Source organism: Salvelinus fontinalis, unplaced genomic scaffold, assembly GCF_029448725.1.
Source record: "Salvelinus fontinalis isolate EN_2023a unplaced genomic scaffold, ASM2944872v1 scaffold_0395, whole genome shotgun sequence".
Taxonomy (NCBI): Eukaryota; Metazoa; Chordata; class Actinopteri; order Salmoniformes; family Salmonidae; genus Salvelinus; species Salvelinus fontinalis.
The window spans coordinates 1-72,089 of record NW_026600604.1 but is presented as its reverse complement, the minus strand read 5'-3'; the positions used below and the strand labels follow the sequence as shown (position 1 = coordinate 72,089).

The window sequence follows — 72,089 nt, the reverse complement described above, 5'->3', positions numbered from 1 at the left end:
AAAGCCCTGTCACAGTCTTCTACAGTGTAATCTGTTTATAAAGCCCTGTCACCGTCTTCTACATTGGAATCTGTTTATAAAGCCCTGTCACAGTCTTCTACAGTGGAATCTTTTTATAAAGCCCTGTCACAGTCTTCTACAGTGTAATCTGTTTATAAAGCCCTGTCACAGTCTTCTACAGTGTAATCTGTTTATAAAGCCCTGTCACAGTCTTCTACAGTGGAATCTATTTATAAAGCCCTGTCACAGTCTTCTACAGTGTAATCTGTTTATAAAGCCCTGTCACAGTCTTCTACAGTGTAATCTGTTTATAAAGCCCTGTCACAGTCTTCTACAGTGTAATCTGTTTATAAAGCCCTGTCACAGTCTTCTACAGTGGAATCTGTTTATAAAGCCCTGTCCCAGTCTTCTACAGTGGAATCTGTTTATAAAGCCCTGTCACAGTCTTCTACAGTGTCATCTGTTTATAAAGCCCTGTCACAGTCTTCTACAGTGTAATCTGTTTATAAAGCCCTGTCACAGTCTTCTACAGTGTAATCTGTTTATAAAGCCCTGTCACAATCTTCTACAGTGTCATCTGTTTATAAAGCCCTGTCACAGTCTTCTACAGTGTAATCTATTTATAAAGCCCTGTCACAGTCTTCTACAGTGTAATCTGTTTATAAAGCCCTGTCACAGTCTTCTACAGTGGAATCTATTTATAAAGCCCTGTCACAGTCTTCTACAGTGGAATCTATTTATAAAGCCCTGTCACAGTCTTCTACACTGTAATCTGTTTATAAAGCCCTGTCACAGTCTTCTACACTGTAATCTGTTTATAAAGCCCTGTCACAGTCTTCTACAGTGTAATCTGTTTATAAAGCCCTGTCACCGTCTTCTACAGTGTAATCTGTTTATAAAGCCCTGTCACCGTCTTCTACAGTGGAATCTGTTTATAAAGCCCTGTCACCGTCTTCTACAGTGTAATCTGTTTATAAAGCCCTGTCACAGTCTTCTACAGTGTAATCTATTTATAAAGCCCTGTCACAGTCTTCTACAGTGTAATCTGTTGATAAAGCCCTGTCACAGTCTTCTACAGTGTAATCTATTTATAAAGCCCTGTCACAGTCTTCTACAGTGTAATCTGTTGATAAAGCCCTGTCACAGTCTTCTACAGTGTAATCTGTTCCCAAACGCTAGTAATGACGGTTTGTAGGAGAGCTAAGATACATGGTGACAGAATTGGCCACAGTCCCTGGGGATGTGTATGTGAGTGGGCTCAATCAGGGTAATGGCTGGATGAGGACTGACTGTGTAATGCTGAGGCGTTGGTAGCTACAGTATCAGCCCAAAGCCATACTGGCCTTCTGCCAATGCTCTATCAGAATGCCTCCGGTACAGTCTGGAGTGGGACTGACAACAACTCCCTCACCCTTTTATTTAACCAGGCAAGTCAATTAAGAATATTTTCTAATTTACAATGATGGCCAAGTTAAATAAAGTGATTGTAGATCTGAATTGGAAACCGGAGGGTGTACTGTAAACCATATGGCGGTAGCTCACCAGCTAGCTAGATTTAACCATTATACATATTGGTATATTTGAATTTATATGTATTGTTTTATATTGTCAGGTATTACTGCACTGCTGGAGCTAGGAATATAAACATTTCACTACACCCTTCGATAACATCTACTAAATATGTGTACATGACCAATACAATTTGATTGGATTGTTCTTTACTGATCTCCTATTGCAGGGGGACCCAGGGATACCTGGAGCGAGGGGAGTCCAAGGGGAGAGGGGAAGGACAGGAGACCCAGGGATAGTGGGACCTATCGGGCCCCAAGGCCACCGAGGAGACCCTGGTCCTCCAGGTCCAATAGCATCACCAAGCCCTCTGGTACGTTGTTATATCTACCCCAAACACACCAAGCTCTCTGGTACGTTGGTTATATCTCCTCCAAACACACCAAGCCCTCTGGTACGTTGGTTATATCTCCTCCAAACACACCAAGCCCTCTGGTACGTTGTTATATCTCCTCCAAACACACCAAGCCCTCTGGTACGTTGTTATATCTCCCCCAAACACACCAAGCCCTCTGGTACGTTGTTATATCTCCTCCAAACACACCAAGCCTTCTGGTACGTTGTTATATCTCCCCCAAACACACCAAGCCCTCTGGTACGTTGTTATATCTCCTCCAAACACACCAAGCCCTCTGGTACGTTGTTATATCTCCTCCAAACACACCAAGCCCTCTGGTACGTTGTTATATCTCCCCCAAACACACCAAGCCCTCTGGTACGTTGTTATATCTCATCCAAACACACCAAGCCCTCTGGTACGTTGTTATATCTCCTCAAAACACACCAAGCCCTCTGGTACGTTGTTATATCTCCTCCAAACACACCTAGCCCTCTGGTACGTTGTTATATCTCCTCCAAACACACCAAGCTCTCTGGTACGTTGTTATATCTCCTCCAAACACACCAAGCCCTCTGGTACGTTGTTATATCTCCTCCAAACACACCAAGCCCTCTGGTACGTTGTTATATCTCCTCCAAACACACCAAGCCCTCTGGTACGTTGTTATATCTCCTCCAAACACACCAAGCTCTCTGGTACGTTGTTATATCTCCTCCAAACACACCAAGCCCTCTGGTACGTTGTTATATCTCCTCCAAACACACCAAGCCCTCTGGTACGTTGTTATATCTCCTCCAAACACACCAAGCCCTCTGGTACGTTTTTATATCTCCTCCAAACACACCAAGCCCTCTGGTACGTTTTTATATCTCCTCCAAACACACCAAGCCCTCTGGTACGTTGTTATATCTCCTCCAAACACACCAAGCCCTCTGGTACGTTGTTATATCTCCCCCAAACACACCAAGCCCTCTGGTACGTTGTTATATCTCCTCCAAACACACCAAGCCCTCTGGTACGTTGTTATATCTACCCCAAACACACCAAGCCCTCTGGTACGTTGTTATATCTCCTACAAACACACCAAGCCCTCTGGTACGTTGTTATATCTACCCCAAACACACCAAGCCCTCTGGTACGTTGTTATATCTCCTCCAAACACACCAAGCCCTCTGGTACGTTGTTATATCACCTCCAAACACACCAAGCCCTCTGGTACGTTGTTATATCTCCTCCAAACACACCAAGCCCTCTGGTACGTTGTTATATCTCCTCCAAACACACCAAGCCCTCTGGTACGTTGTTATATCTCCTCCAAACACACCAAGCCCTCTGGTACGTTGTTATATCTCCCCCAAACACACCAAGCCCTCTGGTACGTTGTTATATCTCCTCCAAACACACCAAGCTCTCTGATACGTTGTTATATCTACCCCAAACACACCAAGCCCTCTGGTACGTTGTTATATCTCCTACAAACACACCAAGCCCTCTGGTACGTTGTTATATCTACCCCAAACACACCAAGCCCTCTGGTACGTTGTTATATCTCCTCCAAACACACCAAGCCCTCTGGTACGTTGTTATATCACCTCCAAACACACCAAGCCCTCTGGTACGTTGTTATATCTCCTCCAAACACACCAAGCCCTCTGGTACGTTGTTATATCTCCTCCAAACACACCAAGCCCTCTGGTACGTTGTTATATCTCCTCCAAACACACCAAGCCCTCTGGTACGTTGTTATATCACCTCCAAACACACCAAGCCCTCTGGTACGTTGTTATATCTCCTCCAAACACACCAAGCCCTCTGGTACGTTGTTATATCTCCTCCAAACACACCAAGCCCTCTGGTACGTTGTTATTTCTCCTCCAAACACACCAAGCCCTCTGGTACGTTGTTATATCTCCTCCAAACACACCAAGCCCTCTGGTACGTTGTTATATCTCCTCCAAACACACCAAGCCCTCTGGTACGTTGTTATATCTCCTCCAAACACACCTAGCCCTCTGGTACATTGTTATATCTCCTCCAAACACACCAAGCCCTCTGGTACGTTGGTTATATCTCCTCCAAACACACCTAGCCCTCTGGCACGTTGTTATATCTCCTCCAAACACACCAAGCCCTCTGGTACGTTGTTATATCTCCTCCAAACACACCAAGCCCTCTGGTACGTTGTTATATCTCCCCCAAACACACCAAGCCCTCTGGTACGTTGTTATATCTCCTCCAAACACACCAAGCCCTCTGGTACGTTGTTATATCTCCTCCAAACACACCAAGCCCTCTGGTACGTTGTTATATCTCCTCCAAACACACCAAGCCCTCTGGTACGTTGTTATATCTCCTCCAAACACACCAAGCCCTCTGGTACGTTGTTATATCTCCTCCAAACACACCAAGCCCTCTGGTACGTTGTTATATCTCCTACAAACACACCAAGCCCTCTGGTACGTTGTTATATCTCCTCCAAACACACCAAGCCCTCTGGTACGTTGTTATATCTCCTACAAACACACCAAGCCCTCTGGTACGTTGTTATATCTCCTCCAAACACACCAAGCCCTCTGGTACGTTTTTATATCTACCCCAAACACACCAAGCCCTCTGGTACGTTGTTATATCACCTCCAAACACACCAAGCCCTCTGGTACGTTGTTATATCTCCCCCAAACACACCAAGCCCTCTGGTACGTTGTTATATCTCCTCCAAACACACCAAGCCCTCTGGTACGTTGTTATATCTCCTCCAAACACACAAAGCCCTCTGGTACATTGTTATATCTCCTCCAAACACACCAAGCCCTCTGGTACGTTGTTATATCTCCTCCAAACACACCAAGCCCTCTGGTACGTTGTTATATCTCCCCCAAACACATCAAGCCCTCTGGTATGTTGTTATATCTCCTCCAAACACACCAAGCCCTCTGGTACGTTGTTATATCTCCTCCAAACACACCAAGCCCTCTGGTACGTTGTTATATCTCCCCCAAACACACCAAGCCCTCTGGTACGTTGTTATATCTCCCCCAAACACACCAAGCTCTCTGGTACGTTGTTATATCTCCTCCAAACACACCAAGCCCTCTGGTACGTTGTTATATCTCCTCCAAACACACCAAGCCCTCTGGTACGTTGTTATACTGTATCACCTATTCTACACCTCTTCAAGGTATGTTTTACCGAGATCTCCCAACACTCGTAGTCCAACCGCAAACCCAACCGTAAACCCATAGAATTTCACTGGAAATTCATGCTCCACATTTTTGTGTGTGTTTGTCTATACCCGCCCGTAAAATCAAAGACTATCCTCAGTCACACATAACTACAGAATCTAAACATCCTCCTTTCTTCAGTGGTCTAAGTAATTAGCGGATATCTATCTTTCTCTGTAAATTAATGCAGTACTGCAGTAGCACAGAGTGGTGTGGAGCTGTGTGGAGCAACATATGACACAGCAGATAACAGATAGGTATAATGAAGCCTGCTAGGTTGTTTCTGCTCCTCACCTCCCACTCCTGATCAGCTCAACCCTGGGTCAGGAGAGAGGGAAGGAGAGAAGACTAGAGGGAGAGGAGCGGAGAGAGAGAGAAAGAGAGAAGACTAGAGGTAGAGCGACGGAGAGAGAGTGAAGGAGAGGGGACTAGAGAGAGGAGCAGAGAGAGGGAAGGAGAGAGGGCTAGAGAGAGCGAGAGAAAGATGAAAGAGGCATATGGAAAACAGATAAGACAGAGAAATGAGAGATGAGCGAGATGGAGGAAAGGAGAGAGATGGAGGAGATGAGAGAGACGGAGGAAAGAAGAGGGATGGAGGAAAGGAGAGAGAGGACTAGAGAGAAGGAGAGAGATGAGAGAGCGTGGGAGTGAGGAGAGAGAGAAGGAGAGAGCTGGAGAGCGTGGGAGTGAGGAGAGAGAGAAGGAGAGAGCTGGAGAGAGCGTGGGAGTGAGAAGAGAGAGAATGAGAGAGCTGGAGAGAGCGTGGGAGTGAGGAGAGAGAGCTGGAGAGAGCGTGGGAGTGAGGAGAGAGAGAAGGAGACAGCTGGAGAAAGTGTGGGAGTGAGGAGAGAGAGAAGGAGAGAACTGGAGAGAGCGTGGGAGTGAGGAGAGAGAGAAGGAGAGAGCTGGAGAGAGCGTGGGAGTGAGAAGGAGAGAGCTGGAGAGAGTCTGGGAGTGAGGAGAGAGAGAAGGAGAGAGCTGGAGAGAGCATGGGAGTGAGGAGAGAGAAGGAGAGAGCTGGAGAGAGCGTGGGAGTGAGGAGAGAGAAGGAGAGAGCTGGAGAGAGCGTGGGAGTGAGGAGAGAGAGAAGGAGAGAGCTGGAGAGAGCGTGGGAGTGAGAAGGAGAGAGCTGGAGAGAGCGTGGGAGTGAGGAGAGAGAAGGAGAGAGCTGGAGAAAGCGTGGGAGTGAGGAGAGAGAGAAGGAGAGAGCTGGAGAGAGCATGGGAGTGAGGAGAGAGAGAATGAGAGAGCTGGAGAAAGCGTGGGAGTGAGGAGAGAGAGAAGGAGAGAGCTGGAGAGAGCGTGGGAGTGAGGAGAGAGAGAAGGAGACAGCTGGAGAAAGCGCGGGAGTGAGGAGAGAGAGAAGGAGAGAGCTGGAGAGAGCATGGGAGTGAGGAGAGAGAGAAGGAGACAGCTGGAGAAAGCGTGGGAGTGAGGAGAGAGAGAAGGAGAGAGCTGGAGAGAGCATGGGAGTGAGGAGAGCACTGCAGAGGATGGAAAAACACCTCTGTGTGTCACAGCTATTTTACACGCAGCATGCAGAGGGTTACATAACACAACAGAGATGAAAGACTTCTGAATGCCAAGCAAACAAGTACTAAAGGGTTACCCTCCTATATCTTTCTCTCATAGAACAGAACAGTGACCCTATTAAACAGAAAAGTACTCTTCCCGCGCTATTCAGCACTGCCAAAATACAAGTATCCTGTTTTTAAACCAGTCGCAATAGAACAAGATAATATTTGAGTGATCAATATCGATGTTCGAAAATGGCCCTGAATATTGTTACTTTAATACCTTTATAAAGTTGCCCGGGTTTTGTTCCATCCTCTCCTCTACCTATCAAGACACAGCCAATACGAAGAACCTTTTAGAAAATGGCCCACAGATGATCACAGTTCATTGTAACAGTATATGAGGTTTCAGCTCTGATTGCAAAGGTGTTTCAAACACACAAGTCCCTGTTTTTCTCCCTGGGTTTTATTCTCGTTGTTCATACTACTTGGTATTTAGTGGAGCCTCACACCCTTAAATCCCATTCCTTTATCCGCACCACTTCCTGGAGTCCACCAGAAATACAGTATTGTAATGCATTTATCAGTCTTTTCTATGGGCAGTCAGAAGAATATGGAACTCTGAAAGAACATTTTCAGACTGTTGCCAATGTTCTCCTCTACAATTCAAGGCTCTCTCCACACAAACATTCTGAGCGAACAGCAATCTTACTTTGAGCCTGAGATAGATGGCAGGGACAGGGAGACAGGGAGAGAGGAGTTGATTATTATGCCATGAAGCATTGCATCTCTTTATCTCTGAAGACACTGCAATTTTATATCACGTTGAATAAAACATGAACTACTGCTGTCGCGCTAATTACATTTTCTTAATCTGTTAAAGACGTTTTGGTTAAGTTTGTGTTATTCTGTTTCTGTTTCTCTCTCTTATGCCTGTCTGTCTGTATCTCTCTCTCTCTCTCTCTCTCTCTCTCTCTCTCTCTCTCTCTCTCTCTCTCTCTCTCTCTCTCTCTCTCTCTCTCTCTCTCTCTCTCTCTCTCTCTCTCTCTCTCTCTCTCTCTCTCTCACACAGAATGATGCCAATTCCATGGAAGAAATTAAAATGTTTATCCGGAATGAAGTATTGCGGTTGTTTGAAGGTACAGCTGTTACGTCTGAATCCCAACTTGTTGTCGACCCAATTTATCCTTCAGGGGGTCCCTTTGTTTTCTCCTCACTCTTTTAAGGATTTCAGGATTTCTAAATCGGGGGGGAAATCTAAATTGGATATTGTTGCCTTAGTTCTTCAGGAAGTAAAAGAGTCCCAAGTAAGAGAATAGTTCATGCTGGGTGAAGGTATTTTATTGTTCTGCCACTGTGTTGTGATATTGAACGGCAGAGTGGAATGCAAGCCTCGGTTTAGTACATATCCTAACTAACTAATGAGCTACTGTATCACCTATTCTACCGTTTTATGTTTTCAGATACAGAATTTCAATTTGAGAGCTTGGGTCTGTACGGTTCTGTCTGAGTTATGGACATATCGTTGTTCTGTTCAATGTTTTCTACCTACATAGTAGTCTAAATAGCACATGTTGTTAAATTCAAAATAATAAAATATAAAAACTGACTGACCATTCAAACCAATGAGGGTTTGGAACTTTAAAGCCAATTATCTCGGAATCATCTTTTTTTCAGTGTTAGTATATTATCAAATCAAATGTTATTAGTCACATGCGCCGAATACAACAGGTGTGGACCTTACAGTGAAACGCTTACTTAACCAAAAGTGCAGTTTAAAAAATACGGATAAGAATAAGACATAAAAGTAACACGTAATTATAGAGCAGCAGTAAAATAACAATAGTGAGAATATATTCAGGGGGGTACCGGTACAGAGTCAATGTGCGGGAACACCGGTTAGTTGAGGTAATATGTACATGTAGGTAGAGTTATTAAAGTGACTATGCACAGATAATAACAGAGAGTAGCAGTGGTGTGAAAGAGGGGGAGGGGGACCAATGCAATAGTCTGGGTAGCCATTTGATTAGACGTTTAGAAGTCTTATGGCTTGTGGGTAGAAGCTGTTTAGAAGCCTCTTGGACCTAGACTTGGCCCTCCGGTACCGCTTGCCGTGCGGTAGCAGAGAGAACAGTCTATGAATAGGCTGGCTGGAGTCTTTGACAATTGTTAGGGCCTGGTATAGAGGTCCTGGATGGCAGGAAGCTTGGCTCAAGTGATGTACTGGGCCGTTCGCACTAACCTCTGAAGTGCCTTGCAGTCGGAGGCCGAGCAGTTACCATACCAGGCAGTGATGCAACCAGTCAGGATGCTCTCGATGGTGCAGCTGTAGAACCTTTTGAGCATCTGAGGACCCATGCCAAATCTTTTCAGTCTCCTGAGGGGGAATAGGTTTTGTCATGCCCTCTTCACGACTGTCTTGGTGTGCTTGGACCATGTTAGTTTGTTGGTGATGTGGACACCAAGGAACTTGAAGCTCTCAACCTGCTCCACTGCAGCCCCGTCGATGAGAATGGGGGTGGTGCTCGGTCCTCTTTTTCCTGTAGTCCACAATCATCTCCTTTGTCTTGATCACGTTGAGGGAGAGGTTGTTGTCCTGGCACCACACGGCCAGGTCTCTGACCTCCTCCTCCTCCTCCCGCCTACCACTGTTGTGTCATTGGAAAACTTAATGACGGTGTTGGAGCCATGCCTGGCCGTGCAGTCATGAGTGAACAGGGAGTACAGGAGGAGATGAGCACGCACCCTTGAGGTGTCCCAGTGTTGAGGATCAGCGTGGCGGATGTGTCGTTACCTATCCTTCCCACCTGAGGCGGCCCATCAGGAAGTCCAGGATCCAGTTGCAGACGGAGATGTTTAGCCCCAGGGTCCTTAGCTTAGTGATGAGCTTTGAGGGCACTATGGTGTTGAACGCTGAGCTGAAGTCAATGAATAGCATTCTCACATAGGTGTTACTTTTGTCCAGGTGGGAAAGGACAGTGTGGAGTGCAATAGAGATTGCATCATCTGTCGATCTGTTTGGACGGTATGCAAATTGGAGTGGGTTTAGGATTTCTGGGATAATGGTGTTGATGTGAGCCATGACCAGCCTTTCAAAGCACTTCATGGCCACAGATGTGAGTGCTACGGGTCGGTAGTCATTTAGGCAGGTTACCTTAGTGTTCATGGGCACAGGGACTATGGTGGTCTGCTTAAAACATGTTGGTACTCGGACAGGGAGAGGTTGAAAATGTCATTGAAGACACTTGCCAGTTGGTCAGTGCATGCTCACAGTACACGTCCTGGTAATCTGCCTGGCCCCATGGCCTTGTGAATGTTGACCTGTTTAAAGGTCTTACACACATCGGCTGCATAGAGCGTGATCACACAGTCTTCAAGAACAGCTGGTGCTCTCATGCATGTTTCAGTGTTATTTGCCTCGAAGCGAGCATAGAAGTAGTTTAGCTCGTCTGGTAGGCTTGTGTCACTGGGCAACTCTCGGCTGTGCTTCACTTTGTAATCTGTAATGGTTTGCAAGCCCTGCCACATCCGACGAGCATCAGAGCTGGTGTAGTACGATTCGATCTTTGTCCTGTATTGATGCTTTGCCTGTTTGATGGTTCGTCGGAGGGCATAGCGGGATTTCTTATGAGCTTCCAGGTTAGAGTCCCGCTCCTTGAAAGTGGCAGCTCTAGCCTTTAGCTCAGTGCGGATGTTGCCTGTAATCCATGGCTTCTGGTTGGGGTATGTACGTACGGTTACTGTGGAGACGACGTCGTCGATGCACTTATTGATGAAGCAAGTGACTGATGTGGTATTCTCCTCAATTCCATCGGAGGAATCCCGGAACATATTCCAGTCTGTGCTAGCAAAACAGTCCTGTAGCTTGCATCTGCTTCATCTAACCACTTTTTAATTGATCGAGTCACTGGTGCTTCCTGCTTTAATTTTTGATTGTAGGCAGGAATCAGGAGGATAGAATTATGGTCAGATTTGCCAAATGGAGGGCGAGGGAGAGCTTTGTATGCGTCTCTTTGTGTGGAGTCAAGGTGGTCAAGAGTTGTTTTCCCTGGTTGTACATTTAACATGCTGATCGAAATTTTTGAAAACGGATTCAAGTTTCCCTGCGTTAAAGTCCCCGGCTACTAGGAGCGCTGCCTCTGGGTGAGCATTTTCTTGTTTGCTTATGGCGGAATACAGCTCATTCAACGCTGTCTTAGTGCCAGCCTCAGTCTGTGGTGGTATGTAAACAGCTACAAAAAATACAGATGAAAACTCTCTCGGTAGGTAGTGTGGTCAACGGCTTATCATGAGATACACTTCCTCAGGCGAGCAATAGCTCGAGACTTCCTTAGATATTGTGCACCAGCTGTTATTTATAACCTGCCAGCTGTATGTTGATAGTGTCATCTTTCAGCCACGGCTCGGTGAAGCATAAGATATTACAGTTTTGAATGTCCCGTTGGTAGCTTAATCTTTCGCATAGGTCATCTATTTTATTCTCCAAAGATTGCACGTTTGCTATCAGAATGGAAGGAAGTGCAGGTTTATTAGATTGCCTACAAATTCTCAGAAGGCAGCCCACCCTTTAGCCCCTTTTTCTCTGCCTTTTCTTCACGCAAATCACGGGGATCTGGGCCTGTTCCCGAGAAGCAGTATATCGTTCACATCGGGCTCGTCAGACTCGTTAAAGCAAAAAAAAGATTCTGCCAGTCCGTGGTGAGTAATCACGGCCCTGATGTCCAGAAGTTATTTTTCAGTCGTAAGAGACGGTAGCGGTACTTATTATGTACAAAATAAGTAAAAAAATAAGTTACAAACAACGCAAATAAACAAACAAAAAACACACAATCGGTTGGGGACACGTAAAACGCCAGCCTTCTTCTCCGGCACCATTGTCACGTTCTGACCTTAGTTCCTTTTTATGTCTTTATTTTAGTTTGGTCAGGGCGTGAGTTGGGGTGGGCATTCTATGTTGTTTTTTCTATGTTTTGTTCTGTACGTTATATTTCTATGTGTTTGGCCTAGTATGGTTCTCAATCAGAGGCAGGTGTCGATCGTTGTCTCTGATTGAGAATCATACTTAGGTAGTCTGTTTTCCCACTATGGGTTGTGGGTAGTTGTTTTCCGTTTTAGTGTTTTCACCATTCGGGACTATTTCGGTTTTCATTTTGATTCTCTTGTTCTTTTTGTATTTTTTATTTTTTATTTTTTTTAAATTTATTTTCCCGTTATTTTACCAGGTAAGTTGACTGAGAACACGTTCTCATTTGCAGCAACGACCTGGGGAATAGTTACAGGGGAGAGGAGGGGGATGAATGAGCCAATTGTAAGCTGGGGATGATTAGGTGGCCATGATGGTTTGAGGGCCAGATTGGGAATTTTAGCCAGGACACCGGGGTTAACACCCCTACTCTTACAATAAGTGCCATGGGATCTTTAATGACCTCAGAGAGTCAGGACACCCGTTTAACGTCCCATCCGAAAGATGTATTAATATTATTTTAATTATTATTTTGTATTAATTCTCATTAAAAGTTATGTATACGTACCACGTTGCATTTTGGTCCTCCTCTCCTTTCACCAACGAAAGCCGTTACAACCATTGTTACAATGATACAGAATGTGAATTGTCTATCACTTGCAGACATTGTTGGTATTATTATGATTCAGAATGTGAATTGTCTATCACTTGCAGACATTGTTGGTATTATTGTAATACAGAAATGTTATGTCACTCACCAGAGAGACTATCAAGCCATGCCATGCAGAAGACGCCGGCGGCCATTTTAGCGGCGCAGGTTCGACAGGGTTCTCCCGGTCCCCCTGGCAACAACGGATCCCCAGGGCCTCCAGGGGAAGAAGGCCCCCCCGGCCCTCAAGGTAAGAACCACAGGCTGCTAAAACCACTGGAGACATAAAGTAATGCTCCTCCACACTCTGTCTCACACCAGCATAATAGATCTACATCTGAATGGAATATAAGAAAATAAGTTCTGTTCTACTCTACTCTACTCTATTCTTATTTTCTCTTCTCTTTTATACCCTTCTCTTCAATTGTCATCTCTTCTGCTCTATCCTAATCTACTCTGCTCTACTCTACTGTGCTCTACTCTATTCTGTTCTATTCTACTCTATTCTGTTCTATTCTACTCTAGTCTATTCTACTCTATTCTACTCTATTCTTCTTTTCTTTTCTTGTTTTCTTTTATACTACTCTTCTATTTTCACCTCATCTGCTCTGCTCTATTCTACTGTGCTCTGCTATACTCTACTGTGCTCTACTCTACTCAACTTTATTCTAGTCTGTTCTACTCTACTCTATTCTACTCTATTCTATTCTACTCTACTCTACTCCTCTCCACTTCTCCCCACTCCACTTCTTTCCACTCCTATTCTCTCCTCTCCTCTCTTCTCTCCACAACTCTCTACCACCTCTCTCCACTCCTCTCTACTCCACTCCACTTCTCTCCACTCTTATTCTCTCCTCTCCTCTCCTCTCTTCTCCTCTCTACCACCTCTCTCCACTCCTCTCTACTCCACTCCACTTCTCTCCACTCTTATTCTCTCCTCTCCTCTCCTCTCTTCTCCTCTCTACCACCTCTCTCCACTCCTCTCTACTCCACTCCACTTCTCTCCACTCTTATTCTCTCCTCTCCTCTCTTCTCCTCTTTACCACCTCTCTCCACTCCTCTCCACTCCTCTCTACCACCCTTCTCCACTCCTCTCCACTTCTTTCCACTCCTCTCCCCTCCACTTCCCTCCACTTCTCTCCACTCCACTCCTCTCCTCTCCACTCCTCTCTACTCTGACCACATCTGCTACACTATAACCTGACCTGAAGTAATACATAACAGCCTTTAATACAGGTCTAAGCTACTTTTTGAATGAAGGGAAGTTGTGTATGTGTGCAGGTGTATTCGTGAGTTATTACTGAGTTTGGTGGTGTACTTTAGCTCACCTGAGTACCTGCCTTCAAGCCAGTAGCAGGGGAGCTCAGGTCACTGAGTTGAAACAAAAAGGATCTTACAATCTAAATTGAATAAACAATGTAGCTTCCAATACCCAAAGGCCCCGTAGTTCTGTGTTGTGATGGAGACAGAAGGAAGAGAAAAGTACTACTCTTTTAGGGAAGATGTGTTGCTGAAACAAGAGAGTGAAATAAAAAGTACTACTCTTTTAGGGAAGATGTGTTGCTGAAACAAGAGAGTGAGGAGAATTGGAAAATATATTTGCTTTCTTTCAGAGGTTGTTTGTGTGGACGTCTGGGGGATTCAATGAAAGTGAATGGACATTTCTGTGTTGTAAGGATTCGTAGGTATTTCTCTCCTGCTAGCCAGATATATCAATACAGACTGAAGGGACGAGATGGAGGGAAGGGGGTAAGGAACGGAGGAGTGTGGTGCTGTTGGTGAACAACATAGCTGAGCTGTCTCTCTCTCTTTTTGTCTTTCTTTCTTTTTTTCTCTCTCTCTCTCGCTCTTTCTCTCTGTGATAATATGAAGACAGATGAAGAATTGGGCGGAGAATAAGAGAAAGTAATATCAGTTTGGACAGAAAAGAGCACCACGATTGATACCTCACTCCCCTCAACTCCACAAAAAAACAAAGCTCTGGTAAAATGTAAAAGGAAAGGAGCGAGGGAGAGAGGACATCCTTTATCAAACCCTGGGCAACTCTGACTGCTCAGCTCACACAAACAACCTCCTTCATCAATAGCGACTCTCTGACTGCTCAGCTCACACAAACACACTCCTACATCAATAACAATTTGATTTGCTACCTCTATAAGACATTGAATAGAATTACCTAGCATGCTGCGCCCACTATGCAATCTCTTCTAGTTCCTCTTGTAAGAGCCATGCAGGTTCTAGTGATGAATTATATTGCTAAACATATAGGTGCTTTGCGGTTCCAAGTAGATCCCGTTTGAGAGCCATGTTTATGAAGAGAGTCATCGATTGAACCCTTTTTGGTTAATATAGTACCATTTCTTCTAGCAGTGTCATGTGTCCTAATGTGTTGGTCCTTATGTCTTAGAGGAGGTGGTGGGCAGCTCCAGTCCTCCAGGGCCTGATTGGTCTCACACTTCTTCTCCATCCCTAGCAAACACAGCTGATTAATCAACTTGCACTCTAAACTGAAGATCACGATTAGGTGATTATTGGAGTCAGGTGTGTTAGCTGGAGCTGGAGCGAGAACTGTGACACCAATCAGGCCCTCGAGGACTGGAATTGCCCACCCCATCTTAGAGCAGGGGCGTCTAGCTACCTCACAGTGTTCCGTTTATCTAACTACCAGTGTTAACGTTGATACAGTGTAACTGACTACGAGTAAGATAATATGCGGCTGTTAACAATTACAATGTAACTACCAAGTGAATGTATTTAATCTACTGTGTCTAGACCACATTTCCCTATCTCGGTCCTGGGGACCCAGCTGATTCATTGATTATTTGATTCAGCTGTGTAGTGCTTAGGGCATAAACCAAAACATGCCCCCCTTAGGGTCCCCAGGACCGAGTTTGGGAAACACTGGTCTAGGCTAATCGTATTCATCATATTAAGTAACACTCAGAATTCAACTGACCTGTTTCTATTGCTTTTATGGTTTTCCCTGTTTATTTGATATGATTCAATGTCCTGTCTGTTTGATGTGATATGACTCAATGTCCTGTCTGTTTTATGTGATATGCTTCAATGTCCTGTCTGTTTTATTTGATATGATTCAATGTCCTGTCTGTTTTATGTGATATGATTCAATGTCCTGTCTGTTTTATTTGATATGATTCAATGTCCTGTCTGTTTGATGTGATATGATTCAATGTCCTGTCTGTTTTATGTGATATGCTTCAATGTCCTGTCTGTTTTATTTGATATGCTTCAATGTCCTGTCTGTTTTATGTGATATGATTCAATGTCCTGTCTGTTTTATTTGATATGATTCAATGTCCTGTCTGTTTTATGTGATATGCTTCAATGTCCTGTCTGTTTTATGTGATATGCTTCAATGTCCTGTCTGTTTTATTTGATATGATTCAATGTCCTGTCTGTTTTATGTGATATGATTCAATGTCCTGTCTGTTTTATTTGATATGATTCAATGTCATGTCTGTTTTATGTGATATGCTTCAATGTCCTGTCTGTTTTATTTGATATGATTCAATGTCCTGTCTGTTTTATTTGATATGATTCAATGTCCTGTCTGTTTTATTTGATAAGCTTCAATGCTTCAAAGTGGTTATAATCAAAAAGCAAATAATTATTATTTGTTGGGAAAATCAAGAGGAAAATGTTTGTCTCTTGGGGTAAATCGGAAAGAAATTCAACAACTTTTTAAGTCTGCCATTGTTGACTTGTGCCTCCTCTCCTCCACGCAACTGGGGAGAGAGAGAGGGAGAGGGAGAGAGAGAGAGAGAGAGAGAGACAGGGAGAGAGTGAGGGAAGGAGAGAGAGAGAGAGGGAGAGTTTGGGCTAATATTTTCTCATTATGTCTGTCATCCTCCACTGGAGAGCATCTCTCCTCTGGAATATCCAATTTAACTTCCTCTCAAATGTGCCAAAATGAAGAGTTTATGAAGAAAAATAACCCCTCTGCTGGATTCACACTCTCTTCTTGACTCATGGTTTTGATATGACTTGGGGCCATGATCTGTCAAACTATTGAAGTACATCCATAGACATAGACCCATGGATACAGTCTCCAAATGATGTTAATTGTGGGGATGGGGGATTAGGGGGGTTGTAGATGTTCTTACAGAACTTTGTCACTGTTTGATGTTATCGTTATTGGGTCATCTTTGCCATTTATTTCACATTTTTTGACTTATGTCACTATTTTTCTTGACCTCTGTCAATGCGTTTTTAACTTCATTGTATTTTATAAGACATTATTGGCTTTCTTCCCGTACACATGTACCATATTCAAGATTTATAAATCATCATGCTTGTTTTACGTTGACATTTATTTGGCCGGTTTGCCATATTCCGATTGTGTATTACACCTTGCCATACATCTTGGGTTTGTTCATTGTTTTGTTATGTTTTGTTTTATCTAATATATTCGATGCACTAAGCATTTGCACCTGCTATTTCAGAGAGAGTAAAAAAACACATAAAAGCTAATAAAACGAATACAGTCAGTAGCCAGCAGGTATGAATGCATTGATTGTATTGTAAAGCCGGTGTGAGGCAGGTGTGGATGCTTAGTGAATCAGCCACTAAGTACAGTCTACAGTTCCCTTTCCAGCATCTAGGCAGTTTCTTAATCACTGTCATTTACACAGCAGTATCCCCCTGGCTCTCTGTGCTGCTTTCTGTTGGTCAATGAAGCTGGGAAACACAATGCTGCTTGTCAATATATCTGTTGGATGTCAGTCCTCTCAGTGGATCAATACTTCATATCCTCTTCATTTCCCGTGGGCCTATGCAGTGGTTTGATGTTTTAAAGGTGAAATCTGTGATTTGTACAGCAATTATTATTATTTTTACTTTAAAATGTATTATTTATAACCATTGATTGCTAAAGAATATAAGTTATGAATGCCTCATGAGCTTAGTAGAACGTCTTACACCGTCAGTGTAATTGTCAACAAACACTGTGTAGCTTCAGAAGGTGGTTAAAACTATCATGTTGATCTCCTGGCTGGTCAGTTCTTGCATCCATAACTCCGTGTAGGAATTTAAGAGTGGTTACATGTATTCAGCCACATTTCTCAGCTGTTATACCAACAAAAGTGGCGGGGCTGGAGCATCTGCTTTGTTGTTGTTTGAATTACGGACTACAGCTTTAAGGTAGAGTGCTATTCTTTCCCATGGAATGCTACAGTATGCCAGCTCCCTGAGTGAGGGTTGGAGCGCCGTGCGTGTTTGAAAGGAGACTCATGATAATCTGCTCTGTGTGGAATGTCTCTCACCAGGAATCCATTTCAGGGCATTCACAAGCCCTTTCTCTCTGAGATGTTCTCTGCCTTGTAAACAGCAGAGCATTTCACAGTTTCCCCTTTGGGCTTGGCTGGACGGCAGTGTACACACTGCTTGATACTTCTCTCAGTCAGTGTTTCTGATAGTTTCCCAACCAGCTCTCTGGACCTGAGACTCAGTTACTTTAAGGTGCATTTTGGGGTGAAATGGTGTGCTTCCCAGATGGCATCCTATTCCCTATATAGTGCACCACTTTTGACCAGAGCCCTATCAAAAGTAGTTCACTATATAGGGAATATGGGTGCCATTTTGGAGGCAGACCCTGTCTCCCTCCCTCCCCTCCAACCAACCAACCAACCAACCAACCAACCAACCAACCAGCTCTGGTTCTGGGGCTGAATTACTTTAAGATGCCTTTTGGATAAACCAGTCATCTAGCTCCTCAGCCCCTCTCACGTTTTGATATTGTTTGTGATCTACATGTGCTATTGCAGTGCTGTTCTATAGATTAGTTGTCCTGTTCTCTCCAGTGCTTGTCATATTATGAACCTGTCTGCATGGAGAGATGACAGTTGCATTTGTGTACTGTATGTGTTTGTGAATTTGAGAATAGAGTACAAAACTCACCTGCCAGACTCTGGAATATGCTTTAATGTCTCTGTCCTGCTTGACCGACCTCTGTCCTGCTGCATAATGTGCATGGGCTTGCTTTTACTGTGTTAAGAATCATCTGTTCAGAATTTAAAATGTAATAATGTATTGAGTATATATCTAGTTATTCGTTCCCCGTCTCGTTGAAAGGATTTGAAGTAGACAGCGTTTGAGGGTGTAAATGGTTGGGTGGCTTTTAGTTGGTTAAGGAGTTAGAATTGCTTGTTCAATTCATTACATTTTGGGGTCTACCTTTTTAAAGTGTGATGTGAAATTCCAGGCAGTGGAAGAAGCTACAGTACCACTTCTAGAGGCAGTTACAGTTCCACTTCTTCTAAACGGACCAAACGCTTTTCATGAAATACTGGCAGAAGGTTCAGGAAGTCAACTTCATCCCTTTCAACAAGGCTTCATGCTGATGCTTCTCAGAGCAAGCTTCTTCGTCAGAGCACTTTGTTGATATTAAATGATTGTTTCTCTCTTCCCGTTTCTCTACTAAGAACGTGATCGATCACACAGTGATCACCTTGTTCTGTTGATTCTCCTTCAGGAGGATCTCTGTTTGACTCCTGACTTTGACCCTCTTTGATTAAAACAGCATCTGCATTCCAAATGGTATCCTATTCCTTTTATAGTGCACTACTGTTGGCCATAGGGCTCTGGTCAAAACTAGTGCACTACTGTTGGCCATAGGGCTCTGGTCAAAACTAGTGTTCTACTGTTGGCCATATGGCTCTGGTCAAAACTAGTGCACTACTGTTGGCCATATGGCTCTGGTCAAAACGAGTGCACTACTGTTGGCCATATGGCTCTGGTCAAAACTAGTGCACTACTGTTGGTCATAGGGCTCTGGTCAAAACTAGTGTTCTAATGTTGGTCATAGGGCTCTGGTCAAAACGAGTGCACTACTGTTGGCCATATGGCTCTGGTCAAAACTAGTGCACTACTGTTGGCCATATGGCTCTGGTCAAAACTAGTGCACTACTGTTGGCCATATGGCTCTGGTCAAAACGAGTGCACTACTGTTGGCCATATGGCTCTGGTCAAAACTAGTGCACTACTGTTGGTCATAGGGCTCTGGTCAAAACTAGTGTTCTACTGTTGGTCATAGGGCTCTGGTCAAAACTAGTGTTCTACTGTTGGCCATATGGCTCTGGTCAAAACTAGTGTTCTACTTCTGGGAATATGGTGCCATCTGGGATGCAGACAGCATCTTTGCTCTGTTTTGAATTCTTCAGAGTCTCTCTCTTGCAGTCAGGCAGGCAGCTCTCTTCCTGTCAGAAAGAGCCATGTCACCCCATGATGCCACACACTTCCAACACACACACACATCCAACACACACACACACATCCAACACACACACACACACACTTCCAACACACACACACATCCAACACACACACACACATCCAACACACACACACACACACACTTCCAACACACACACACTTCCAACACAGCCTCCTTTGGCTCGGTGTGATGATGCATGTTTTGACAGCATGCCAGAAGACAGAGGCTGTATCTCAAATGGCACCCTAATCACTATATAGTATAATACTTTTGACCAGGACTCATCGGGGGGGATCCAGTCAGAAGTAGTGCACTATGTAGGAGAATAGGGTGTCATTTGGGATACAGAGTGTGTATTATTATTTAATGACCTGGGATTTCTTTCTGAGCAACATATTTCTACATAAGCTGCAACTACTGTAGTAGTGGATACGCCTCACATGAACAGTTACAGTAACTACTGTAGTAGTGGATACACCTCACATGAACAATTACAGTAACTACTGTAGTAGTGGATACGCCTCACATGAACAGTTACAGTAACTACTGTAGTAGTGGATACACCTCACATGAACAGTTACAGTAACTACTGTAGTAGTGGATATACCTCACATGAACAGTTACAGTAACTACTGTAGTAGTGGATACACCTCACATGAACAGTTACAGTAACTACTGTAGTAGTGGATACACCTCACATGAACAGTTACAGTAACTACTGTAGTAGTGGATTTACCTCACATGAACAGTTACAGTAACTACTATGGTAGTGGATACACCTCACATGAACAGTTACAGTAACTACTGTAGTAGTGGATATACCTCACATGAACAATTACAGTAACTACTGTAGTAGTGGATATACCTCACATGAACAGTTACAGTAACTACTGTAGTAGTGGATACGCCTCACATGAACAGTTACAGTAACTACTGTAGTAGTGGATACACCTCACATGAACAGTTACAGTAACTACTGTAGTAGTTGATATACCTCACATGAACAGTTACAGTAACTACTGTAGTAGTGGATACACCTCACATTAACAGTTACAGTAACTACTGTAGTAGTGGATACACCTCACATGAACAGTTACAGTAACTACTGTAGTAGTGGATACACCTCACATGAACAGTTACAGTAACTACTATGGTAGTGGATACACCTCACATGAACAGTTACAGTAACTACTGTAGTAGTGGATACACCTCACATGAACAGTTACAGTAACTACTGTAGTAGTGGATATACCTCACATGAACAATTACAGTAACTACTGTAGTAGTGGATATACCTCACATGAACAGTTACAGTAACTACTGTAGTAGTGGATACACCTCACATGAACAGTTACAGTAACTACTGTAGTAGTGGATACACCTCACATGAACAGTTACAGTAACTACTGTAGTAGTGGATATACCTCACATGAACAGTTACAGTAACTACTGTAGTAGTGGATACACCTCACATGAACAGTTACAGTAACTACTGTAGTAGTGGATACACCTCACATGAACAGTTACAGTAACTACTGTAGTAGTGGATATACCTCACATGAACAGTTACAGTAACTACTGTAGTAGTGGATACACCTCACATGAACAGTTACAGTAACTACTGTAGTAGTGGATACACCTCACATGAACAGTTACAGTAACTACTGTAGTAGTGGATATACCTCACATGAACAGTTACAGTAACTACTGTAGTAGTGGATATACCTCACATGAACAGTTACAGTAACTACTGTAGTAGTGGATACACCTCACATTAACAATTACAGTAACTACTATAGTAGTGGATACACCTCACATGAACAGTTACAGTAACTACTATGGTAGTGGATACACCTCACATGAACAGTTACAGTAACTACTGTAGTAGTGGATACACCTCACATGAACAGTTACAGTAACTACTGTAGTAGTGGATACACCTCACATGAACAGTTACAGTAACTAATTTAGTAGTGGATACACCTCACATGAACAGTTACAGTAACTACTATGGTAGTGGATACACCTCACATGAACAGTTACAGTAACTACTGTAGTAGTGGATATACCTCACATGAACAATTACAGTAACTACTGTAGTAGTGGATATACCTCACATGAACAGTTACAGTAACTACTGTAGTAGTGGATACGCCTCACATGAACAGTTACAGTAACTACTGTAGTAGTGGATACACCTCACATGAACAGTTACAGTAACTACTGTAGTAGTGGATATACCTCACATGAACAGTTACAGTAACTACTGTAGTAGTGGATACACCTCACATGAACAGTTACAGTAACTACTGTAGTAGTGGATACGCCTCACATGAACAGTTACAGTAACTACTGTAGTAGTGGATACACATCATGAACAGTTACAGTAACTACTGTAGTAGTGGATACACCTCACATGAACAGTTACAGTAACTACTGTAGTAGTGGATACACATCATGAACAGTTACAGTATTCAGATCTCCTGACATCAGTTGCCTTGATGAAATAGGCCATCGGGCTTCCTGGAAACCACATAGAGAGAGAGGAGTTGAAGGCCATCTACAGGGTTGAGACTATTGTGTTGCTGTGATGTTGACAGGGACAGTCTAGTATTGGGAGAGAGAGAAGCAGCACTGTTGGTACCAGATGTACACTAGAATATTCCGGCTGCGTAGAGTGGACATGAGATGACTTATTCCTCATCATGAACCACTCATCACAAACTCTTTATGCATAAACACCATGGTATTCATCTACCTCTGGTCCTGTTCTCCTATACCCTGGTCCCAGATCTGTCCATCTCGTTGTATAGCCAACTGGCGTGGTGCTGTGTTTGGCATGACAATGACCATAACAGTTGGCAAGGCAACATAAACTGATCTGGAACCAGGCTACCTGTTGCCCTCCTTTGGCTGGGAGTCCAGTACAGTCTGCTGTCTTTGGCTGGGAGTCCAGTCCAGTCTGTTGTCTTTGGCTGGGAGTCCAGTCCAGTCTGTTGTCTTAGTCTGGGAGTCCAGTCCAGTCTGTTGTCTTAGGCTGGGAGTCCAGTCCAGTCTGGTCATTGTCTTGTGTTTCTTTCCAGGGTACAGAGGTCAGAAAGGAGAGAGGGGTCAGCTAGGTCTGGGGATACCAGGAGCTCCAGGTCTGGCAGGTCCACCAGGTAACAGCTGAACACCACACACACAGACACACACACACACACACACACACACACACACACACACACACACACACACACACACACACACACACCACACCACACCACACCACACCACACCACACCACACCACACCACACCACACCACACCACACCACACCACACCACACCACACCACACCACACGCACACGCACACGCACACGCGCACACAGCTTTGAAGAAGTGGTGAAATGATGCTAAGCCCTATAGCCATTGAAGGGAAATGGAATGTAAACTTGGAGCAACCCTTACATCATTGTGTTTAGTAGGAAGTTATTTCATATTTACACTTGAAACTGATGCTTTATGAAAGGGGAAAATACCAGTATACCATCATTGTGTTTAGTATGAAGTTATTTCATATTTACACTTGAAACTGATGCTTTATGAAAGGGGAAAATACCAGTATACCATCATTGTGTTTAGTATGAAGTTTTTCATATTTACACTTGAAACTGATGCTTTATGAAAGGGGAAAATACCAGTATACCATCATTGTACGGCTGTAGCTGTAGAATCCTACACTTACGTTGGGTAAAACTTTATTTCTTGAACCCTCCGTTATAAACTTGTTGTCCTCAGAGCACCATCGAAAATGACTCCCTGGTCTCAATGGGCTCCCCTGATTAAATACAAGTCAAACATCCATTCAAATAAAAAGCTGACACCAGTATCATGACTGTTTATAACCTCTGTTATGTCATGTTTATGACAGTGTTATGTCATGTTTATGACAGTGTAATGTCATGTTATGACAGTGTAATGTCACGGTTATGACAGTGTAATGTCATGGTTATGACAGTGTAATGTCATGTTATGACAGTGTAATGTCACGGTTATGACAGTGTAATGTCACGGTTATGACAGTGTCATGTCATGGTTATGACAGTGTCATGTCATGGTTATGACAGTGTCATGTCATGGTTATGACAGTGTAATGTCATGGTTATGACAGTGTAATGTCATGGTTATGACAGTGTCATGTCATGGTTATGACAGTGTCATGTAGCCCTTATGAAGGAGGGTTCAAGTAAAGTGTAACCACCAGCTCTAACATGGACAACAGTTCATCCTGAGGTCGTTTGATGTTTTCAGTTTAAAAACACCAGTAATTAGTAAGCCAGCAGAACCAATGAGCAGAGCTACTCATAATGACTGGCTCTCTTACACTGAGGTACCAAGCGGACACAAAACAATTAGTATATCATCACTGATAGGGCGGTTATAAAAGAAACATGCAGTTAAATCTCTTATTTCCGTTTGATCAACTCTCTCCCTTTTCAGCATGATCTCAGAGAGATTCTTCTCTGCGGGAAGCGAAGCAGCAACATCTTTCGTTCTGATCTTCTTGTGCAGAACATGAACTTGTTATTGTGATCTGTATTGAGGAGGGTTTGTGTGTAAAGTACTCACGGCCCTGGGTGTTTTCATCTCGTTTTAAGAGTTGCAGTTCGGCACATGAAAGCAGTTTGTTAGCTGACTAGATAATACTGTTTCCTGTTAATACTGCTCCTCTGGTAACATCCTGTTTTCATTCATGGTTTATTTGATTGATTAAACAATCACCCAATGGTTGCGTCACAATCATCTCTACTTCCTCCTGAAGTTCACTACTCCCCACAAATGTGAAAGTGTTTTTGTCTGCAGGTGAACCTGGAAGCAGTATCCAGGGGCCACCGGGCCCTTCAGGTTCCCAGGGACCTCATGGTAAATGTGATCCCAGTGACTGTCTCCATCCATCCTCTCACTCCAGACGGAACGGCTAGGGGGCCCCCCCTCAACTGATAGGGGAAACCTTCAACGAATAAGGGCCCTCTCAATGGCTAGGGCCCAGGTGCCCCCTCCACCCAAATCCAGCCTCCATCTCTCTACAGCAGTCAACCATAGGCACAGGAGCCGGGCGTGTGGAGCCTGATCCCTCAGACAGCTCATATCAGACAGACAGTATCGTCCTTGTGGTCAGTTTTACATTGAAAACACTCATCCTCTGTTACTGCTTTACATGGGAAAGACTCACAGCCAGAAATAGATACAATATGTATCTCAACACAATGGAGTAGGATGAAATTGCCCATAGATGCTGATCTTGGGTCAGTTTTGCAATTTCCCCACTAATTGTTAAGGTTGCATTGGGGGAGGGGAAGCTGATCCTAGATCTGTACCTAGTGGAAACTTCACCCTGGAGCCCTTACAACCGCCTTTCGGTTTTCATACGACCATAGAAGCATTGAAATTCAATTATTTGTTACTTTACGTTGATGGTTATTCTATTCATTTTAAATGTGTTACAGTCCATTATTATTGTCATTATAGCTACGATGATCAAATGAAGTACTGTTTAATTTATTTCTTGTTTTCACACAACTCCCCTGCTGTGTCCTGATGCATTCCATATTAATTCACATTAAGTCTTTCGAGGCCGTAAATTAATTTGTTTCTTTAAATAATACTGTCGGGAGAAAACATTTTCTCCATGATTTGATAATGCTTGTTTATGGGGATAGCTATGCACACGTTTGGTCTCATTTGATATTATCGTTGTGTGTGTGTGAGCTGGTAAACAGGCAGTCTGAAATGTGTGTGTTTGTGTATGACTAATCAATATTCTTTGTGTGAACTGTTTATGCATACCAAAGTGAAGGAGGTTCATCTAACATGAAATATATTTATGAATATATATTAATATATGTTTCATCAATGAAAGGGATATTTGTGAAACGTGTTAGAATGAAGCTAGCTACATGATTTGATCAAGTTACATAACATAATGAATATCTTGTAGTGTAATTCATTACTAGAGCTTTGTTAATGAATTTTGTAAAGTTTTGAGAATGCTAAATATTCTGTGTTTCAAAAACTACCAGTCAGATATATTGCATGATACTGTTGTAATTGTAAAGGGATGGTCTGGTATCAAAACAGAATACTGGGTTCCTCTCTCGTCACACCCTACACTCTAGGTACTTTATGTCAGGCGTTACTCAGTGAGATCTCTCTACATACTCTACACCTCAACATGTAGTGTTCATAACAGACTAATTGAACAGCCTGCTAGATTGGGTTCTGAGTTCTGATATTATTCAACAGGTAACATCGCCTGACTGTTGTCATATCTGAAGACAACCAGCACAACATGATCAAGGGTTAAACACTAGCTTAATGCCAACTGAATGTAGTTTGTGAAGGCTTGGTCAAGTTGACATTTCTTCCATGTACAGTTTGTGTGTAAGTGTGTATATTATGCTAATGTCGTATCACCTCGCGTTCACGTGAAGTTAGTCGCGAAGACTTCAATGTAGATTTCTTGCAGTCATACATATGGCTAACATGAAGTAGGACAGTTTCCCTTTATCCATGGTCTTGTCTCCAAAGAGGGCAGACAAATACATGTCAAATACTACAGCGATTGATTGAAATTGCCCAGTACAATGAAACCAATAGAATATGGTAGGATTGGAGATGTTGTTACATCGCTGCTCTTTTGGCAACATGGTCTCATTAGAATATGTCATAAAAATAGTGCCATTTAACCATGTCACTTCTGTGGACGTATTACTAATATCTACATGGGAGTATACAGCTGGTTCATCCATCAGAACTGTATGTGCATCTGAACTGAATGTACATCAGTCTACATGGGAGTATACAGCTGGTTCCTCTATCAGAACTGAATGTACATCAGTCTACATGGGTGCTATGTGTATATTTAGATTTTGAAGCCATAAGAAGTGATCTTTCTAATCCAATAAGTACACTGCAATATTTTACTTCTGACTTTTCTTTCTTTGTTTTCTTGGTGGGTCTTTACTTGAACTCTTATTTTCTGAAAGCGTTTTTATTGACAATATCTGTACATTACTGTTCAGATAGGTATTACTCCCTCAACTGTTCGACCATGTAGCATTGTTTGTCACTGTATACATATATATTATGTTGGTGTGTCTTAAGACTGGAGTGGTTTTGTTATGTATTTGTTGTGTTTCTGATTGGAAAGTAATAAGCTAAGAATCACAGACATGAATGAAATATCTCTGTGTTCTTCCTTCACCAATGTTATCAGAATGCTCTCTCTGTCACTCAGGCCTCAATTCAATCTAACCTGCCCTTAGGTGTTTCCTTTTCACCCAGTGACCTAAAACCGTACCTTTTTTGTGAAAAGTCACGGTAAAAACACCCGGTAGACTGTGGTCATAGAGATCGATAAGATGTGTGTTTCCAGACGCATTCAGTAGTGAAACAAAGGTACTATTCAATAACTATATTATTGTGGTCTCCTAAACCCGACCCTAGGCAGTACTGGATACATTGTGGGAGGCAATGCGTCTGCCTTGGGAGACTAATACTAACGTAGGTTTGCTTGGATCTGGACCCTCAAAGGCAATTATTTAAGTTGGAGGAAGTACGTGGGTGGAGCTGACACTTTGTGATGTTTAAATTGTCTCTCTTGCCTTCTTTTATCGGTCTAAGGCACTGCATCACAGTGCTTGAGGCGTCACTACAGACCCGGGTTTGATCCCAGGCCGTGACCGGAAGACCCGTGAGGCGGCGCACAATTTGGCCCCGTGTTTTCTCCGACACATTGGGGTGGCTGGATTCCGGGTTAAGCGAGCAGTGTGTCAAGAAGCAGTGCAGCTTGGCAGGGTTGTGTTTCGGAGGACACATGGCTCTAGACCTTCGCCTCTCCCGAGGCCATACCGGAGTTGCAGTGAAGTGATGGGACAAGCCTGTAACTATCAATTGGATGTGACGAAATTGGGGTTAAAAAGGTGTAAAAAATGTAAAACAATGTCACACTGCTGCGCTCCCATTTCTTTGAGTTGGAGATTTTCTCTTAGTATTTCAGAGCATCAAATTGATTGAGGGTCTTTGAAGATTGGTGACAGTGGTGACAGTGGAGGCTGCTGAGGGGGAAACGGCTCATAGTAATGGCTGGAACGGAACAAATGGAATGCCATCAAACACATGGAAACCATGGAAACCATATGTTTGATATATTTGATACCGTTCCGCTCCAGCCATTACTATGAGACCGTCCTCCCCAATTAAGTTGGCACCAACCTCCTGTGCATATGTATGGCTCAGGTCATTATATGTCAATGAGGTAACTGCATATTCAACCCTTTGACTTTTACAGAAGAAGCTAATTGGTTAACAACATTGAGGCATTTCTTTATTTCCATGTCACACTGTTACTGCTTGCACGTTTTGTTGGCATCTCAACGTGAACATTTTATGTGGCTAAATGATACTACCGGAAGTAAGACACAAAGGCTGCGTTTACTCAGGAAGTCTAATTCTGATTCTTTTGCCAAATTATTGGCAAAAGATCTGATTGGCCCAAAAGACCAATATTACAGCAAAATATTAGTATTGGCTGCCTGTGTAAACACAGCCATAGGCAGAATGACACAGAATATGGCTGTGTCTCGTGTCCTTACTTCATTTGTGAGTGGACAGGGCCCTCTAGTGTTCATTAGAAGATTGTTTGCTATATTGATGAACATTTTATTTAAAATAAGGAATCCTCTGATGTGTTATGTTAACTTGTGCTAATTTCCACATTCCAACACCCGTCCTTAGAGGAATGATGATGGCTTGATGTGGTTAGTCTGTTAGCCTTGAAACCAAGCTGAGATGTACCCTTTCACCATTGTGGATTCCAGGCTAGTAGTATGTTTTGGTGTGTGTGTTTTCAGAGCAAACTCTCTTCAAGGAGATTGGTGAAAGGTCCAATGCAGCTGTTTCTATCTAAATATCAAATCACTTTTGGGTAACAATTAAGTACCTTATTGGGATTGTTTTCAATTAAAATGGTCAAAAAGAAACAAAAAGAGCTTTTTAGCAAAGAGACATTTCTCAAAGAATAATTTTGCTAGGACTATATATATATATTTGACTGCAGTGGGCCTTTAAAGTCATGAATGGTTTTTGACTGCAGTGGGCCTTTAAGTCATATTCATGAATGGTTTTTGACTGCAGTGGGCCTTTAAGTCATAGTCATGAATGGTTTTTGACTGCAGTGGGCCTTTAAGTCATATTCATGAATGGTTTTTGACTGCAGTGGGCCTTTAAGTCATAGTCATTAATGGTTTTTGACTGCAGTGGGCCTTTAAGTCATAGTCATGAATGGTGTTTGACTGCAGTGGGCCTTTAAGTCATATCATTAATGTTTTTCCTCTTGTTATGTTGAGTTGCGGAAGCATGTTGTAATAGATGTTGTCATTTGAAAAAGAAATCAGCTTCAATGTTTATCCATTGAAGCTGATTGGTCAAGACAGTCATGAATGTTGTTTTTCCTCTTGTAACATCCAAGATGACTGCCTTCGTATTGAAGCATCAGCACATTGTTGTACACTTTAAAAGCAGCTTCCAGTCTCAGTACAAGTCCATTTATACTCTGAAACGTTACCATGAGTTCCAGGTTCACCTGATTGTCTGCTTCAGTATGTGTTCACCTCTAGGCTCACCTGCTAGTCTGCTTCACTATGGGTTCACCTCTAGGTTCACCTGCTAGTCTGCTTCACTATGGGTTCACCTCTAGGTTCACCTGCTAGTCTGCTTCACTATGGGTTCACCTGATTATCTGCTTCAGTATGGGTTCACCTCTAGGTTCACCTGCTAGTCTGCTTCACTATGGGTTCACCTCTCGGTTCACCTGCTAGTCTGCTTCACTATGGGTTCACCGCTAGGTTCACCTGCTAGTCTGCTTCACTATGGGTTCACCTCTAGGTTCACCTGCTAGTCTGCTTCACTATGGGTTCACCTCTAGGTTCACCTGCTAGTCTGCTTCACTATGGGTTCACCTCTAGGTTCACCTGATTGTCTGCTTCGCTGTGGGTTCACCTGATTGTCTGCTTCACTATGGGTTCACTTGATTTATTCTCTGTTTTCTCTGCTATTTGTCCATGGTATTCCCTGAACGATAATGAACAATCTGTCCATACTGTAACGACCCTGGGTTTATAAGCGTGGATATCGACTCTGCCGCACGAGCATGCTTTTGCGGCACAGTCGATAGCGTGCTGGACTTTGGGCTAGAAGGCCTGCTCCCTGCCTGTTTCATTACATTGGTGTCAGAAGTGGGATGTGTGACACCATTGTAATGAAACAGGCAGGGAGCAGGTCTCAAACCCTCGACCTTCTAGCCCGAAGTCCAGCGCGCTATAGACTGTGCTACAAAAGCATGCTCGTGCGGCAGAGTCGACATCCACGCTTATAAACCCAGGGTCGTTACACTTCCATAGTAGTAAAGCAAGGGGCCCTAGTTACCATGGCTGCTGCTGTGTAGCAGGGCTTATGAAAGGTATAGAAACAGAACAGCTCTACTAGCACTACCTACCTGGGTTGGGGTCAATTCCATGACAAGGCTCTCATTTCAGGAAGTAAACTGAAATGGATTTCAGTGACAATACATTTTATTTGTTTACTTCCTGAACTGGGGGAATTTAAATGGGATTAGCCCCAACCCTGCTACCTAACCTTGTTGCCTTCGGGAAAACACCTCTACGGTGTCCATATTAGGACAGCCTCAGTCTCATCGGGAGGTGTGTCTGTCCTAATATGGACACCGTACAAACACTTCAAAAGCTTCATACAGGGAAGTTTGTTCAACTCAACAACCGATTCATTTTCACTGTTCTATTATCTTCATGGTTTTCTGAACTTGTCAGTCAACACTTTGTGGAGAAGAAGACCTCTCCATGTATTTAGTATTTTCTTTTAACAGCGTGTTTTATCTCATTATCTTGGTAATTTATGTACTTTGTTATTTGTGTTTGAGTGTGATAATTGTTATTTTTAATTTGATGGTCTACCTCATCTGAGGCTATACGGCTATACTGTACACATACTAGTTTAGTCAGCGTGATGTTACACTCTAACCTTACCACTATCCTACTACACTGCTACTTTAAAGCTAACGGTTTAAATTTACCTCAAGACTAAAATGCTAAACGTAATGGATAGAAAATGGTGTTCACTATAAGCCTATTGAATTGGTGCCAAGCTAGTCATCTTTTGTTGATCATTTTTGAAAGCTTATACTTAGAAGTTGTGAACCAATGTTTGACCATATAGTAGAGGTTGTACAGCAAGTTGAACATGTATGAAGTGAAATATTTTTCCAACAATTCTTTTGACTTTACAGCATCCTATGAAAACCCTGTTGGTTTTACACTCTGATTACCGATACCTGCCTTAAATCTGTACGACAATAATTTCTTACATTTCATGTGTTTTCTTTGCTTATAATGACCTACTCAGATTACTCATCGGTGTGTCACTATCAACATGTGAACACAATACGATATCTTGCTGATGTGAAGTTTCTAAATTAGAATATCTGCTTTCTTGGTGCTCCTTATGCATTATCGATAAAGAGACGGAGAAAAGTCAAATTGGTGATTTGGATGATATTGTCATCACATATTTCCAGAAAGGTAGAATTTACTGAATATTTCTATGCATGGTCAATTCCTTAATTAACTGTCACATGTTTGTGTTATATGAAACTATGTTTTGAATACCAGATTGTCTATTATTTATGTCAATAAACTGATTCAAGAGCTTTTTAAGATCATTGTTTATATTCACTTCATCAAGGTTATCTTTTCTGAGAAGATATTGCTTATTCTGGGTATTCGAGCAGTACATTTGAGTACAATGTTTTAAACTTCCTGAGAGTTGGAAATACATTTTAAAACTGACCGCGGCATTGCTTTATTAGGAGTGAACAAAGTCACAGAAAAAAATACATTTGAGAATTTATTTGACATTTCTAGATCCTCCTCCTAGATATTTGTACAAACTGTGATGTCACCCTCAAATAGTATCGTCATCATCATCATATAATAAAATAGAAACAACTGACTTCCTTTTCTCCATCTCTCCAAACCCTGTGAGGAATTCACATAGAAATAGAATCGCATTGTAATTGCCATTCTAGTGACTTCATTTCTATGGCTGACATAGTACTCAACAGTGAACAGAATACTGTGAAGGGAATATTCCATTTATATTCAAAATAATAATCTCTCAGAATCCTCCTCACACTGTACAATGAGAACAAACCTCACATTCAATCATCAGGATAGTTATTTTTGTAGTAAATATAATTAACCACAATTGAAAACAATTTACAGAGATGTACAGTATATATGGAAGGTCAGTCAGTCAGTGTGGTTTGGTGTCAGTCCTATCTTCTTTCTCTTTATTTAGATTTCTGGAAGGAAAGCAGGGTGCTGGAAATACACCAGGTGTTTTCTGTACAAACTGATATCACTGTTTTCACCAGGTCTATCTTTGGTATATGATACTTCAATACAGAACATGATGCAGTACATTAGAAATACAAAATAATACACTTTGGGCTAAAGGCAATCCTGGTATTGCTTTATGATTTTACTTTATTGGGGAGGAATTAGCTGATGTTGATGTGGATGGAGCCGCTGCTGAAATCAACATGTAGGCTACAGTATACAGCTGTTTCAGTGTGAGGAAAGGAGGAAAGGGAACATACAGCCAGATGGTTAATAAGGACAGGTGTTTGTCTGGTGGTTAATAAGGACAGGTGTTTGTCTGGTGGTTAATAAGGACAGGTGTTTATCTGGTGGTTAATAAGGACAGGTGGTTTGGCTGGTGGGTAATAAGGACAGGTGTTTGTCTGGTGGTTAATTAGGACAGGTGTTTGTCTGGTGGTTAATAAGGACAGGTGTTTGTCTGGTGGTTAATAAGGACAGGTGTTTGTCTGGTGGTTAATAAGGACAGGTGTTTGTCTGGTGGTTAATAAGGACAGGTGTTTGTCTGGTGGTTAATAAGGACAGGTGTTTGTCTGGTGGTTGTTAAGGACAGGTGCATGTCTGGTGGTTAATAAGGACAGGTGTTTGTCTGGTGGTTAATAAGGACAGGTGTTTGTCTGGTGGTTAATAAGGACAGGTGTTTGTCTGGTGGTTAATAAGGACAGGTGTTTGTCTGGTGGTTAATAAGGACAGGTGTTTGTCTGGTGGTTAATAAGGACAGGTGTTTGTCTGGTGGTTAATAAGGACAGGTGCATGTCTGGTGGTTGTTAAGGACAGGTGTTTGTCTGGTGGTTAATAAGGACAGGTGTTTGTCTGGTGGTTAATAAGGACAGGTCTTTGTCTGGTGGTTGTTAAGGACAGGTGCATGTCTGGTGGTTGTTAAGGACAGGTGCATGTCTGGTGGTTGTTAAGGACAGGTGTTTGTCTGGTGGTTAATAAGGACAGGTAGCATGTCTGGTGGTTATTAAGGACATCTAGGTTTACAGGGACAGTTGAAAAATATATATATATATTGTCTTCAAAACATTAATATCTTAAAATAGAGCACCCTTTTCTGAAAACAACAAAAGAAAATAAGAAAATCTGTCATGTAAAAAACTGTTACACATCCAAACAGGTTCAGGATTATTATTGTTTTGCAACAAAATACTTAATTTTGTTTTGCATTTGTGGAAGTGGAAGACTCCTTCATATCTGAAAGAGATCTGGCTAGCACAGAACACTCTCACAAAACACTGCAGATACCTTAGAATGGACCACTTTACAGCAACAGCCTTCAGAGTAGAGAGGCTGTGAGAATGTTGTGTGCTCCCAGGGTTGGGGTGGGAGAGCTGTCCATCTGCCATCTTAGTCTCTGTCTCTGTCTCTACCCCTCTCTGGGTGTTGGGCAGTGGAAGCTGGTGAAGGGAGGATGGGTCATAGTGAAGGTTGTAATGGAATAAATGGAACCGAATCCAAGGTGTTTGAAACTGTTCCATTCATTCCATTACAACCATTACATCCATTACAACCATTACATCCAGTCCTCAGATTTAAAGTGACACCAGCCTCCACTGGGTGGTGGCTCTAGTTTCTAGTTCCCTCCGGGCCCTTGATGCTGGTGTCAATGTCCCCTGGTCTGAGGTTGCAGGACGATGGGTCGCAGTAGCCGTTGGGGCCAGCGTTACCAGGAGGCCCAGGTACACCAGCCTGGCCAGGAACACCTGGAGGTCCTCTCTCGCCGTCACGTCCCTCCTGGCCGTAACCAGGCTTTCCGGGCTCACCTGTGGAGGGAGAAGAGTTAGAGTTAGAGAAGAGTTAGCTAAACCATCTTAGACCAAAGTAGAACGTCCAGAACCTCAAAGACTCAAGACTAGAACATTCTAGAGACTCTAAGACCAAAGGCGAGATCAATAAGGCTTCTGTTTGTGGCTTACATGTTGCCAGAGTAACAATTACAGTTGAATGACTTGAATGAACATTACAAAATGTGATGGTGAAACATCAAACAGCTACTTTTTTTAAAGGATTACTGTGACTTTTTAGCAACAATATTCAAACTGAAATGACTTAGCTATTCCTACTAAATATTGTATAAAGTCTACATGGCCACTTGATTATTTTTAGAAAGCAGTTTAGACCTGAAACAGACACTTATGTTCTCAGACCGTTTGCTAATGATAGCGAACGGTTGCGCCCAAACTCAAAACCAAATGGAATACAGTATGTTAGCAAACTCTTTCCTTGTTCAACGCACCTCAAGACTAGAATATCTACAACCTCTAAGACCAAGGCTAGAACATTTAGAACCGCCAAGACCAACACTAGAACATCTAATACCGCCAAGACCAAGACTAAAACATTCTAGAAAATGTGTACATTTTACATTTTAGTCATTTAGCAACATTTATCCAGAGTGACTTACAATTAGTGCATTAAGATAGCTAGGTGAGACAACAACACATCACAATCATATCAAGAAAATTTTCCCTCAAAAAATTATTTTCAGTGCTATTAAGTCAGTGCTATTAAGAAAATACTACCTCCAAGACCAAGACTAGAATATCTACAACCTCCAAGACCAAGACTAGAATATCTATAACTTCCAAGACCAAGACTAGAATATCTACAACCTCCAAGACCAAGACTAGAATATCTATAACCTCCAAGACCAAGACTAGAATATCTACAACCTCCAAGACCAAGACTAGAATATCTACAACCTCCAAGACCAAGATTAGAATATCTACAACCTCCAAGACCAAGACTAGAATGTCTACAACCTCCAAGACCAAGACTAGAATATCTATAACTTCCAAGACCAAGACTAGAATATCTACAACCTCCAAGACCAAGACTAGAATATCTATAACCTCCAAGACCAAGACTAGAATATCTACAACCTCCAAGACCAAGACTAGAATATCTACAACCTCCAAGACCAAGACTAGAATATCTACAACCTCCAAGACCAAGACTAGAATGTCTACAACCTCCAAGACCAAGACTAGAATATCTACATCCTCCAAGACCAAGACTAGAATATCTACAACCTCCAAGACCAAGACTAGAATATCTACAACCTCCAAGACCAAAACTAGAATCTCTACAACTTCCAAGACCAAGACTAGAATATCTACAACCTCCAAGACCAAGACTAGAATATCTACAACCTCCAAAACCAAGATTAGAATATCTACAACCTCCAAGACCAAGACTAAGATTAGAACATAAAGAAAAAGTAAGCTCCATGGCAATCAAGGTCGATGTCACTCACCTGGTAGACCGGGAGGTCCTGGCTGGCCCTTGGCCCCTCGCACCGTGGGACCTCGGTCTCCTCTGTCGCCCATTTCACCTGCGCCACACAGCATGTTAATTACAAGAGTTATTCTAAAACTCTGAATTTTGCACTCACATTTTCAAATAACAGTAACATTACAAATCCTCTCCCCACCTTTGGGTCCTTTGAGTCCCAGGAGTCCTGGAGGTCCTTTGAGGCCAGGCAGTCCTCTTGCTCCAGCCTGCCCAGGGAAGCCACTGTCCCCTGGGGGTCCGGCAGGACCAGGAGGCCCTGGCTTACCAGGCAGGCCCGCTGCTCCAGACTCCGGCCTCCTTAGACTGGCAGCCAACTGGGCTAGCTGCTCTGTTGGAGCAAGAGGAAAGGGAATGATGAGCAAACAATTAATCAATCAAATGTATTAAAGGCCCAGTGCAGTCCAAAATGGGATTTTCCTTTGTTTTATATATATTTCCACACTTTAATGTTGGTGAAATTGTGAAAATTAGGATAATTCCCTTTTAGTGTAGGACTGTTTGAAAAGACCGCCTGAAATTTCTGCCTCTTTTGGTGGGATGGAGTTTTGGCCTGCCTGGTGACATCACCGGGTGGTAAATCAGTTAATAGACCAATAAGAAAGAGAGTTCCAAACCTCTTTGCCATAACAGCTCGTTTTCAGTTTTACCCTCCTCACTTAGACCACTCCCAGACAGTGTTAGCAAAATTCTTGTTTGAGAAATGTCTCTTTGCTAAATAGCTATTTTTGTTTATTTTTGACCATTTCAATTTAAAACAATCACAATGAGGTACTCAATTGTTTTCCCAGAAATGATTTGATATTGAGATAAGAATGGCTGCATTGGAAATTTAATTAAGGCCTCTTTATAAATGTTATAAAAATTGTAGTCCTCCCTTCTTATTCTTACACATTCAAGTCTGCCTCAGTAAATTGAGCAGAGTGAAAATACTTATTGGAAAACATTCAACTCTAAGGGATTGGTGTCCCTAAACCGGGACAATTGTTGCTCAATATGCGATAATGTGACTAGATAACATTGTATACAACAGCCAACCATCCGGGATAGAGACATGTCTTATACGGGCAGAAAGCTTAAATTATTGCTAACTAACTGCAGTGTCCAATTTACAGTAGCTACGACACACAAAACATACCATGCTATTGTTTGAGGATAGTGCACAACAAAACACTTTTATCACGGCTGGTGGTTTGATACATTCACCTCTGAAGGTGATGTACTTACATTCAGTAATCTTGCTCTGATTTGTGATCCTGAGGGTCCCAGAGATAAAATGTAGTGTCGTTTTTTAAATATTTAAATGTAGGAACTGGGTTCTACAGTTTAACCCCACTGCTGTCTCTGGCTCCACACCCACCCCGCTCAGCCATCTAGATCCATCATGATCTAGATCCATCATGTATGACATTCCTGGGAGTGTTAAACTTGAATTTTTTATTACCATAGAATTTTTGTATGTTCTCCATAGTTATGTACTTGAAAATGTATAAATTGACCAATTTGGCACATTTGGGCAAACTCCTGGCAGACTTGATGCAAAATATTGTATGGTGAGGTAATTGTTCTCTGGATCAGTCTGAAACTTTGCACACACACTGCTGCCATCTTGTGGACAGAATCTAAATTACACCTAGGATCCTACCTTAATGTATGGCCTTTCTCTTGCATTTCAAAGATGATGGAACACAAAAATAAATAAAAATGTATGTTTTTTTGATTGTATTATCTTTTACCAGATCTAATGTGTTATATTCTCCTACATTAATTTCACATTTCCACACACTTCAAAGTGTTTCCTTTCAAATGTTATGCATATCCTTGCTTCAGGTCCTGAGCTACAGTCAGTTAGATTTGGGTGTCATTTGAGGCGAAAATGTAAAAAAACGGGTACGATCCTTAAGAAACTGAAAAATATATGTGTGTATTTATGGTGCCAAGAGTTCAACATAAAACTCCTAAGGCTTTTGGCCATGGTATTTTACACTCCAAATTCCAGTCTTTGCTTTTCTGCTTTTAGCAAAAGTGCAGGTCCTCTAAAGGTGAAATACATTTTTCAGCACATTGGGTATAAAACATTAACGAGTTTAGGAGGAGAGTAGTGGTAGTGGGAGGAGGGGGTGAGATACAGTAAGAGGGCCCAGGGAGAGAGACAAAAAAAACAGGCTGCAACTTCAGCATTTCTGGGGTTCAGGAGTCTGTTATCCATCAAACTAACAAAGGTTGAAGCGTATTTATGATGGGTTTTTTTCTGCTTCCCTCTCTTCAAACTGTCAAGCCAGATAGGCTATATCCCCCAAACTCAACTCTGGACCTCGAAGCCAGTTCTACTGCATTTGTTCATTGTTCGCCTCTATTCCGGGACTGATTTAGACCTGTGACACTAGCTGTGTGTAATTCATTATTAGGTGGGACAGAAAAGCAGCAGGCTCCGGACCTCATAGAGTAGGAGTTGAACACCCCTGGTCTATAGTAGAAACAATGAGGGTGGGGATATTACAGTGTTTATACTTAAAGGTAGAGTGGGAGACATTGATTTAAAAGACACTGAAGGAATGACAGTGTGCAATATTCTTACCTTGCATAACTCTCATGCAGACTTGTCTGATGTGTTGATCGCTTGGTTCTTTACCCTGAAGGATAACATAACAAAAGGTTTATGATGAGAAAACAGCTTTAATAAACATAGATTTAGCTTCTCATGTTAGTTTAGCGTCTGAAATGCATTTTGTAAGCCCTAGTTGTGTTATGCTGGATACACTGGAAAACTGTTGTCCATGGCCTAAGGCCCAGAAGGAGGGAAACTGTTGTCCATGGCCTAAGGCCCAGAAGGAGGGAAACTGTTGTCCATGGCCTAAGGTCCAGAAGGAGGGAAAGGCCTAGAAGTAAGTTAGTACATTTGTAAGTAAGTAAGTATGTAAATAAGTTAGTAAGTATGTAAGTTAGTAACTAAGTATGTAAGTAAGTATGAAAGTATGTAAGTAAGTAGGTATGTAAATAAGTAAGTAAGTAAGTACGTACGTAAGTGAGTTTGTAGGTATATAAGTAAACAAGTAAGTTAATTAGTAAGTAAGCATGTAAGTATTTAAGTATGTAAGTGGGTAAGTAGGTAAGTATGTGAGTACGTAAGTAATTAAGTAAGTATGTAAGTCGTTAAGTAAGTAAGCAAGCAAGTAAGTATGTGAGTAAGTAGGTATGTAAGTAATTAAGGAAGTAAGTATTTAGTAAGTTAGTAAGTAAGCAAGTAAGTTACTATGTAAGTAAGTATGTAAGTTAGTACGTTTGTAAGTAAGTTAAGGTGTATAGTCTTCAAAGGTTTGGGTGGAGGTGGTTTGGGGGTACCTACCGCCGGTCCCTGTGACCCCCTGATTCCTGGTACGCCCCTGTTGCCCTGCATGCCACGTGGTCCAGGAGTACCAGCTGGGCCCTCGATGCCAGGCTGCCCTCTGCTACCCTCTGGCCCTCTGTTACCAGGCTCTCCTGGGTTTCCAACCTGGAGACAGAGAGGGGAGAGACCGCTGGATCAGAACCACATTACATGGGTGGTACTGAGCATGCTCAATGAAGACTTCTGAGTTTCGGGGGTGCTGGTGAGCCATGGAATAAACTAATATCTGCTTTTACCTGGAACAAGAAAAACCTGTAAGATGGTATTGCAGAGATCTCGTCCCCAGACTCGTCTAGCACTTCCAAACTCTCTATATTATTACTGCGCAGATAATATAAGAATCACTGTATTTTGGATGACAGAAAACCCTGATGTTACAGGCCTGAAATGAATGACAGAAAACCCTGATGTTACAGGCCTGAAATGGGTGACAGAAAACCCTGATGTTACAGGCCTGAAATGGGTGACAGAAAACCCTGATGTTAAAGGCCTGAAATGGATGACAGAAAACCCTGATGTTACTGAAATGGATGACAGAAAACCCTGATGTTACAGGCCTGAAATGGATGACAGAAAACCCTGATGTTACAGGCCTGAAATGGATGAAAGGAAACCCTGATGTTACAGGCCTGAAATGGATGACAGAAAACCCTGATGTTACAGGCCTGAAATGGATGACAGAAAACCCTGATGTTACAGGCCTGAAATGGATGACAGGAAACCCTGATGTTACAGGCCTGAAATGGATGACGTTGGAGATCTCATCCTGTGGCACCACCTCCTTAGCTGTCTTACTCTGCTCAAAACGTGCATTAGCTGAGCCTGATTCCAATACAGTTCAGACTTCATCTGATGTATCTCTACAGAAACTGCACATGGAGCTCCAACAAAATGGAATTCAAATCATTGAAACAATGTCAGTCAATAAAAATGCTTATTTTTATGATAACATAGCTTCAGTATTTCACTTTTTAATGTGTATAGTATTGCTTACTAGGTGTGCCCAATCAATTTTGTAACCACTCCCTCTTCTAATTAGGGCTTTTTGGAAAAGCTGTTCAAAAGAGGACATTGTATTATGTTTTTGTACTCCCTGATGAAGGCCATGCAGCCGAAACGCATCAGATTTTTTAAAACTTTGTTTCTATTGAACATGCCTTACTAATAAAGGCATTTTAGTTAATTACATGACGAGTGCCTTGGTCCTCCTTTCTTTTTGATGACCAATTTACCCCTTTTACCAAAGAGCACCTTCTATCTACCAAAATGTACTATTGTGTACCTTAGTAGCGCTTCTCTTCCTCCTCTTTCTACTAGTCAGTCAATTAGTTGTTTAAAAAAACTTTTTTTTTAAACCCTAAATGTTGGTTAAACTTAGCACTATTACTAACACTCTATGGGTGTAGATCAACTGTCTCCAAGTCATATTCCTGGTTGAGACATGGAACTGCTTCTAGAAAAGTACAGAACTCACCACTCCTTTGGGTCCAGATTCCCCTTGGTCACCCTATTATACAAATGAGAAAAACACAGAGGATTAGTACAGGTGGAGTTAAAAAGTGTTGTTTAAAAGGCTCCAATGTGAGGTTGGGTTGGATGCAATGAATCCTTGCTTGAGTGATAACTTACAACATCTCCTTTGTCTCCAGAGGTTCCCTCAGAACCTTGTCCCCCCTACACACACACACACCAAACAAACATCAATTATTTGGGGTAAAATCTCTCTTCTGGATATAACAAATGCCAAGGGTAAGTTAGAAACACACACACACACACACACACACACACACACACACACACACACACACACACACACACACACACACACACACACACACACACACACACACACACACACACACACACACACACACACCTCAACAGCTGCGACCAGATTATTATTATGATTGTTAAATACTGCACAATTTAAAACCACTTGCCCACCAAAACGTGTATAAATATTGGACTATAAATTGTTCTTCTACTATGTTGGACTATAAATCTACTGAAGCATTTATTTTATGTTGGTATTCTTATCTTGTATTATTTCTTATTGTTGTTGCGTTGTCCAGAAGGAACCTGCCAGTAAGCATTTCATTGGACGGTGTATACCATGTGTATCTGTACATACGACTAATAAAACTTGAAACTGGAAAGGGCCCATCCACACTCTGCTGGTGGAGTATCAAACTGACTTTAAGATACAGACAAATATTGTTGTGAGAGATAAACAAACATTTTAAAACATGGATGTTTTACCTGCTCTCCTTTCGGTCCTCCCTCCCCAGCTTCTCCCTGAAGTTGAGGAGAAATCAGTTCAGTATTGAAAATCTTTAAACTACAGCACAGTTAAACAGTTAACTAGTTATACTACTATGTAAAGTTATACAGTACAGTTATACAGTTAGACAACAACACTAGTTATACTACTATGGAAAGTTATACAGTACAGTTATACTGTTAGACAACAACACTAGTTATACTACAATGTAAAGTTATACAGTACAGTTATACTGTTAGACAACAACACTAGCTATACTACTATGTAAAGTTATACAGTACAGTTATACAGTTAGACAACAACACTAGTTATACTACAATGTAAAGTTATACAGTACAGTTATACAGTTAGACAACAACACTAGTTATACTATTATGTAAAGTTATATAGTACAGTTATACAGTTAGACAACAACACTAGTTATACTATAATGTAAAGTTATACAGTACAGTTATACAGTTAGACAACAACACTAGTTATACTACTATGTAAAGTTATACAGTACAGTTATACAGTTAGACAACAACACTAGTTATACTACAATGTAAAGTTATACAGTACAGTTATACAGTTAGACAACAACACTAGTTATACTACTATGTAAAGTTATACAGTACAGTTATACAGTTAGACAACAACACTAGTTATACTACTATGTAAAGTTATACAGTACAGTTATACAGTTAGACAACAACACTAGTTATACTACTATGTAAAGTTATACAGTACAGTTATACAGTTAGACAACAACACTAGTTATACTACTATGTAAAGTTATACAGTACAGTTATACAGTTAGACAACAACACTAGTTATACTACAATGTAAAGTTATACAGTACAGTTATACAGTTAGACAACAACACTAGTTAAACTACTATGTAAAGTTATACAGTACAGTTATACAGTTAGACAACAACACTAGTTATACTACTATGTAAAGTTATACAGTACAGTTATACAGTTAAACAACAACACTAGTTATACTACTATGTAAAGCGACAGCAAGACTGGTCTTATGAATGCATGATTGAACTTGTAACACTAGAGGGGGTCAAAACGATGTATTTCACAAAGTATGTGTCCTTGTCAGGTGCATATGGTAAGACTTTGACTTTCTATTAGCTAGCAATTCAGGCTAAATTGCTGTCTTCATGATTGAACAAAACCGTGGAAAGTCCAATCAAAACTGGTGGTTTCATGAAAATGGAAAATTGTCATAAGAAGTCTGTGGAACCTGAAACGACTAAAAACAAGCCACAGCGCTCTACAGTTGAGCTCACTCTCTATCTTTTCATCAAATATCAGCCCTGCAGAACGTAAACGCTCCAGGGAGCATTAATCCAATTAGAAGTAGTTTGTGTAGTTGTATAATAGTAGTAGTTTGTTTAGTTGTATAATAGTAGTAGTGTGTTTAGTTGTATAACAGCAGTAGTTTGTTTAGTTGTATAATAGTAGTAGTTTGTTTAGTTGTATAATAGCAGTAGTTTGTTTAGTTGTATAATAGTAGTAGTTTGTGTAGTTGTATAATAGTAGTAGTTTGTGTAGTTGTATAACAGCAGTAGTTTGTTTAGTTGTATAATAGCAGGAGTTTGTTTAGTTGTATAATAGCAGTAGTTTGTTTAGTTGTATAATAGCAGTAGTTTGTTTAGTTGTATAATAGCAGTAGTGTGTTTAGTTGTATAACAGTTTGTTTAGTTGTATAATAGCAGGAGTTTGTTTAGTTGTATAATAGCAGTAGTTTGTTTAGTTGTATAATAGTAGAAGTGTGTTTAGTTGTATAATAGCAGTAGTGTGTTTAGTTGTATAATAGCAGTAGTGTGTTTAGTTGTATAATAGCAGTAGTGTGTTTAGTTGTATAATAGCAGTAGTGTGTGTAGTTGTATAATAGCAGTAGTTTGTTTAGTTGTATAACAGAAGTAGTTTGTTTAGTTGTATAATAGCAGTAGTTTGTTTAGTTGTATAATAGTAGTAGTTGTTTAGTTGTATAATAGCAGTAGTGTGTGTAGTTGTATAATAGCAGTAGTGTGTTTAGTTGTATAATAGCAGTAGTTTGTTTAGTTGTATAATAGCAGTAGTTTGTTTAGTTGTATAATAGCAGTAGTTTGTTTAGTTGTATAATAGTAGTAGTTGTTTAGTTGTATAATAGCAGTAGTTTGTTTAGTTGTATAACAGTTTGTTTAGTTGTATAATAGTAGTAGTTGTTTAGTTGTATAATAGCAGTAGTGTGTGTAGTTGTATAATAGCAGTAGTGTGTTTAGTTGTATAATAGCAGTAGTTTGTTTAGTTGTATAATAGCAGTAGTTTGTTTAGTTGTATAATAGTAGTAGTTGTTTAGTTGTATAATAGCAGTAGTTTGTTTAGTTGTATAACAGTTTGTTTAGTTGTATAATAGCAGTAGTGTGTTTAGTTGTATAATAGCAGTAGTGTGTTTAGTTGTATAATAGCAGTAGTTTGTTTAGTTGTATAATAGCAGGAGTTTGTTTAGTTGTATAACAGAAGTGTTTGTTTAGTTGTATAACAGAAGTGTTTGTTTAGTTGTATAATAGCAGTAGTTTGTTTAGTTGTATAATAGCAGTAGTTTGTGTAGTTGTATAATAGTAGTAGTTTGTTTAGTTGTATAATAGTAGTAGTTTGTTTAGTTGTATAATAGCAGTAGTTTGTTTAGTTGTATAATAGCAGTAGTTTGTTTAGTTGTATAATAGCAGGAGTTTGTTTAGTTGTATAATAGCAGTAGTGTGTTTAGTTGTATAATAGCAGTAGTGTGTTTAGTTGTATAATAGCAGGAGTTTGTTTAGTTGTATAATAGTAGTAGTTGTTTAGTTGTATAATAGCAGTAGTTTGTTTAGTTGTATAATAGCAGTAGTTTGTTTAGTTGTATAATAGCAGTAGTTTGTTTAGTTGTATAATAGCAGGAGTTTGTTTAGTTGTATAACAGAAGTGTTTGTTTCCCCACCGGACGGCAGGTCTCTACAGAGGGGATAGATACCAGTCAGAATAGAACGTCCTCTTATCTTACCCTCTCTCCCTTCACTCCGGGGAGGCCTGGGGGTCCGGGAACACCAGAAAGACCAAGATCCCCTTTAGGTCCCTACAAAACAAAGGTAGAGAGACAACAATGAGGTCAGAGGTCAACACCACACTACTGTATGTCCTGTATGACTCAGTTGGTTAGAGCAAGGTGCTTGCAGCGCCAGGATTGTGGGTTAGATTACTGGGACAGCCCACATGTAAAATGTATTGACGCATGACTGTAAGAAGAAAAGCCTCTGCTAAACAGAATACTGTATGTAAATATCTGAACCTACAGAAGACTACAGCAGAAAGTAGTGGAAACCTCAGACAGCAGAGTATGGAGAAACTATGCCCACAAGCTCTTCAGTCATTAGGACAACATACACTGGGTTAATCAACTGTTCATGAGACGGCTATATCAGGGTCCTGACTCAAAACGTGCACGAAAGAAAGAGAATTTCTAAATACCTGGCTGCAATTTTTATTGTGTATGCTTATGTGTGTGTGTCTCTTTGTTCTCTGTGCTGGGCACACCGTTGGTTGCTGACCGTGTGTGTGTGTGTGTGTGAGGAATGCCAAAGGAACAGAAGGCTCTTTCAGCCAGCTGGCCCTGGTCCTCATTCTCTCCTGACTGTGAAAATAGCCTCTGTGTGAGATCCTGAGATCCCATTCAGGCCTATTCTCTGGGGAATTTCTCTGTAACCACGGCCAGATCCCCCCTCTCTGTAACCACAGCCAGGTCCCCCTCTCTGTAACCACAGCCAGGTCCCCCCTCTCTGTAAACACAGCCAGATCCACACTCTCTGTAACCACAGCCAGAACCACACTCTCTGTAACCACAGCCAGGTCCCCCCTCTCTGTAACCACAGCCAGATCCCCCCTCTCTGTAACCACAGCCAGGTCCCCCCTCTCTGTAACCACAGCCAGATCCCCCCTCTCTGTAACCACAGCCAGGTCCCCCCTCTCTGTAAACACAGCCAGATCCACACTCTCTGTAACCACAGCCAGGTCCCCCCCTCTCTGTAAACACAGCCAGAACCACACTCTCTGTAACCACAGCCAGATCCCCCCTCTCTGTAACCACTGCCAGATCCCCCCTTTCTGTAACCACAGCCAGATCCCCCCTTTCTGTAACCACAGCCAGGTCCCCCCTCTCTGTAACCACAGCCAGGTCCACTCGCTGTAAACACAGCCAGGTCCCCCCTCTCTGTAACCACAGCCAGGTCCCCCCTCGCTGTAAACACAGCCAGGTCCCCCCTCTCTGTAAACACAGCCAGAACCACACTCTCTGTAACCACAGCCAGGTCCCCCCTCTCTGTAAACACAGCCAGATCCCCCCTCTCTGTAAACACAGCCAGAACCACACTCTCTGTAACCACAGCCAGATCCACACTCTCTGTAAACACAGCCAGGTCCCCCCTCTCTGTAACCACAGCCAGGTCCACTCTCTGTAACCACAGCCAGATCCCCACTCTCTGTAACCACTGCCAGGTTCCCACTCTCTGTAACCACAGCCAGGTCCCTCCTCTCTGTAACCACAGCCAGATCCACACTCTCTGTAACCACAGCCAGATCCACACTCTCTGTAACCACAGCCAGATCCACACTCTCTGTAACCACAGCCAGGTCCCCCCTCTCTGTAACCACAGCCAGGTCCCCCCTCTCTGTAACCACAGCCAGGTCCCCCCTCTCTGTAACCACGGCCAGATCCCCCCTCTCTGTAACCACAGCCAGGTCCCCCCTCTCTGTAACCACAGCCAGGCCCCCCCTCTCTGTAACCACGGCCAGATCCCCCCTCTCTGTAACCACAGCCAGGTCCCCCCTCTCTGTAACCACAGCCAGGTCCACACTCTCTGTAACCACAGCCAGATCCCCCCTCTCTGTAACCACAGCCAGGTCCCCACTCTCTGTAAACACAGCCAGGTCCCCCTCTCTGTAACCACAGCCAGGTCCACTCGCTGTAAACACAGCCAGGTCCCCCTCTCTGTAACCACAGCCAGGTCCCCCCTCTCTGTAACCACAGCCAGGTCCCCCCTCTCTGTAACCACAGCCAGATCCACACTCTCTGTAACCACTGCCAGGTCCCCCCTCTCTGTAACCACAGCCAGGTCCACTCGCTGTAAACACAGCCAGGTCCCCCCCTCTCTGTAAACACAGCCAGGTCCCCCTCTCTGTAACCACAGCCAGGTCCACTCGCTGTAAACACAGCCAGGTCCCCCCCTCTCTGTAAACACAGCCAGGTCCACTCGCTGTAAACACAGCCAGGTCCACTCTCTGTAACCACAGCCAGATCCCCCCTCTCTGTAACGACAGCCAGGTCCCCCCTCTCTGTAAACACAGCCAGGTCCACTCTCTGTAACCACAGCCAGGTCCACACTCTCTGTAACCACAGCCAGGTCCCCCCCTCTCTGTAAACACAGCCAGGTCCCCACTCTCTGTAACCACAGCCAGGTCCACTCTCTGTAACCACAGCCAGGTCCCCCTCTCTGTAACCACGGCCAGATCCCCCCTCTCTGTAACCACAGCCAGGTCCCCACTCGCTGTAAACACAGCCAGGTCCCCACTCTCTGTAACCACAGCCAGGTCCACTCGCTGTAAACACAGCCAGGTCCACTCTCTGTAACCACAGCCAGATCCTCCCTCTCTGTAACCACAGCCAGGTCCCCACTCTCTGTAACCACAGCCAGGTCCACTCGCTGTAAACACAGCCAGGTCCACTCTCTGTAACCACAGCCAGGTCCCCACTCTCTGTAACCACAGCCAGATCCCCCCTCTCTGTAACCACAGCCAGGTCCACTCGCTGTAAACACAGCCAGGTCCCCCCTCTCTGTAACCACAGCCAGGTCCCCCCTCGCTGTAAACACAGCCAGGTCCCCACTCTCTGTAACCACTGCCAGGTTCCCACTCTCTGTAACCACAGCCAGGTCCCTCCTCTCTGTAACCACAGCCAGATCCACACTCTCTGTAACCACAGCCAGATCCACACTCTCTGTAACCACAGCCAGATCCACACTCTCTCTAACCACAGCCAGGTCCCCCCTCTCTGTAACCACGGCCAGATCCCCCCTCTCTGTAACCACAGCCAGGTCCCCCCTCTCTGTAACCACAGCCAGGTCCCCCCTCTCTGTAACCACAGCCAGGTCCCCCCTCTCTGTAACCACGGCCAGATCCCCCCTCTCTGTAACCACAGCCAGGTCCCCCCTCTCTGTAACCACAGCCAGGTCCACACTCTCTGTAACCACAGCCAGATCCCCCCTCTCTGTAACCACAGCCAGGTCCCCACTCTCTGTAACCACAGCCAGGTCCCCACTCTCTGTAACCACAGCCAGGTCTACATTCTCTGTAAACACAGCCAGGTCCCCCTCTCTGTAACCACAGCCAGGTCCACTCGCTGTAAACACAGCCAGGTCCCCCTCTCTGTAACCACAGCCAGGTCCCCCCTCTCTGTAACCACAGCCAGGTCCCCCCTCTCTGTAACCACAGCCAGATCCACACTCTCTGTAACCACTGCCAGGTCCCCCCTCTCTGTAACCACAGCCAGGTCCCCCCTCTCTGTAAACACAGCCAGGTCCCCCCCTCTCTGTAAACACAGCCAGGTCCCCCTCTCTGTAACCACAGCCAGGTCCACTTGCTGTAAACACAGCCAGGTCCCCCCCTCTCTGTAAACACAGCCAGGTCCCCCCTCTCTGTAACCACAGCCAGGTCCCCACTCTCTGTAACCACAGCCAGATCCTCCCTCTCTGTAACCACAGCCAGGTCCCCACTCTCTGTAACCACAGCCAGGTCCACTCGCTGTAAACACAGCCAGGTCCCCCCTCTCTGTAACCACAGCCAGGTCCCCCCTCTCTGTAACCACAGCCAGATCCACACTCTCTGTAACCACTGCCAGGTCCCCCCTCTCTGTAACCACAGCCAGGTCCCCCCTCTCTGTAAACACAGCCAGGTCCCCCCCTCTCTGTAAACACAGCCAGGTCCCCCTCTCTGTAACCACAGCCAGGTCCACTCGCTGTAAACACAGCCAGGTCCCCCCCTCTCTGTAAACACAGCCAGGTCCACTCGCTGTAAACACAGCCAGGTCCACTCTCTGTAACCACAGCCAGATCCCCCCTCTCTGTAACGACAGCCAGGTCCCCCCTCTCTGTAAACACAGCCAGGTCCACTCTCTGTAACCACAGCCAGGTCCACACTCTCTGTAACCACAGCCAGATCCTCCCTCTCTGTAACCACAGCCAGGTCCCCACTCTCTGTAACCACAGCCAGGTTCCCTCGCTGTAAACACAGCCAGGTCCCCACTCTCTGTAACCACAGCCAGGTCCACTCGCTGTAAACACAGCCAGGTCCACTCTCTGTAACCACAGCCAGATCCTCCCTCTCTGTAACCACAGCCAGGTCCCCACTCTCTGTAACCACAGCCAGGTCCACTCGCTGTAAACACAGCCAGGTCCACTCTCTGTAACCACAGCCAGGTCCCCACTCTCTGTAACCACAGCCAGATCCCCCCTCTCTGTAACCACAGCCAGGTCCACTCGCTGTAAACACAGCCAGGTCCCCCCTCTCTGTAACCACAGCCAGGTCCCCCCTCGCTGTAAACACAGCCAGGTCCCCACTCTCTGTAACCACAGCCAGGTCCACTCTCTGTAACCACAGCCAGGTCCACTCTCTGTAACCACGGCCAGGTCCACACTCTCTGTAACCACAGCCAGGTCCACACTCTCTGTAACCACAGCCAGGTCCCCTCTCTGTAACCACAGCCAGGTCCACTCTCTGTAACCACAGCCAGGTCCCCACTCTCTGTAACCACAGCCAGATCCACACTCTCTGTAACCACAGCCAGGTCCCCACTCTCTGTAACCACAGCCAGATCCACACTCTCTTTAACCACAACCACGTCCCCCTCTCTGTAACCACAGCCAGGTCCCCACTCTCTGTAAACACAGCCAGGTCCCCCCTCTCTGTAAACACCGCCAGGTCCCCCCTCTCTGTAACCACAGCCAGATCCCCCCTCTCTGTAACCACAGCCAGGTCCCCCCTCTCTGTAACCACAGCCAGGTTCCCACTCTCTGTAACCACAGCCAGGTCCCTCCTCTCTGTAACCACAGCCAGATCCACACTCTCTGTAACCACGGCCAGGTCCACACTCTCTGTAACCACAGCCAGGTCCCCCCTCTCTGTAAACACAGCCAGATCCCCCCTCTCTGTAAACACAGCCAGATCCACACTCTCTGTAACCACAGCCAGATCCACACTCTCTGTAACCACAGCCAGGTCCCCACTCTCTGTAACCACAGCCAGATCCACACTCTGTAACCACAGCCAGGTCCCCCCTCTCTGTAACCACAGCCAGGTCCCCCCTCTCTGTAACCACAGCCAGGTCCCCCCTCTCTGTAACCACAGCCAGGTCCCCCCTCCCCCTCTCTTTCTCTTATTTTTCTCATTCTTCATCTTCTCTTTGTTTCAGTCTCTCCCTCTCATTCTCTCTCTCTCTCATTCTCTCTCTCTCTCATTCTCTCTCTCTCTCTCTCTCTTTCATTCTCTCTCTCTCTCTCATTCTCTCTCTCTCTCTCTCTCTCATTCTCTCTCTCTCTCTCTCTCTCATTCTCTCTCTCTCTCTCTCTCTCTCTTTCTCTGTGAAGATTCTTGGTTGTTGTTACAAAGTATGTTTCCTTTCATTAATCCTCATATTATACCTGGCACAAAGACACACAGCATCACACAGCAACCAGACAACAACAACAACAACAACAATAACAACAATAACTCACCCTGGCTCCTGGTTTACCCGGTGGACCGCCTGGTCCTTGTTCTCCTCTGTCTCCCTAGAGAGATGTCAAAGGAAATTACAAGAGAGGAGAAGAGGCTTGTTTTATTACACATTAATGCACGATAAAGGACATTAAAATGGAACCCAGAGGGCAAAACTGGTTGCATTGACATCACCGACATTATTGTAACCCAATTACTACCAGTTGTAATCTGGTTGTGATGGCGTCACAAAAACAGCTTGGCCTGCTGGGAAATATAATAATGAAAGGATACTCACTGGTCCGCCAATGGGTCCAATGGGTCCTAGACCTCCTACTTTGCCTTGCTCTCCCTACACAGACACATCACAGTGAACAGGTTGTTACTGTATGGAAACTTGAAATGCATTTTAAATAAACTTGGATTTGATTTGGACTTACTGTTTTACCAGCAGATCCCATTGTTCCAAGAAGACCTGCCTCTCCAGAGCTACCCTGAAATAGAGCAATAGAAACAGAGTTTAGTGTCATAATCTCTCGTGGACAGATACACGTACCATAGGATGGTATTGGAGTGTCTGTCAACAGACTGGGATGCCACAACTAACGAGGATCAGGTCAGGACAGTCAGGTTAGTGTCAGGACAGTCAGGTCAGGTCAGTGTCAGGACAGTCAGGTCAGGTCAGTGTCAGGACAGTCAGGTCAGTGTCAGGACAGTCAGGTCAGGTCAGTGTCAGGACAGTCAGGTCAGGACAGGACAGTCAGGTTAGTGTCAGGACAGTCAGGACAGTCAGGTCAGGTCAGTGTCAGGACAGTCAGGTCAGGACAGTCAGGTCAGTGTCAGGACAGTCGGGTCAGTGTCAGGACAGTCGGGTCAGTGTCAGGACAGTCAGGTCAGTGTCAGGACAGTCAGGTCAGGACAGTCAGGTCAGGTCAGGACAGTCGGGTCAGGTCAGTGTCAGGACAGTCGGGTCAGGTCAGGACAGTCAGGTCAGGACAGTCTGGTCAGGACAGTCGGGTCAGGTCAGGACAGTCAGGTCAGGACAGTCGGGTCAGGTCAGGACAGTCAGGTCAGGACAGTCTGGTCAGGACAGTCGGGTCAGGTCAGGACAGTCAGGTCAGGTCAGTGTCAGGACAGTCGGGTCAGGTCAGGACAGTCGGGTCAGGACAGTCAGGTCAGGACAGTCAGGTCAGTGTCGGGACAGTCAGGTCAGGTCAGGACAGTCGGGTCAGGTCAGGACAGTCGGGTCAGGTCAGGACAGTCAGGTCAGGTCAGGACATTCGGGTCAGTGTCTGGACAGTCAGGTCAGGTCAGGTCAGGACAGTCAGGTCAGGACAGTCAGGTCAGGACAGTCGGGTCAGGTCAGGACAGTCAGGTCAGGTCAGGACATTCGGGTCAGTGTCAGGACAGTCAGGCCAGGTCAGGTCAGGACAGTCAGGTCAGTGTCAGGACAGTCAGGTCAGGACAGTCAGGTCAGGTCAGGACAGTCAGTGTCAGAAAAGTCAGGTCAGTGTCAGGACAGTCGGGTCAGGTCAGGACAGTCAGGTCAGTGTCAGGACAGTCAGGTCAGTGTCAGGACAGTCAGTGTCAGGACAGTCAGGTCAGGACAGTCAGGTCAGGTCAGGACAGTCAGTGTCAGGACAGTCAGGTCAGTGTCAGGACAGTCAGGTCAGTGTCAGGACAGTCGGGTTCAGGTCAGGACAGTCAGGTCAGTGTCAGGACAGTCAGGTCAGTGTCAGGACAGTCAGGTCAGTGTCAGGACAGTTAGGTCAGTGTACCCATGCTCTTATTCAGCTGCAGCTCCTCAGTGACGCAGATTATCTCTATTTGTCAAATGGGTTGAGTTTATGGCTTAGAGTAATGCCTATTGGCTGTAGACAAATTGATGTAAGTGGTGCATTGTGGGTGAATTAGGAATTAGAATACTATTTTAATATGATCTCTATGACACCTACCTTGTCTCCACCAGTTCCTTTAGAGCCAGGAGAACCGGGTAATCCCTAGAGAGGAAACACAATATTTTCAATCAAAATGAATCTACAGTAACAAGAATTATAATGTAAATACCTGGAATACATCTGACCAAACCACTCATTCATTTATTATCCATTTCAGAGATGTTGTTGACAACATGAAAACCTCAAATGTTTGTAAAACAAAAGAACCTACACAATGGTGGTTGTCAGTCAGAAACAATTATCTCATGTTATTAATATTATGTTATTTCACATCAGGATTAGAATACGGGAGCCTGGGGAGGTTTACACAGGCGCAACCAATCAGAACACCTGTTAGTGTGAGGTCAAAGGTCATACTTACAGGAAGGCCCTGAAGCCCCACCTCACCGGGAGACCCAGCCTTGCCAATGGTGCCCTGTGGAGAAAGAGAGTTAAGATGACATCTTGACATCACAGTTGTAATCTTAACTTGATTTGACAACTCCTGCTGATTCCTCCATTCAACCAGTTTGAATCCCATTCTGTAGTAGACTTTTCAGAATGCTGTGATCTCCATTGCCAAGCCAATAGAAATGGCTGCAGAAAAGAATCCCTGTAGACCTATGAGAGGGCACAGCACAACTAGAAGGATACATGTAAACATCTGACAGTAGATCCTGTCCATACCTTTCCACCTGGCATTCCAGGAATACCTTCACGGCCATCCACTCCTGACAAACCCTACACATTAAAAAAGAACCACGACAATTATTCCATGACAAGTGTTAATGTTACAAGAAGGTTCTATGGTTCTATGAATGGTTCTGTGGCTTAAATGATTCTAAGAGTCTATGAATACACAACAGACGCTTACATTTTCCACCGCCAAGACTGATTGTTTAAGCTGTGATACAATAGTTACAGTAATACTTACACCATTTCCCTTGGGCCCAGGAAGACCTGTAATTCCTCTTCCACCTTGAGATCCCTAGATAACAACACAATAGGAAAAGGAACCAATCAGGGCAACAGCATTAAACCATCATCACCACCCCAGACAGTGACTAAAGACTAGAATCAATTTGGCCATGTGAAACCATGGTAGGTGTATTTTTTACTCTGATACCCACCTCATCACCTTTAGGACCAGACTCGCCCATCACGCCCCTCTGGCCTTGGTCACCCTAAAAAGAGACAGCATCAACATATTGTAAGACAAAACCGTTTTACAGAGATGTTTAATCATGTCCTTCATTGAGAACACAACACATAATGACATGTGAACAGTGGCGTATTTCTGTTAGACCTTTCCAGAGGTCTAACATTAGTGAAATCATAATGAACAGGAGAAGGGGATTATGGGAGAATACTTACAGTGGCTCCTTCAACACCCTGGGGACCTGGATCTCCATCATGTCCTCGTGCTCCCTGTCACAACACCAGGGGTATATTAGCATTAAGATGACAGAGAGGATGTAAACACGAAGCAAATAACATTTTTTAGCGAGCCAGGATTGAAATATAATTAACTTCAAAGAGTGACTCTTACAAGTCCACCTTTGGGCCCCATCATTCCAGTGGAGCCTCTGATTCCCTGAGGACCCTGTAATCACACAACAGCAAAAGGACAAACAGTCATTAACTATCAACATAGACAGTCTGTTATATTATCACTACAGGCAGTCTGTTATATTATCACTACAGGCAGTCTATTATAGTATCACTATAGACAGTCTGTTATATTATCACTACAGACAGTCTGTTATATTATCACTACAGACAGTCTGTTATATTATCTCTACAGACAGTCTGTTATATTATCTCTACAGACAGTCTGTTATATTATCTCTATAGACAGTCTGTTATATTATCTCTACAGACAGTCTGTTATATTATCTCTACAGACAGTCTGTTATAGTATCACTATAGACAGTCTGTTATATTATCACTACAGACAGTCTGTTATATTATCACTACAGACAGTCTGTTATATTATCACTATAGACAGTCTGTTATATTATCTCTACAGACAGTCTGTTATATTATCTCTACAGACAGTCTGTTATATTATCTCTATAGACAGTCTATTATCTCTACAGACAGGCTGTTATATTATCTCTATAGACAGTCTGTTATATTATCTCTATAGACAGTCTGTTATATTATCTCTACAGACAGGCTGTTATATTATCTCTATAGACAGTCTGTTATATTATCTCTATAGACAGTCTGTTATATTATCTCTACAGACAGTCTATTATCTCTACAGACAGGCTGTTATATTATCTCTACAGACAGTCTGTTATATTATCTCTACAGACAGTCTGTTATATTATCTCTATAGACAGTCTGTTATATTATCTCTACAGACAGTCTATTATCTCTACAGACAGTCTGTTATATTATCTCTACAGACAGTCTGTTATATTATCTGTTAAAGGTAGGTTAATGAGAGTATCAAACCGTTGGGCCCTGGGATCCGAGGTCCCCTGTGGTTCCCTGGTCACCCTCTTCACCCTAGAGAGAGAGAGGTAACATGCAGACATCAGTAAGATGAACAACTGCGTATGACAGAGACATTGAAACATAAGTAGGTACATTTATAGGAGGATAGAAAGATGGATTTCAAATGTAAGCTGTTTCAAAACAACATTAATGGCTGCTAAACAACTCCCATGGACTTTAAATCAATGTTCCTACAGCCTCGTTTACTCAGATACATGACACACTTTTCAATCAAATAGATTCTACCGCTGATCACATTGCCAAAGGTGTGAGTGCTGTCATCTGTCAGAGACAACACGCTTTGACTTGTGAGTGAAAAGCATGCATGTTCTACACCAGACACCCTTCAATAGAGCCACTAAGCAAGGCTGGATACATGGAGTCTTGAATCCAGACAGACAGACAGTGAATGGAGTTACAGGCCACTAGGTGATGAAGTGACTTGGGTATAGAAGTGAACTTATTTCCTTATATATTGATGTATGGAACCATTACAGGGCTGAGAGTGGATGTGTTAGCATGGCATTCCATATCAACCATAACCCCTGCATCACTAACATGGTCTGTGTCCCAAATCGCACCCTAATCCCTATAAAGTGCTCTATTTTTTTTTACCAGGGCCCATAGGGCTGTGTTCGTAAGTAGAGCACTCTGTAGGGAATGAGGTGTCATTGGGGACGCAGCCATGGAAATAGATGACTTTCAGGCAACATATCACTCACAGCCTTTCTAAATGCAATGAGGCATTTTTTTTTTAAAGAGTGAGGTTTATGTTGTGCAGAGGTCCTATAGCAGGTAGAGATCCTATAGCAGGCAGAGGTCCTATAGCAGGTAGAGATCCTATAGCAGGCAGAGGTCCTATAGCAGGTAGAGATCCTATAGCAGGCAGAGGTCCTATAGCAGGCAGAGATCCTGTAGCAGGCAGAGATTATATAGCAGGCAGAGATCCTATAGCAGGTAGAAATTCTATAGCAGGTAGAGATCCTATAGCAGGCAGAGATCCTATAGCAGTCAGGATAGATGGATGGAGTCATGCATACTGACAGCTAAGAAGTAGCAGTGAGAGTATTTCTTCTAATGTCTAATCTGAATATCTTGATCAGTCAAGATGTAAAGCTGATCTCATGAAGCATCACATGAAGCAATGAGACCATAGGAGCTACAAAGCTCCAAGCTTATTCTATGTCATGGAAACATCTGGTCTGGTTTTCCAGAAACAGACTAAACCTAGTTCTGGACAAAGTCATTTTAATGTAGTATAGGTTTTTGTTCAGTTCTCTGAATGTGTATAAAATGTAAGCCCTTACCTTGTGCCCTTGTTTCCCAGGCTCTCCTCCTTCCCCTTTGACTCCTTTGTGACCCTAGAAAACAGAGGAACATGAAGCTTAAACACACTCCCCCATCTCTGTCACATATCACTGTTAGACTATCATTATACTAACTGTCAAGACAATAGATTTAAACCAATGACTTCTGTGAGGCCGTAGGTTGAAGCAGCTATGGTTACCATTAGCACAATATATGATAACTTATGAGACCAAGTTATCAATAGATCACTGGCTATGTTCCAATGCCCTTCCTAGCATACCACTGAGAACGTTTATCCATTACATAAGTTAACCCACTGTTCCTAGGCCGTCATTGAAAATAAGAATTTGTTTTTAACTGACTTGCCTAGTTAAATAAAGGTCATATATATATGATAACACTAGTGGGGGCATGCATTGTCCTTGGCCCCTGACCCCTGACCCCTGACCCTTGACTCACCTTCATGCCAGGGAGGCCGGGATGACCAGGTGTTCCAGGCGGACAGGCACCAGGGCACTAAACAGCAGCAGGATAAATCAACAGGGTCAGATAATCACTCATACGTGTAATGTCAGGCACCGAGTTGTGTGAACTTGAATGAACAAAGTCTTACCAGCTCGGCACTCAAATCCTGCATCCCTGCTGCACCCTGAAAAACACATCATTTTGAGAATTGTTAATCAGTTGATTAGGAAGAGTAGATGACTGTTCAACGTGACACACTAACAGCTCACGATATTCTCTGGATGTGCTTGTCAACATATCACCAACTAGGGACGTAACACGTAACACGGTGACAGTAACACACGTAACACGGTGACAGTGATCCACAGATTAACTACTCACTTTAGGCCCTGCTGATCCACAGATTAACTACTCACTTTAGGCCCTGCTGATCCACAGATGTACTACTCACTTTAGGCCCTGCTGATCCACAGATGTACTACTCACTTTTGGCCCTGCTGATCCACAGATATACTACTCACTCTGGGCCCTGCTGATCCACAGATGTACTACTCACTCCAGGCCCTGCTGATCCACAGATGTACTACTCACTCTAGGCCCTGCTGATCCACAGATGTACTACTCACTCTAGGCCCTGCTGATCCACATATGTACTACTCACTCTGGGCCCTACTGATCCACAGATGTACTACTCACTCTAGGCCCTACTGATCCACAGATGTACTACTCACTCTGGGCCCTGCTGATCCACATATGTACTACTCACTCTGGGCCCTACTGATCCACAGATGTACTACTCACTCTGGGCCCTACTGATCCACAGATGTACTACTCACTCTAGGCCCTGCTGATCCACAGATGTACTACTCACTCTGGGCCCTGCTGATCCACAGATGTACTACTCACTCTGGGCCCTACTGATTCACAGATGTACTACTCACTCTAGGCCCTACTGATCCACAGATGTACTACTCACTCTGGGCCCTACTGATCCACAGATGTACTACTCACTCTAGGCCCTACTGATCCACAGATGTACTACTCACTCTGGGCCCTACTGATCCACAGATGTACTACTCACTCTAGGCCCTACTGATCCACAGATGTACTACTCACTCTGGGCCCTACTGATCCACAGATGTACTACTCACTCTAGGCCCTACTGATCCACAGATGTACTACTCACTCTGGGCCCTACTGATCCACAGATGTACTACTCACTCTGGGCCCTACTGATCCACAGATGTACTACTCACTCTGGGCCCTGCTGATCCACAGATGTACTACTCACTCTGGGCCCTACTGATCCACAGATGTACTACTCACTCTGGGCCCTACTGATCCACAGATGTACTACTCACTCTGGGCCCTGCTGATCCACAGATGTACTACTCACTCTGGGCCCTACTGATCCACAGATGTACTACTCACTCTGGGCCCTGCTGATCCACAGATGTACTACTCACTCTGGGCCCTACTGATCCACAGATGTACTACTCACTCTGGGCCCTACTGATCCACAGATGTACTACTCACTCTGGGCCCCACTGATCCACAGATGTACTACTCACTCTGGGCCCTACTGATCCACAGATGTACTACTCACTCTGGGCCCTGCTGATCCACAGATGTACTACTCACTCTGGGCCCTACTGATCCACAGATGTACTACTCACTCTGGGCCCTGCTGATCCACAGATGTACTACTCACTCTGGGCCCTACTGATCCACAGATGTACTACTCACTCTGGGCCCTGCTGATCCACAGATGTACTACTCACTCTGGGCCCTACTGATCCACAGATGTACTACTCACTCTGGGCCCTGCTGATCCACAGATGTACTACTCACTCTGGGCCCTACTGATCCACAGATGTACTACTCACTCTGGGCCCTACTGATCCACAGATGTACTACTCACTCTGGGCCCTGCTGATCCACAGATGTACTACTCACTCTGGGCCCTGCTGATCCACAGATGTACTACTCACTCTGGGCCCTACTGATCCACAGATGTACTACTCACTCTGGGCCCTACTGATCCACAGATGTACTACTCACTCTGGGCCCTACTGATCCACAGATGTACTACTCACTCTGGGCCCTACTGATCCACAGATGTACTACTCACTCTGGGCCCTACTGATCCACAGATGTACTACTCACTCTGGGCCCTACTGATCCACAGATGTACTACTCACTCTGGGCCCTACTGATCCACAGATGTACTACTCACTCTGGGCCCTACTGATCCACAGATGTACTACTCACTCTGGGCCCTGCTGATCCACCAGGTCCTGTTGGTCCTCTCACTCCCATAGCACCCTGTGGTAACGGACACAGAAAGCAGATCAAACAAACAGGTATGGTCCATTTACCTTTTGATTGACGTTCCTGACAGAGGAGGTACTGTACATCACAGGAGGTTGGTGGCACCTTAATTGGGGGGGGGGGGGGGGGGGGGGGGGGGGGCTCGTCCACGGGCTGGAGCGGAATTAGTGGAACGGTATCAAATACATCAAACACATGGTTTCCATGGTTTCCAGGTGTTTGATGCCATTCCATTCACTCCGTTCCAGCCGGTATTATGAGGCATCCTCCCCTCGGTAGCCTCTTATGCTGTACATCCAATCAGCCATATTTGGCCCTAAAACTCCAGCTCCCTAACTATCTACATGCAGTGCTTGAAGTGGACTGAAATAGGAGCTGGTACTCAGGATTTTAGGATCCAGTACTGTTTATATACAGCTGCCGGAAATCAAGCAGGAGAAAAGCACCAGTCTGTTCCGGCCCAATTCAAGCTCTGTCCACATAGAGAATCACTATGACCTGACTGAGGATCTATATGTCCTTGCGGATCGTTAGGTGATGAGGAGTGTGAGGTGATGAGGATCGTTTAGGTATTTGTATTTGTATTTATTAAGGATCCCCATTAGCTGCTGATCGTTAGGTGATGAGGATCATTAGGTGATGAGGATCGTTAGGTGATGAGGATCGTTAGGTGATGAGGATCGTTAGGTGATGAGGGTCATGAGGGTCTGTAACTGATACTCACATGGGGTCCACCTTTTCCCAAATCACCTGGAAGTCCTCCTGGCCCCGGGGGTCCCTGTTCAGAGAAACACGTATTAATTAACTGAAAATTATGACTTGAACTAATGTATCACCCACACAAAAATATAATTTATTTTCTTAATTTTTCATAGTTTTGAAAGTTTTTCAACAATATGTCTGTTTCCCATACAGTTGCCTTCCGAATGCATCAAAGGTATCTTACCATGGCTAATGTGAACGTTAACAGACATTTTACTAGATACTGTACTGTAAAGATGTAATACATGTGTCATGTGTGAATGTGTAATTAATAATACTGTAAAAGACTTACAGGGGGTCCATCGTCTCCAACGCCCTATGGAGTAAAACAGAAACACCAGACGAGTCAATGCCACTATAGCATCTTACTATAGCATCTTACTATAGCATCTTACTATAGCATCTTACTATAGCATCTTACTAATTTGTAAGTCGCTCTGGATAAGAGCGTCTGCTAAATGACTTAAATGTAAATGTACTATAGCATCTTACTATAGCATCTTACTATAGCATCTTACTATAGCATCTTACTAAAGCGACTTAATAGGCTCTATGAAGGCTCTATGAAGGCTTCATTAATAAGCCTTAGAAGCTATGTTTCATGTGATGTGAGAAAGCAGAATGTTCTATGGCTGGGCCCTCTGAGTCTTCAGTATGGACTGATTCCACTAATGAACGAGTGGTTCATAGAGAATAATGTAACTCACAGCTAGTCCACGAGGTCCTGGTTTCCCGGGTTCCCCCTGAAACACAGTAAAATAGCATGTCAGTTTGAAAACACAGTGAACATGAGACAACTGTAAAGAGAATATTTCATATGTACTGTGAGTTAATCATCCCCCATCCAGCACCCAAAGCAAACTATGCATGTAGAAGACATGAAACTATATTCTCCATAAAGACATGTTTTTAGCTTGTCATGTACACACAAACAGAATTCAGTATCGTGTCCTGTTTCCCCCAGGACCACATACACATACTAAACATGTAAGATGCTTTGGATAAAAGCCTCTGTTGCATATATTCACACATGACTTGTATACTGTAGTAGTCTAGCCACTGTTCCAAATCCTTAGACATTGTCAAACACACACCAAACATACACCAAACACACACCAAACACACACCAAACATACACCAAACATACACCAAACACACACCAAACACACACCAAACACACACTAAACACACACCAAACATACACCAAACACACACTAAACACACACCAAACACACACCAAACATACACCAAACACACACCAAACACACACCAAACACACACTAAACACACACCAAACACACACTAAACACACACCAAACACACACCAAACACACACTAAACACACACCAAACACACACTAAACACACACCAAACACACACCAAACACACACCAAACACACACCAAACACACACTAAACACACACTAAACACACACTAAACACACACCAAACACACACCAAACATACACCAAACACACACCAAACACACACCAAACACACACCAAACACACACCAAACACACACTAAACACACACCAAACACACACCAAACACACACTAAACACACACCAAACACACACCAAACATACACCAAACACACACCAAACACACACCAAACACACACTAAACACACACCAAACACACACTAAACACACACCAAACACACACCAAACATACACCAAACACACACCAAACACACACCAAACACACACCAAACACACACCAAACATACACCAAACATACACCAACTAAATTCTGCAGCTGTTTGATTCCTGTGCTGTAATATTCTCGCCAATTTCTTTTCCTTCCTAGACAAATTAAGCCATCTGAGTAAAATCATTAACTAGAGACTCAACAAACTATGTATGTGGAAAACATCAAAGTATTTCTCCAAAAAGACCTGCTTTCATCTCATCAGAAACACACACCAACAGTATCCTACTCCGCTTACTTTTGACACTTCCACTGAATATTCTGGACAATTTCCTTCTGAGACAATTGAAGCCGTCTGAGTAATTACTTAACTAGAGACTTCACAGACTGAATTAACATTCCTCCAGTTTAATCCTGTGACTGTGAACCTGAGCCAGGCAGGGTACACACCAAAACAAAGAAAAAAATAGGGAGGGACTTAGTGAGCTCGTCCAATAAGAAACATAAATTTTGTTCTTCGTTGCAAATCGTTTAAAAAAAAATTCCTTGCTTGCCCTAATGAACACGACTCTGATGCTTGGGCCTGGTTCCCCACAGAGATTACCCAGAACTCTGGCAGGGAGGGATCAGGGATTAAAGCTCATTTGTCATGAGGAATTGCTTTACGCGTTGTAATTGTAATTCCTGCTGTCTTGCCTGCCAACACAGTGGGCGAATGGATGGTCAGCAGCTTGGCTCAGTCACCCGATTGAGAGTTACCCTGGTCCCAGATCTGATTGTACTGTCTGGTGTGACAATGACCAAAGGAATTGACAAGACAGCACCAACACATCTGGGACCAGACTGTCTGAGAGTCTATGAAGCAGAAACATTAAAGGGCTCATTAGTGATTAGTTACTCACTTTCTGTCCAAGGGGACCATCAGGGCCTTCATCTCCAGTAGGGCCAGTCAAACCCTGCAGAGAGAGGAAGAGAGGAGAGAGAGACCAGGCTTCACTAATCCATCACAACAAAGACAGAAATGTCATCCAATGTCAGTAGGAGATCAGCTGTACGCTAGAAAACCATAAGAGTTAGTTGATACCTTTTCATAAGCGATCATAACAGAATACCTTTCTCTAAGAAATGTTTTTGCAACTTTACAAACTTTAAGGTGTGCTTTAAGCCTTCCTAATCTCATAATAATTCCAGCTGTGTATGTACATGATGTCATAAAAAAGGTTGGGTACGTCACACAGCGAATGGGGTGGGAGGAGCTCAGAAGTAGGCGTGTGTACGTGGGCAGGGCTAAACGATGCCCCTCCCACAAGGAATGAATGGGTAAACACTGTGCATTAGTAGAAACGAGTATCCAGTACTTTTCAGCACAGCTTGACAGAATGGCAAAGCTCTGAAATACATGCTCTTTTCCATTCTCTGACTTATGTTGGCATTTTCAAAATAGTTTCAACAAATGCTTCCTTGGATTATATTGATTTAAGATAGATCATGTTAGGTTTGAATAGACGGTGCCATCTAGTCTGGAATAGGAATGATCTCCACAGACACCACGGTCAGGACACTGAGAGCATCTGAGACAAACTGAGACATCTCTCTGAGACAGTTAACTTACTGGGAGAGTGGTTAACCCAAACCCACATTCCTCTGGTCCAACTCAAACAAGATCCATTGACAGGTATCATTCCACAGCAGCCTGAGGATCCTCAACTGGAGAATGGAGACTGGAGACACCCACAGCACAAACACTGCTGGGTACTGTTTCACTAAGGATTTATGGGCGTGAGAAAAAATATTGCCGAAATAATAAAAAACACTTCACAGCAATTATTTTCTGGACAAAAATAATATCCAGTTGAACATATACACAGAGTATAAAAACATTAGGAACACCTTCTCTTTCCATTTCACAGACTGACCAGGTGAGTCCAGGTGAAAGCTATGATCCCTTATTGATGTCACTTGTTAAATCCACTTCAATCAGTGTAGATGAAGGGGAGGAGACAGGTTAAAGAAGGATTTTCAAGCCTTGAAACAATTGAGACATCGATTGTCTGTGTGTGCCATTCAGAGGGTGAATGGGCAAGACAAAATATTGAATTGCCTTTGAACAGGGTATGGTAGTAGGTTCCAGGCGCAACGGTTTGTGTCAAGAACTGCAACGCTTCTGGATTTTTCACTCTCAACAGTTTCGCTTGTGTATCAAGAATGGTCCACCACCCAAAAGACATCCAGCCAAGTTGACACAACTGTGGGAAGCATTGGAGTCAACATGTGGAATGCTTTTGACACCTTGTAGAGTCCATTCCCTGACAAATTGAGGCAGTACTGGCAAAAGGGGGGGGCAACTTCATATTAGGAAGGTGTTCCTAATGTTTGGTATACTCATCCACTTTGATATATCACACTCTATAGACCTACTAGTCACTTTGATATCTCATCCGTATGCCTTTGTTCACACTCTATAGACCTACTACTAGTCACTTTGATATCTCATCCGTATGCCTTTGTTCACACTCTATAGACCTACTACAGTCACTTTGATATCTCATCCGTATGCCTTTGTTCACACTCTATAGACCTACTACAGTCACTTTGATATCTCATCCGTATGCCTTTGTTCACACTCTATAGACCTACTACAGTCACTTTGATATCTCATCCGTATGCCTTTGTTCACACTCTATAGACCTACTACAGTCACTTTGACATCTCATCCGTATGCCTTTGTTCACACTCTATAGACCTACTCAGTCACTTTGATATCTCATCCGTATGCCTTTGTTCACACTCTATAGACCTACTACAGTCACTTTGATATCTCATCCGTATGCCTTTGTTCACACTCTATAGACCTACTACAGTCACTTTGATATCTCATCCGTATGCCTTTGTTCACACTCTATAGACCTACTACAGTCACTTTGATATCTCATCCGTATGCCTTTGTTCACACTCTATAGACCTACTACAGTCACTTTGATATCTCATCCGTATGCCTTTGTTCACACTCTATAGACCTACTACAGTCACTTTGATATCTCATCCGTATGCCTTTGTTCACACTCTATAGACCTACTACAGTCACTTTGATATCTCATCCGTATGCCTTTGTTCACACTCTATAGACCTACTACAGTCACTTTGATATCTCATCCGTATGCCTTTGTTCACACTCTATAGACCTACTACAGTCACTTTGATATCTCATCCGTATGCCTTTGTTCACACTCTATAGACCTACTACAGTCACTGATATCTCATCCGTATGCCTTTGTTCACACTCTATAGACCTACTACTAGTCACTTTGATATCTCATCCGTATGCCTTTGTTCACACTCTATAGACCTACTACAGTCACTTTGATATCTCATCCGTATGCCTTTGTTCACACTCTATAGACCTACTACAGTCACTTTGATATCTCATCCGTATGCCTTTGTTCACACTCTATAGACCTACTACAGTCACTTTGATATCTCATCCGTATGCCTTTGTTCACACTCTATAGACCTACTACAGTCACTTTGATATCTCATCCGTATGCCTTTGTTCACACTCTATAGACCTACTACAGTCACTTTGATATCTCATCCGTATGCCTTTGTTCACACTCTATAGACCTACTACAGTCACTTTGATATCTCATCCGTATGCCTTTGTTCACACTCTATAGACCTACTACAGTCACTTTGATATCTCATCCGTATGCCTTTGTTCACACTCTATAGACCTACTACAGTCACTTTGATATCTCATCCGTATGCCTTTGTTCACACTCTATAGACCTACTACAGTCACTTTGATATCTCATCCGTATGCCTTTGTTCACACTCTATAGACCTACTAGTCACTTTGATATCTCATCCGTATGCCTTTGTTCACACTCTATAGACCTACTACAGTCACTTTGATATCTCATCCGTATGCCTTTGTTCACACTCTATAGACCTACTAGTCACTTTGATATCTCATCTGTATGCCTTTGTTCACACTCTATAGACCTACTACAGTCACTTTGATATCTCATCCGTATGCCTTTGTTCACACTCTATAGACCTACTAGTCACTTTGATATCTCATCTGTATGCCTTTGTTCACACTCTATAGACCTACTACAGTCACTTTGATATCTCATCCGTATGCCTTTGTTCACACTCTATAGACCTACTACAGTCACTTTGATATCTCATCCGTATGCCTTTGTTCACACTCTATAGACCTACTACAGTCACTTTGATATCTCATCCGTATGCCTTTGTTCACACTCTATAGACCTACTACAGTCACTTTGATATCTCATCCGTATGCCTTTGTTCACACTCTATAGACCTACTACAGTCACTTTGATATCTCATCCGTATGCCTTTGTTCACACTCTATAGACCTACTACAGTCACTTTGATATCTCATCCGTATGCCTTTGTTCACACTCTATAGACCTACTAGTCACTTTGATATCTCATCCGTATGCCTTTGTTCACACTCTATAGACCTACTACAGTCACTTTGATATCTCATCCGTATGCCTTTGTTCACACTCTATAGACCTACTAGTCACTTTGATATCTCATCCGTATGCCTTTGTTCACACTCTATAGACCTACTACAGTCACTTTGATATCTCATCCGTATGCCTTTGTTCACACTCTATAGACCTACTACAGTCACTTTGATATCTCATCCGTATGCCTTTGTTCACACTCTATAGACCTACTACAGTCACTTTGATATCTCATCCGTATGCCTTTGTTCACACTCTATAGACCTACTACAGTCACTTTGATATCTCATCCGTATGCCTTTGTTCACACTCTATAGACCTACTACAGTCACTTTGATATCTCATCCGTATGCCTTTGTTCACACTCTATAGACCTACTACAGTCACTTTGATATCTCATCCGTATGCCTTTGTTCACACTCTATAGACCTACTACAGTCACTTTGATATCTCATCCGTATGCCTTTGTTCACACTCTATAGACCTACTACAGTCACTTTGATATCTCATCCGTATGCCTTTGTTCACACTCTATAGACCTACTACAGTCACTTTGATATCTCATCCGTATGCCTTTGTTCACACTCTATAGACCTACTCAGTCACTTTGATATCTCATCCGTATGCCTTTGTTCACACTCTATAGACCTACTACAGTCACTTTGATATCTCATCCGTATGCCTTTGTTCACACTCTATAGACCTACTACAGTCACTTTGATATCTCATCCGTATGCCTTTGTTCACACTCTATAGACCTACTAGTCACTTTGATATCTCATCCGTATGCCTTTGTTCACACTCTATAGACCTACTACAGTCACTTTGATATCTCATCCGTATGCCTTTGTTCACACTCTATAGACCTACTAGTCACTTTGATATCTCATCCGTATGCCTTTGTTCACACTCTATAGACCTACTACAGTCACTTTGATATCTCATCCGTATGCCTTTGTTCACACTCTATAGACCTACTAGTCACTTTGATATCTCATCCGTATGCCTTTGTTCACACTCTATAGACCTACTAGTCACTTTGATATCTCATCTGTATGCCTTTGTTCACACTCTATAGACCTACTAGTCACTTTGATATCTCATCCGTAGGCCTTTGTTCACACTCTATAGACCTACTAGTCACTTTGATATCTCATCCGTATGCCTTTGTTCACACTCTATAGACCTACTACAGTCACTTTGATATCTCATCCATATGCCTTTGTTCACACTCTATAGACCTACTACAGTCACTTTGATATCTCATCCGTATGCCTTTGTTCACACTCTATAGACCTACTACTAGTCACTTTGATATCTCATCCGTATGCCTTTGTTCACACTCTATAGACCTACTAGTCACTTTGATATCTCATCCGTATGCCTTTGTTCACACTCTATAGACCTACTACAGTCACTTTGATATCTCATCCGTATGCCTTTGTTCACACTCTATAGACCTACTACAGTCACTTTGATATCTCATCTGTATGCCTTTGTTCACACTCTATAGACCTACTACAGTCACTTTGATATCTCATCCGTATGCCTTTGTTCACACTCTATAGACCTACTACAGTCACTTTGATATCTCATCCGTATGCCTTTGTTCACACTCTATAGACCTACTAGTCACTTTGATATCTCATCCGTATGCCTTTGTTCACACTCTATAGACCTACTAGTTACTTTGATATCTCATCCATATGCCTTTGTTCACACTCTATAGACCTACTAGTCACTTTGATATCTCATCCGTATGCCTTTGTTCACACTCTATAGACCTACTACAGTCACTTTGATATCTCATCCGTATGAATTTGTTCACACTCTATAGACCTACTACAGTCACTTTGATATCTCATCCATATGCCTTTGTTCACACTCTATAGACCTACTACAGTCACTTTGATATCTCATCCATATGCCGTATGCAGCAGAAGTGTGACTGAAATGCAAACTACGTACAAAGTGATACATGAACCATGTACACTTGATAGTATGCTTTAGGATATTAATATAAACTAATATCCTAGGAGTGTTTTCCTAACCCGCTTTTCTCCCTCCAATTTGGATGGAAGCTACAGTTAATTAAGGGCAGGCCTTCCTTCTCTCTGCCTGAACAAAAAGGCTGTTGTGTTACAAAGGAAACTGTCAATTTCTTAGCCTTTTCTTTGCTCCCGAGTGGCGTAGCGGTCTAAGGCACTGCATCTCAGTGCTAGAGGCATCACTACAGACACCCTGGTTGGAATCCAGGCTGTATCACAACCGGCCGTGATTGGGAGTCCCATAGGGCCGCGCACAATTGGCCCAGCGTCGTCCAGGTTTGGCCGATCTAGGCCGTCATTGTACATAAGAGTTTGTTCTTAACTGGCTTGCCTAGTTAAATAAAGGTTACTATAAAGGTTAATATATATATTTGGCCTGCTTGAAAATTCTTCACATTTTTCTCCGATTGGCTCCTCTCTTGGGTAAAGATTGATTGTCTCCTCTCTTGGGTAAAGATTGATTGTCTCCTCTCTTGGGTAAAGATTGATTGTCTCCTCTCTTGGGTAAAGATTGATTGTCTCCTCTCTTGGGTAAAGATTGATTGTCTCCTCTCTTGGGTAAAGATTGATTGGATCATATTTTTAAGGGTAGAAGGTGTACATATTGAGAAGTTCCACCTCCTAGCTACTGTACTGCTGCTATAACATGAATATGACAGTCATCATGACTAGTTCACTATTACTATCATCAAAGATAACAAAAAAGACGCCAATGACGACAAACAGGAAATTGAAGGCAGAGGATGAAACAGGATACTCACATCATCCCCGGGCTCGCCTGGCAACCCGGCTGAGCCTAGTTTACCTGCATCTCCATCAGGACCCTAACAACACAACAACACAACCACAATAGAATAACAACAACAACATACGGACAGTCAAATACAGCAGAATTACTAGATGATAATGACATAGTATTGTGTCAACAATAAAATAAAGTTTATAATTACAGCAGGGCCATCCTCTCCGTCGTCTCCCCTCTCACCCTGAAATAGAAAAAGGCCTACATGTGAAATGCACAGATAAATATATATCTATATATATTCACATATGTAAACATATGTGTTTATACATAATTGGTCTAATTCTAAATCTTCAGCATGCAGCCGGTTATGGTTGTAAAAAGGGTTGTGCTCGCCCACCGTACAAATCACATAATCGCATAATTATGAACAAGTGTTGGGATGATTGTAATAGTGACATGAGGTGAGCACATCCCATCTTACAAATCAATTATGAACATGAGTTGTGATAATGCTCTTTATCATTTGGAAGATAATTCAAGTTAATAGAGGAGAGAACGTACAGCGACACCATCAATTCCTGGGACACCTGCGGGTCCTGGAGGGCCGACGGGGCCTGAGGCCCTCTGGACAAAGAGACGGTCAAACAAGGCAATCAGCTATGGATATCATTGCTATACATAATGAACATCTGTATGGGACATACTGTATGTCTGAAAATGAAGGAGAAGCAGAAGTCTCCTTTAGGCTTAGCCAATAATAATTAATTCAAGGAATAACAGGTGCATAATTGCCATAGCAAAGCAAACATAAGACACCAACACAACTGAAGCAAATACCCTTCGTTCTGAGAAATATGTTCCATCCATGTGATAGTAGCTACCCACTGGGCACAGACATCAATTCAACATCTATTACATTTTGGTTCCAACGTCATTTCATTGAAATGATGTGGAAACAGCTTTGATTCAACCAGTGTGTACCCAGTGAGTACATGATGTAAATAAATACTGTATGCTCAGTCACAGTCACCCAGTGAGTACATGATGTAAATAAATACTGTATGCTCAGTAACAGTCACCCAGTTACAAAAATGAAATGATTATCCTGTGATTTGTTTCAGTATTTCTTATAGAACTTCACGTACATGACTAGACCAACTATAATCTGGCCATTCTGCTAGTTGATTCCACAACAATAAATCCATGAGAATAACATCATGTAGATACACTCACCTGAAGTTCTGCTTCATCAACCTGAAAGCAGAGGTACACAGAGAAGGACTTACTTGTGTGGAGCAAATAAGGACAATCTGCACCAAAAGTACCCAAAAAAGTGGCCTGCGAGCCATGGTCTCTCCTGCTCTTCCCTCTCCCGGACAGCAAGAACGGGTCAAAATGTTTTCCTTTTTCTTGGATAAGTTGGGTTGATGGACCCCCGACAAAAAAAGTCACCCAACTGAATCCGTTTCTACCAACTGAACCGCCAGAGGTACCATAGGCATCAAAGCCTTATGCATATTCATGACCTGCTTAGTTATAGGAAGTGATTGGCAGAATTCACGGACTGCGCAGGGAACAGACTGGGAGGGGTTATTATGGGTACAGAGGACAAATGGAAAATTGAAAATAATAGCGGGCGATTTAAATGGCTTGGGATTTATTGAACCACCTGTTTAGTGTTAATCTTTCATGTTGTTTATTTACAATGGTTGCCTGGGCTAGATAATACCAGCCTCTTTACTGGCTATTTTGATAATTTAGTTCAGTAATTTGACAATCGTTGCTTTCTGTTTTGTCAATGGTTCTTACCGACGTCCTGGCTGATAGGTCATTGCAGGTCTGTGGTCGCCCCACATCACAATGAATGTGCATCGACTGGAGCTCAAACTGAAAAATAAACACAATAATAATCATCACTCCGACATAAGTCACATTCACAACCTATATATAATATAATTGGCAAAATAGTGATCGTTAAATCCTTAGTTATCGTCACCAATCCTCAATCGGCTAAACCATCATGTAGGACTAATCCTCACATCATATGCATGATTCTCAACTAATCATAGTAATTTGACACTAACAGTAAGATAACTACTGATTGTAATGTTATTAATATATCTTTATTGTGACCACGAATAGAGTGAACCTGCCTGATGATAAATCATCTTAAAAAATACATCCCAAACCACTTGGACAATTATTATCAAAGGGCAATTACGCTCGATATTACGCAGACTTTTAATCTGTGATTTGGTTTTGGGACTATATTACAAACATCTCCCTATAATATTGCACTGCCATCATAGAAACTTTGCCTGGTCTTCCCTAGACACAGCCAGGTCATCTTCTGGACTAGAACCTCTGTGTTACAATTCCCACTTATTTGTAGAAATTGACATGGCGGAGCGCCACGCATTCCTTATAGGCCGCATTCGGCTAAAAAGTCACTCTCGGAGTAGGTCATTTACAGTAAAACTCTCCAATGTAGGCTAGAGTGTATGCCGAAAAACTAGGTTTGAATATTTGGAGTGGCCCTGCCGTTACTCACTATTGTGCCCTAAAGTCCCAAACCTCTTGTACTTGCCGTAGGACTAGCCTTATGAAAGGAGGCTAAACACAAGTTCACAAAACAATCAACTTACTGGCACTGCTAAAACGGGGTTATCCTTCAGCTTTCCAATCAACGTGTATCCATCCAGGTTGACTATACCTCTCTGGGATGTGTTCTGAGAATCCACCATAATACAATCCACGAACAGAGTTACAGAACGCTTGCTGACTTTCAGTAAGATATTGTGCCATTGAGAGTTGAAGAGGAACGGTAGGAAAGGGAAAACGGCCGTCTCTCGTGTTTTATTCAATGTTGTGAAGGTAAATTCAAGAGACAGCGATTCTCCGTTCAGTCTAACGGCAAGCTGCTCTTCGCCGTTCAAATCTTGCATTTGCCAAATATTCCAGTTCTTGGTTACGGTACTGCCGTTCATTCGTAAAACTGTCACAAACGCAAATTCCTCCGGTAGTCCAAGGGGATACGCTGATCTGAAACATGGAGAGAAATAATCACTTATCTTGTACATATTAGCCTTTGATAAATTGGCTAATATCGCCAATGCTAACATCGCCATGCATAGTAGGCTATTCATCTACATGCTTTACACATCGAATCCAGAGTAATTTACTAAAAAAGTGTATTTAATTGTAGTTAAATTATATACAAGTGCTGCTAAGGCTAAAATAATGTATACTTCTCCTAAAGTGAGCAGTGGCCCTTCATGTGGCCTATTAGCGCGGGAGGTAGCCCAGCGGTTAAGAGCGTTGGGCCAGTAACTGAAAGGTCGCTGGTTCGAGCCAACTAGGTGAAAAATCTGTCGATGTGCCCTTGAGCAAGGCACGTAACCCGAATTCCTCTTGTAAATTGCTCTGGATAAGATACTGCAATGTGCTGCGAGTTACCCTGATTCAGCACCATGGACAGGGACATGACCGGTAGATGGCAGTGTTCACCAATACTGCAGCTCTCTGGCCAATTACTGCAGAACCGTTGACCTACAGTATATATTTAATTGTACTATTGTTCCTGGGGTTATCCCTAAGATCTGGAAAGTGGAACCGTCCAATCTCCAAATAATCTTGCCTTTCCAAACTTTTAGAATCCCTGACCAACTGTCAGCTAAGAACTTCTCGTTCTATTCTTAATATAGTGAATATAGTTTTAAACCTGGACATACTGTAGCACCGGTTCAGCTGCTACGCTCCTTTTAGATAATGTGTTAAGTTGTTTGGATCATAAAAATCATTGTGCTGCCTTATTTATAGACATTCCCAAGGCCCTTGACACTGTTGACCATCACACTCTCATTCAAAGGTTGACTGAAATAAGCCTGGATCAGGCTTCTTGCAAGTGGTTTGAAAATGATCTGTCAGACAGGGTACAGTGTGTGATTTCTGATGGTGTCAAGTCTAGGTTCCTGGATATTAGGAAAGGTGTACCACATGGGTCGGTATTGGGACCTGTTCTCTTTACATACATAATATCGGTCTATTTGCTCAAACTTTTAATACTCATCTGTATGCAGACGATCCTGTTATGTATGCCGTTGCCCCAACTGTAGACCAGGTGTTGTTAGAGCTGCAA

At 43.1% G+C, this 72,089-nt stretch overlaps 2 protein-coding genes and 1 long non-coding RNA gene across 3 annotated transcripts in view; 1 reads left to right on the top strand and 2 right to left on the bottom strand.

Annotated features, from left to right (window-relative positions):
* The window catches only part of LOC129845879 (collagen alpha-1(XIX) chain-like), a 107,992-nt gene extending 82,992 nt beyond the window's left edge, over positions 1-25,000 (top strand). Inside the window, exons 32-36 of the mRNA XM_055913804.1 lie at positions 1,739-1,882; positions 7,717-7,783; positions 12,369-12,506; positions 22,571-22,648; positions 24,333-25,000. Coding sequence (XP_055769779.1) covers positions 1,739-1,882; positions 7,717-7,783; positions 12,369-12,506; positions 22,571-22,648; positions 24,333-24,451 — 546 coding nt within the window. The 3' untranslated portion in view covers positions 24,452-25,000. The remainder of the gene's footprint in view (positions 1-1,738; positions 1,883-7,716; positions 7,784-12,368; positions 12,507-22,570; positions 22,649-24,332) is intronic.
* Positions 25,001-31,435: 6,435 nt separating this feature from the next.
* Positions 31,436-71,397, bottom strand: LOC129845881 (collagen alpha-1(IX) chain-like). Its single transcript, XM_055913805.1, has 33 exons — positions 70,597-71,397; positions 69,761-69,838; positions 69,185-69,205; positions 68,513-68,575; positions 68,157-68,192; positions 67,968-68,030; positions 61,559-61,612; positions 59,713-59,748; positions 59,298-59,321; positions 58,968-59,021; positions 58,184-58,237; positions 56,061-56,096; positions 55,907-55,963; positions 55,447-55,500; positions 54,098-54,151; positions 53,184-53,237; positions 53,009-53,062; positions 52,765-52,818; positions 52,569-52,622; positions 52,322-52,375; positions 52,017-52,070; positions 51,653-51,697; positions 50,138-50,191; positions 49,996-50,049; positions 49,718-49,771; positions 43,960-44,031; positions 40,290-40,334; positions 40,135-40,167; positions 38,619-38,765; positions 37,851-37,905; positions 35,415-35,603; positions 35,238-35,315; positions 31,436-33,744 (listed from the first exon to the last, which is right to left on the bottom strand). Exons 1-33 carry the CDS (start codon positions 71,095-71,097, stop codon positions 33,548-33,550), a joined length of 2,532 nt encoding a protein of 843 aa, XP_055769780.1. The 5' UTR covers positions 71,098-71,397; the 3' UTR covers positions 31,436-33,547.
* On the bottom strand, positions 43,764-50,193 carry LOC129845880 (uncharacterized). Its single transcript, XR_008758139.1, has 4 exons — positions 50,138-50,193; positions 49,996-50,049; positions 49,718-49,771; positions 43,764-44,031 (listed from the first exon to the last, which is right to left on the bottom strand). It is a non-coding gene; the product is annotated as an uncharacterized LOC129845880 (long non-coding RNA).
* Positions 71,398-72,089: the final 692 nt, after the last annotated feature.

What these genes read in the sequence shown, in the direction of transcription:
- LOC129845881 (XM_055913805.1), bottom strand. Translation starts at nt 71,097, where the DNA reads ATGAATAGCCTACTATGCATGGCGATGTTAGCATTGGCGATATTAGCC. An exon ending in TTGGAGACGATGGACCCCCT is followed by an intron (nt 59,022 to 59,297) that starts GTAAGTCTTTTA and finishes TTCTCTGAACAG; the next exon opens with GGACCCCCGGGGCCAGGAGG. An exon ending in CTGCATGAGAGTTATGCAAG is followed by an intron (nt 35,604 to 37,850) that starts GTAAGAATATTG and finishes TTGCTCCAACAG; the next exon opens with AGCAGCTAGCCCAGTTGGCT.